This window comes from Fragaria vesca, linkage group LG7 (genome assembly GCF_000184155.1).
Source record: "Fragaria vesca subsp. vesca linkage group LG7, FraVesHawaii_1.0, whole genome shotgun sequence".
In the NCBI taxonomy this organism is placed as follows: domain Eukaryota; kingdom Viridiplantae; phylum Streptophyta; class Magnoliopsida; order Rosales; family Rosaceae; genus Fragaria; species Fragaria vesca.
The window spans coordinates 18,289,228-18,357,364 of NC_020497.1; the positions used below are offsets into that span (position 1 = coordinate 18,289,228).

The 68,137-nt window shown below is 38.5% G+C and overlaps 11 protein-coding genes across 11 annotated transcripts in view; 6 read left to right on the forward strand and 5 right to left on the reverse strand.

The window, feature by feature from the left end:
* Positions 1-6,026: 6,026 nt before the first annotated feature.
* LOC101307730 (60S acidic ribosomal protein P0-1-like) lies at positions 6,027-8,506 on the forward strand. Its single transcript, XM_004307614.1, has 5 exons — positions 6,027-6,468; positions 6,567-6,635; positions 7,419-7,517; positions 7,601-7,993; positions 8,099-8,506. Exons 1-5 carry the CDS (start codon positions 6,214-6,216, stop codon positions 8,246-8,248), a joined length of 966 nt encoding a protein of 321 aa, XP_004307662.1. The 5' UTR covers positions 6,027-6,213; the 3' UTR covers positions 8,249-8,506.
* Positions 8,507-8,967: 461 nt separating this feature from the next.
* LOC101308810 (n-(5'-phosphoribosyl)anthranilate isomerase 1, chloroplastic-like) lies at positions 8,968-10,852 on the forward strand. Its single transcript, XM_004307618.1, has 5 exons — positions 8,968-9,143; positions 9,412-9,477; positions 9,572-9,939; positions 10,015-10,172; positions 10,281-10,852. Exons 1-5 carry the CDS (start codon positions 9,134-9,136, stop codon positions 10,504-10,506), a joined length of 828 nt encoding a protein of 275 aa, XP_004307666.1. The 5' UTR covers positions 8,968-9,133; the 3' UTR covers positions 10,507-10,852.
* On the reverse strand, positions 10,704-12,284 carry LOC101310644 (omega-3 fatty acid desaturase, chloroplastic-like). Its single transcript, XM_004307625.1, has 5 exons — positions 11,673-12,284; positions 11,534-11,588; positions 11,409-11,456; positions 11,166-11,333; positions 10,704-11,065 (listed from the first exon to the last, which is right to left on the reverse strand). The coding sequence occupies exons 1-5, from the start codon at positions 12,128-12,130 to the stop codon at positions 10,898-10,900; spliced, it is 897 nt and encodes a 298-aa protein (XP_004307673.1). The 5' UTR covers positions 12,131-12,284; the 3' UTR covers positions 10,704-10,897.
* A 6,990-nt stretch (positions 12,285-19,274) lies between these two features.
* On the reverse strand, positions 19,275-21,928 carry LOC101306861 (omega-3 fatty acid desaturase, chloroplastic-like). Its single transcript, XM_004307611.1, has 8 exons — positions 21,188-21,928; positions 20,998-21,087; positions 20,833-20,899; positions 20,646-20,738; positions 20,345-20,530; positions 20,133-20,213; positions 19,823-19,960; positions 19,275-19,732 (listed from the first exon to the last, which is right to left on the reverse strand). Exons 1-8 carry the CDS (start codon positions 21,655-21,657, stop codon positions 19,559-19,561), a joined length of 1,299 nt encoding a protein of 432 aa, XP_004307659.1. The 5' UTR covers positions 21,658-21,928; the 3' UTR covers positions 19,275-19,558.
* Positions 21,929-23,259: 1,331 nt separating this feature from the next.
* Positions 23,260-30,440, reverse strand: LOC101299721. The gene is made up of 23 exons (XM_004308890.1): positions 30,313-30,440; positions 30,020-30,104; positions 29,810-29,863; positions 29,577-29,668; positions 29,369-29,472; positions 28,965-29,040; positions 28,004-28,463; positions 27,417-27,755; positions 27,030-27,233; positions 26,802-26,900; positions 26,639-26,711; positions 26,169-26,296; positions 25,625-26,075; positions 25,257-25,498; positions 25,053-25,177; positions 24,728-24,845; positions 24,491-24,546; positions 24,297-24,384; positions 24,008-24,206; positions 23,861-23,929; positions 23,677-23,783; positions 23,530-23,592; positions 23,260-23,367 (listed from the first exon to the last, which is right to left on the reverse strand). Exons 1-23 carry the CDS (start codon positions 30,438-30,440, stop codon positions 23,260-23,262), a joined length of 3,468 nt encoding a protein of 1,155 aa, XP_004308938.1.
* A 4,930-nt stretch (positions 30,441-35,370) lies between these two features.
* LOC101300008 (1-aminocyclopropane-1-carboxylate oxidase-like) lies at positions 35,371-37,169 on the forward strand. The gene is made up of 2 exons (XM_004308891.1): positions 35,371-36,165; positions 36,560-37,169. Exons 1-2 carry the CDS (start codon positions 35,371-35,373, stop codon positions 36,932-36,934), a joined length of 1,170 nt encoding a protein of 389 aa, XP_004308939.1. The 3' UTR covers positions 36,935-37,169.
* Positions 37,170-39,525: 2,356 nt separating this feature from the next.
* Positions 39,526-42,503, forward strand: LOC101305306. The gene is made up of 5 exons (XM_004307605.1): positions 39,526-40,213; positions 40,303-40,474; positions 40,776-40,975; positions 41,072-41,230; positions 41,891-42,503. Exons 1-5 carry the CDS (start codon positions 39,585-39,587, stop codon positions 42,237-42,239), a joined length of 1,509 nt encoding a protein of 502 aa, XP_004307653.1. The 5' UTR covers positions 39,526-39,584; the 3' UTR covers positions 42,240-42,503.
* Positions 42,504-42,650: 147 nt separating this feature from the next.
* LOC101300298 (anaphase-promoting complex subunit 1-like) lies at positions 42,651-56,189 on the reverse strand. The gene is made up of 36 exons (XM_004308892.1): positions 55,906-56,189; positions 55,755-55,818; positions 55,572-55,656; positions 55,170-55,480; positions 54,951-55,056; positions 54,709-54,869; positions 54,361-54,548; positions 54,192-54,261; positions 53,784-53,951; positions 53,104-53,591; positions 52,129-52,588; positions 51,532-51,870; positions 51,190-51,273; positions 50,839-50,898; positions 50,091-50,189; positions 49,664-49,804; positions 49,416-49,496; positions 48,785-48,856; positions 48,444-48,515; positions 48,022-48,115; positions 47,870-47,952; positions 47,686-47,784; positions 47,471-47,548; positions 47,009-47,048; positions 46,514-46,590; positions 46,327-46,437; positions 46,134-46,235; positions 45,481-45,621; positions 44,985-45,158; positions 44,581-44,644; positions 44,305-44,444; positions 44,068-44,225; positions 43,778-43,856; positions 43,494-43,592; positions 42,939-43,312; positions 42,651-42,705 (listed from the first exon to the last, which is right to left on the reverse strand). The coding sequence occupies exons 1-36, from the start codon at positions 56,133-56,135 to the stop codon at positions 42,651-42,653; spliced, it is 5,247 nt and encodes a 1,748-aa protein (XP_004308940.1). The 5' UTR covers positions 56,136-56,189.
* Positions 56,190-57,560: 1,371 nt separating this feature from the next.
* Positions 57,561-57,942, reverse strand: LOC101300580 (embryonic abundant protein 1-like). The gene is made up of 2 exons (XM_004308893.1): positions 57,828-57,942; positions 57,561-57,730 (listed from the first exon to the last, which is right to left on the reverse strand). The coding sequence occupies exons 1-2, from the start codon at positions 57,940-57,942 to the stop codon at positions 57,561-57,563; spliced, it is 285 nt and encodes a 94-aa protein (XP_004308941.1).
* A 5,969-nt stretch (positions 57,943-63,911) lies between these two features.
* On the forward strand, positions 63,912-65,755 carry LOC101308512 (probable protein phosphatase 2C 25-like). Its single transcript, XM_004307617.1, has 4 exons — positions 63,912-64,423; positions 64,537-64,875; positions 64,991-65,170; positions 65,284-65,755. The coding sequence occupies exons 1-4, from the start codon at positions 63,986-63,988 to the stop codon at positions 65,446-65,448; spliced, it is 1,122 nt and encodes a 373-aa protein (XP_004307665.1). The 5' UTR covers positions 63,912-63,985; the 3' UTR covers positions 65,449-65,755.
* A 1,777-nt stretch (positions 65,756-67,532) lies between these two features.
* LOC101304132 (clathrin heavy chain 1-like) overlaps positions 67,533-68,137 on the forward strand; it is a 10,119-nt gene continuing 9,514 nt past the window's right edge. The window contains exons 1-2 of the mRNA XM_004307601.1: positions 67,533-67,676; positions 67,968-68,137. The exon at positions 67,968-68,137 is cut by the window's right edge and continues 35 nt beyond it. Of these exons, the coding sequence (XP_004307649.1) occupies positions 67,632-67,676; positions 67,968-68,137 (215 nt within the window). The 5' untranslated portion in view covers positions 67,533-67,631. The remainder of the gene's footprint in view (positions 67,677-67,967) is intronic.

Sequence of the window (68,137 nt, forward strand, 5' to 3'; positions counted from 1 at the left end):
TCGTGCGGGGACCACCTCCAAGGAAAATTTACTGAAAGAAAAATTTACTGAAAGGATTGAGAAAATCTCCTTTCCAGATGGACAACTCTAACTCAAAAATTCCAAATTTCACTTTTAATACAACACGTCCAAACATCACATAATTATCCTTCAGAAATTGTCAGGACCCGCCCCGAATTTCACCCCTAAACCCGAGATGAGTCCTGCGGGGACCACCTCCAAGGAAAATTTACCGAAGACTCGGCAAACCTCCCTCGAAAATGGACAACCCTAACTTAAGAATTTAAGAACCACTTTTTATTCCAATAAAATAAATCTTCAGCTACAATCCATAAGTAGCCAGAATACAAACATAAGAATTCCAATAGTATTCAGAGCTACTAAAAATCAAATAAAATACAACGGAAGCTAACAAACTCCTAGTAGATTAAACAGGTAACCTACTGGCGAAATGTAGCTGATAGCTGGGTCACTATGCCTCAACATCTCCTGCTGGACCTCACACGAACTCTGCAGACTGGGCATTTTTAAAAACGAAGGGCCCAGGGGAAAATATTTAACACGTCAGAGTGAGTGGACAAAACTGATCTGACAACAAATAAATATTTCCCCAAAAGAAATGCTTTCCACAGTGGCAAAAACACGAACTCCACTGGAACGACTCTGAACTGGGGTCCAGCCTAGCTAGAACCCCCAAACTTTAAGAAACTGCCTCTCAGGCCTGGATATTATATATATAGTATGTATGCACACTCGCCTGACCCTTGGCATGATATCTATGAACAACTTGAATAAAGTAGATATCATACGAAGCTACTATGCTTGCGTCTAACACTCACATCACCCCACACCGGAATTGTACCTCGCATATGAGGGAAAGCGGCCGAGTGGTAATATATATACGTGCTTACTCCTTGTACGACATCTTTGAATAAATAAATGCAAGAATAGAAAGTCGCACAGGGCTACGACACTCGCGTCTAACGCTCATGTCACCCATACCGGAATTATACCTCGCGTATGGGGGAAATCACGTATAGCTAGCTAGCATTTAATCATATACATACTATTCTCGGAATTGAACCTCGAGTATAATCCACCGAAATTCTCAATTTCGGGAAATATCCAATAACAGAAAAATCAATCAAATGATAAAGCATTTCAGATATAATATTCAAAACAAAGGTCCACTCACAACTTAGGCCTAAGCCTGACGTCGGTCGGAGGTCTCCTCTGCTCGAGCCTCCTCGCGTCCTGTTCCATATACATAAAACCTTAAATGAAACACCGACGTTTAAATTGCCAAACATGCATAATTAAATATGCTACGCGCTTAACCAAGCCTAACACTCCAAAATCTTAAATCCACTGCCAACCTCAAAACTCCACAAATTTTACCGACTTCCTCAAAATCACTTTCCACCAAATAAAATCCAATGGCCGGATTATAAATTAATAATCCGCCAAAAATACTTAACTTCAACAAATCTCAAACCTACCCAAAACTCCTCCAAAAATTCTAAAGCTTATTCCATTAAACTCCTCACATTTTTCTCCACCAAAAACATTTTCTCGGCGGCGGCCGGCGACCAATTCCGGCGACCTCCGATGGTCACCAAATTTTGGCAGCATCTTCCTCTCAACCTCCTCTACAACATTCTTAACTACCACAAACTCCAATTCTAAGCCTAAGCACATCAATCGAACACAAATACACAAAAAGCCCTAGAAATTTCAAGTTCCCATTTCTCCTTACCTAGCTCACGACGGAGCGAGCCCTTTGGAGGGATTGAAGCACGGGAGGAGGGCTTCCTTTTGGGCTATGGCTCGCCGGATATGGCAGCCGGAGGAGGGAGTTCCGGCGAGAAAACCGATTCGGCAGTCGGAGCTTTCGGGCGACGTTTCTCCCTCACGACCGCGCTAGGGAGGCTGCCACCGGTCTAGAAATGTTGCTGGGAGGGAGACCGACCGAACGGGACCGGTCCGGCGGCGAACGGGGGCAGGACGGCGGCCGGAAACTTTTCTGGGTGTAGAGAGGGGAAAACCGGGTGAGAAGAGAGAGAATCGGGAGGGAGAGAGAAAAAGAAAAGAAGAAGAAATAGGTTGGGCTCGGCCCAGCCGACCCAACACTCCTTTTAACCCAAAATTCCAAAATTCAACACCCCGAAATAAAACCCCAATAAAATTACCTTTTTACTAACAAAAATTACCATTTTTTTACTGTCGTCAAAAATTCTTTCTTAGAATAATTCCCTCAAAATATTAGTCCCTCAACACCCTCTGGGAACTAATTAAATTACACACTTAGTGACGAACACGGTAAAAACTCTTATTATCACTATGCCAGTAATAAAGGTAAAAATTAAGATTCGGGGCGTGACAGAAATTCTACACATAACATACAATAATCCCAAAGTATTCAGAGCTACTAAACACTAGCGGAAGCAAGAAAACACGAGTAGGTTTAACAAGTAACCTACTGACGAAAACTGGCAGAAATGCGGGTGACTATGCCTCGCCTCCTACTAGATCCAACCCGAACTCTGCAGACTGGGCAATTTAAAACGAAGGGCCCAGGGGAAAACATTTAATAACGTTAGAGTGAGTGGACAAAAATAAAATAATAAATAAAATATTTATGTTTCCCCAAATTAATATCTAAGGAAAAATCGAATGCATGCCGCAAGCGATAAAACTTTTATCTCATAAAATATCGAGCCTCTCAGACTCTATAATATATGTATGTATTTACACTCGTCCATATTCCCTATATAAATTCATGGGTCTATATAGGGCTACTACGCTCGCGTCCAACGCTCACGTCACGCCTTAATGCGGTGCTACACTACGCCATCAAGGTGGACAGACGGGTGTATAAATATGTGTCCATACCCCCTATATGAATTAAACACTCAAATAGGGCTACTACGCTCACGTCCAACGCTTACGTCACACCAAAATGCGGCTATATGCTACGCCATTAAGGTGGACAGACACATATGGCTAGCTAGCATTTATATACATACTCTCTCATAAATACATATTTATATCTACCGAAAATCCCATTTTCGGTAACTCTCCAAGAGAAATAAAAATCGTCAAATTAAAATGACGTTAAAATATTCCGCAACATTAATTGTTCAACCATGAACTATAGCATGCATTTAGGCCTAAGCCTGATGTCGATCTGGGCCTCGTCTGCTCGAGCCTCCTCACGTCCTGTTCCAAATATAATATTAATTTCCCAACCAATAATCCAATATTTAATCAAAATAGGCAAAATTACCCGAGAGCCATAAATACGCTCATCATTGCCTAACTTCGATATTCTTAAATCGGAACGATCCGAACTTAAATATCATACTCAACAGTCGTAAATACAACCTCCCCAAAATACGACTTAAATCCTACGGCCGGATTCTACATTAATTAACCGTCAAAAATACCAAACTTCGAAAATTCACAAACCTATCCAAATCTCATCTAAAAATTCCATAAATCACATCAATAAACTCCTCTTAATATTCCACACTTAAAACCCTAAAAAATCTCTTAACCGGCGGCGGCCGGAGGCCAATTCCGGCGACCTCCAAAACCTATGAAATTTTGACAGAGTAATCTCCTCATTATGCTCTACAACTTTCATAACCAGCACATCACCCAATTCCAAGCCTAACTAGGCTAATCGAACGAAAACATCCTAAAAACCCTAGAAAATTCAACTCCACATTTCTCCTTACCTAGCTCAAGAGGGAGTGAGCTGATTGGAGGGGTTGCTGCATAGGAGGAGGGCTACAAAACGAGCCAAGGATCGCCGGTTTTGGTGGCCGGAGGAGGGAGTTCCGACGGCCGGAAGTTCGGGGCAGCCTAGCCTTTCGGGCGGCACCGCTCTCTCACGGCGGCGCTAGGGGGGCTGTCACCGGTCCTGGAAGATAGCTGGGTCGGAGGGCAACCGAACGGGACTGGAGCGGCGACATATGGTGGCCGGACGACGGCGTACGGACGGCGAGAAGTTTCTGGCGGGGGAGAGGCTCGGGAGGAAACCGGGAAGAAGAGAGGAAGAAAAAGAAAAAGTGAGGGCTGGGTTTGGGCCTGACCAACCCGGTCCATCACCTATATAACAACCTAATTCCAAAAATAAAACACCCCGAAAAATAAAACCCGAATAAAAATTACCTTTTACTAGCTAAAATTTACTATTTTTACCGTCGTCGAAATTTTCTCTTACGAATAATCCTCCGCACATAAACGTCCCCGAAACCCCTCTAGGGACCAATTAAACTATTAACTCAATGACGGAGACGGTAAAATTCTTATTATAATCAGGCTAGTAAATAAGGTAAAAATATAAGGGTCGGGATGTGACATAGATCCTTCTAGTCACGCCAAACAACGACTTACTAGCCATGCCGTAGCTCTGCGACCCCCAAAAAAGCAGCCACCGCCAAATCATGGAAGCATTTAATGATCCCAACCGCCGCTGATCGAAAACAACGACGAAGACCTTCCTAAAACTTGCACCAACCAAACAAATCCAGATCACACCGTCCTCCCTCGAGCTAATCACTGTCAATAGACTACACATGCATAAGGAATTCACGTCCGGCAGCAAAATCGACGTCGGCTAGGCTAAAAAGCCAGCCAAGGTGGCCTGCCACCGGACGAGAGGAATTCTTTGGTGGCTAGGAGTTGCGAAGACTAGAGAGTAGGGAGGCTAGGGATTTTGATATTATCCATGTTAGTTCTCTATTGTGGTTTTAAAAGATTTCAATATTGGTTGTCTATAAATCGCGTTTTACAAGCATTGAAGTTAGGCGCCAATGAGGGTTGGCAAGACCGCAAGACTGGCAAGACCGCAAGTTGAGTGGATTTCCAAATTAAGTTCAAACACTTAAGAGTCACAAGTCCCTTGTTGGTAAGTTGTTGAATAATGAGATATGTATAAGTGTTATGCAAAGCAACGAGTGGATATATTAAAACTTGTTAAGATTATTATTTTAAAAAAAAAAAATTTTGTACCCTGGGTTCGCCATTTATAGAGTCTGATTTTCGAGGCGTTCAAATGGATAGAACCCCAAAACTTAAAGGGAACTATTTTATAAACTATGAAAAATCGTAAGAAAAATAGTAACATCGTAACTTTTGAGTTCCATTATCTCGAGAAGAGTTCAAAAATTAGGGATGAATGTCTTGTGTGAGAAAACAAGAACTTGTGCTCACCAACCCTTCACTGAAAAAAAAAAAAAAAATCTCTCTTCAGAAAAATCATGTGGGTTAGTCCACTAATTTTTGTTTTGATTAGGAGTAAGGTAGCATACCATTTTGGTTACGTTAGAAAGTTAGAAACATATCTATCTAGTCATTATTCAGACCAAGATCCACGAGAGTGTCCCAGATTTCCAACAAAGCAATACTAATCTCCTGTCGCAGGCGCACAAATCCAACCTGCTTGCCGCAAACTGGTGGGAGTAGTCGAGACTCTAACTCTTAGCATAAAAGTTTTATAATAAGTAGCTCGACCAACTTTACCACATTAAGTGTTTTAGTCTGTTGGTTTTAGGCAGGAAAATATGTTGTGAGGCTGTCAGCACAACCTTTTTGAAAGAAAAGCTTATAAATAGATAAAATTCAAAATTAAGTTTGACATATGTAAATAAATCAAAATTTCTAAATTAAATATCTGATTTTAGAATTTTGTTCCATGGCAGATGGAATAGGAAGAAGAACCTCAATATTTGAGTCACTTTATCCAAACATTTTAAACTCTTCTCATTTAACTGCTGAATCAGATGTTTGCATAGTTCAGTAACTCAATGACTGAGGTAAGAAACAGAAATCTATAGATGTAAAGTTACCGGATTAGATGAGAAATTGCTGGGCTGAGTTCCCATCTAGCCCACAAAGCCCAATTCTTAACAAACCATCAGATCCCAAATTTTACACACAACAAATCGCAACCGTCAGATATAGGCCCAAACCCTAACCACACTATATAAACCTTCCCTCTCCCCCGCTTCATCTTCTTCACCGCGCCTCCTAGCTTTCAGCTCCCCCCAAAACCCTAACCTCCCTCCCCTGAAAAGTGAGAGGTTAAAGAGACAGCTCCGTCGCTGTCCGCCTTGACCGAGCCTCAAGCTTCGTTCTTGGCCCTCGTTTTTCCTCCTCTTATCTTTTCACTACTAACTAACCAACCCCCGTTAGGTTTAATCAGAAATGGGCAAGCTATCCAAGGCCGAGAAGAAGATCAACTACGACGCCAAGCTCTGCAGTCTCTTGGAAGACTATGGCCAGGTCCTCATCGTCGCCGCCGATAACGTGGGCTCCACTCAGCTGCAGAACATCCGCAAAGGTCTACGTGGCGACTCGACTGTTCTCATGGGAAAGAACACCATGATGAAGAGGAGTATCAAGATCCATGCCGCCAAGACCGGTAACGATGCTTACCTCAACCTCGTCCCCCTCCTTGTGGTGAGTTTCGAGCTGTTTTTTACTTGTTACTGGTGTTGTTTTACTTTTTGACTGTGGCGAGGGTTTAATTGAGTTTGTTATTATTGATTTGGTGTTAGGGTAATGTTGGATTGATCTTCACCAAGGGAGATTTGAAGGAAGTCAGTGAGGAGGTGGCCAAGTACAAGGTGAGCTGAAATCAGATTTTTTCAGAGTATTTTTTTGCAATGGTCTATTGATTGATGGCTTATGTATCATAGTGTCTTGTTGAATTGCGATTATCAGTTGTAATGTTACTTCTCATAGTGTATAAAATATTGTAATTGTCAGATGTAAAGTGTAACCTTTTTGCTTATACTTTCTTATGAACAAGTTTGTGTTAGTTGACTACGGAAAAGAGTAGCTGCACTGAAAATAGTAGTAAAAAGGTTTTGTTGGCTGGTAATTTTTCTATTGAAGGTTATGCTTCATCATCTAGGGTAATGGTATCAACTCTAGAGTCACTCTATTACTGGAAAAGTAGATGTGCTGCTCTCAAAATGCTAGGAAACCATGTACATATGTTTCTATTAAAGACAGGAACCAATTTCCAGCTTCCCAAACTTCTTGTATCAGTTACTAGATCTCCATCTGATAAATTGTGACAGGTTTCTGTTATTGCTATTGTCTTTTTCCATTGTCATTTTCTGCAGCTAATCCTAGTTCTAACCGAACTGTGATAAATATATCATGAGATTCTTTTGGTGCACTGTAGTTTATTGTCCCATACTTGTTCTTCAAAATGTTGGTTTTGTGTTTAGGTTAGTGATATATGTGTTTGATATTGTTCTTCAAAATGGAGTTCTGTTGAGGTTACTGCGATGATTCGTTTGCCTTTTGATGGCTGTGATACTTTGTTTGTGATCTGGTTCTTTGTTTATATGTTGTATCAAAACTGTATAATAACATTGCTAATTTGTATGATTGTATAGGTTGGAGCTCCTGCTCGTGTTGGTTTGGTTGCTCCCATTGATGTCGTTGTTCCTCCTGGCAACACCGGTCTCGACCCATCCCAGACCTCTTTCTTCCAGGTTTGTAACATTCCTTTGGGATCCTTGTTTATAGTTTTATTTAATGTTTGGTGAGTGGTAGTAGTGACGCTCAATTCCTACAGGTCTTGAACATCCCCACCAAGATTAACAAGGGTACTGTGGAAATCATTACACCTGTTGAACTTATCAAGAAGGGTGACAAGGTTGGATCTTCTGAGGCTGCCCTTCTTGCCAAGCTCGGGATCAGGCCATTCTCTTATGGTCTTGTTGTCCAGATGGTGTATGACAATGGATCTGTCTTCAGCCCAGAGGTGCTTGATCTTACTGAGGATGATCTCATGATTAAGTTCGCTTCTGGTGTCTCCAATGTCACAGCATTGGCATTGGCCATTTCCTACCCGACAATTGCGGCTGCACCACACATGTTCCTAAATGCCTACAAGAATGTGCTAGCAATTGCTGTGGCAACTGAGTATTCATTCCCTCAAGCTGACAAGGTCAAGGAGTATCTGGAGGTAAAATAACAATATTCTACTGTCTTGTTAGCTTTAATCAGGTTGCTTATGAAATAATGATCTTTTGTGTTCCATGTTACTAATTGTGTTCCATGGTGACTGCAGGATCCCTCCAAGTTTGCTGTTGCTGTGGCCGCTCCTGCTGCAGCTGCCGGTGGCGCTGCTGCCCCTGCTGAAGCTGCCAAGGAGGAAGCAAAGAAGGAAGAGCCGGCTGAGGAGTCCGACGATGATATGGGATTTAGCTTATTTGATTAGGTTGTTTGGCTAAGTAGTTATAAGTTTCATGACCTTGACAATTATGTTTGCATTTTATTACATGGGATCGGATTGTTTGCTTAATGATGTTATGAATTTGAGATTGATATGTTCGATGTTTTGATGTTTTATTGGTACTGCTTGTTACTAGCAAAAGATCCGTGCGTCGCTGCAGGGTGGAACATACATGGTTATTGAATCTGTTTATATAACTTATATCCTATGGAAAAATGAAAGTCAACACCAAAGGGAAATAAGCTGTCTCTTTTGATTTGGCAAGCTCCTTTTAGTTGGTTGAATTTTTCACTGATACTTGATGATTTGCTGTGGCGGTCGATAGCATTTTGGTCCGTCATTGTTGAATGTCTGAATGAGCTGCTGCATCCATTGTGAAATTGTTTTGGGAGCCTGATTCTATAGGCAAGAGTTTGTTGTAGATTGTGGCCATGAGGGAATCTCTGCTGTAGATTGGTCTCATTTGTGACCTGTGTTCTTAAGGTGGTTTCAAATACTGTCCGTTATCTCCCCATTGAATCCTAAAGTTGTGAGGTATGGTGGTATTGTTAGGTTGAAAATTTAATCGCGGAGGCAACAGATAATGTGATTGAGATCAAATATATGCATCTTACGATCAGAATTGATCATATGTTGGCAAATATGGACCGTTTTTCTTATTTGTTTTGAACCGTTTGTCTATTCAATAAATGAAAATTACTGGTTTCTGCAGCACAGTGCATGTTCCTAAAATCATTTGAAAAATTTCAAGACTGGATTTTGCCCAACACTCTAAATGGACCAGTTCTGATGGGTCAAACACAGCGAATCAATCATTAGTTTCTTTTTTCCCCGCGGTAATTTATACACAAATAGATTGGAGAAGGAACCATGCTTGCAGGTTTGTCCTTCTGCTCAGCCCAAGTGCACTCCAACTGTTTGATGAAATGCCCCAAAGAGACGCTTTTGTAATGTTGATTGTTACCTTGTATTCTTTGCTTCTAAAACACATTGTGAATGAGTTCGGTAGCCATGAGATATGATATTTGCATCAAATTGTTGTGCATTTCACTTCACTAGTTTCATGTGTTATTTGTATCCCATTTGACATATGCAAGGCTCTTGAAAATGGGATTGTTGGGTTTGATTATTGTTCTTCTCGTTTTCAGGATTAGTTACTGGAAGCCACTTTCAGCCTGGAGTTGTCAAAGTCGGTGGCCGAAGGCAAATTCCTGGTATTTCTACTTATGTTATCGTTGTCGTCGAAACTTATATGAAATCATTAGGACCAGTTTGCAGCATTTGTCAGTCGTGTTATGTGTTTTGTAGGTTTGAAGCCGGGCTCATTGTGCTTGTCAAGTGTCGAGTTGTCTAGAAAGAATCGAATTACATGCAGAGTTGTCAAGGAGGAAGATGACGTCTCGTATAAGCGTGAGGAACTCAGAAAGAATCGGCCTTTGGTTAAGATGTGTGGCATTACTTCTGCAAGAGATGCGGCAATGGCAGCAGAAGCTGGTGCTGATTTGATTGGCATGATCATTTGGCCAAACTCTAAACGGTCCGTTTCACTTTCAGTTGCAAAGGAGATTTCGAGAGCTGCAAGGGAGTACGGGGCACAGCCTGTTGGGGTGTTTGTGGATGACGATGCGGACACAATACTAAGAGCCTCTGATGCAGCAGACCTTGAGTTTGTTCAGGTATACAAGAATTTGATTAATTTGCAGAGTTTGTGAAAAAAATGATTAGGAAGGTAATGTTTTGAGGTTATGCAGCTTCATGGAGATGGTTCCCGTGCTGCTTTTCCGGAATTAGAGGGCCGTATAATATATGTCCTTCATGCTAATGAAGATGGAACTCTCTTGAACCAAATTTCTGCTGAAGAGTGTTCTCTAGTTGATTGGGTTCTTGTGGATAGTGCAAAGGGTGGCAGGTAATGTAACCTTTCTACTTAATATAGTCACAGAAATAAACTTCATATTTTCATGGTTTACATGATATGATCTTTTCATTCATTCCACCATTGAATTGCCTGATGCAGTGGCAAGGGATTCAATTGGACTCGGTTTAAGCTACCAAGTATTAGAAGCAAGCACGGATGGCTTTTGGCAGGAGGAATAAATCCGGAGAATGCTTCTGAGGCTCTTTCTACTCTCAAACCCCAAGGAATTGATGTTAGTAGTGGCATTTGTGGCCAAGATGGCATCCGAAAAGATCCATTGCGAATATCTTCATTCATGAGTGCAGTACATTCAGTAATCTATTGATCCGTCAAGGTTAGACAGAGAGGTAACGGTTTAAGGTATCAAGTTATTTCAACAGTGTAGAACTTTTATGCTATTACAAACATTGCTCTTGATACTTCGAGATTTGTCAAATAAAAGAAAATCTTTTAAGCCCTTTGGTAGAGATCAATAGACTGCAAATCATGTACGCCAGGAACCTCTCCTCTTGATATGATAACAGCCTGCAAACTTGACAACTTCATGTCCTAGATCCTAAGATCCGGAGAGCTTCTCATCAGTTTGGTGATACACAATATCCCCAGTATCACTAACACGGTGATCAATCTTGAAGCTTTTTACAAGGACTCCCAATAAATGTAATGCAAGAGGAACAGATTTCTTGGGCTCCCTGTAGTACTTCCCAATCACAGGCTCAGCTGCCGCTGTCTGGAAGTGACAAGAACCACGTTAGCTCATTTTGTTTATTTTTAGGCAAATGGTTTAGGTGAAAGTGTTGCTCACTGCTTCTGTTAGTTGTAGACTTGTAGTGTGGGATTTGAGGAGATAAGTAATTCACCAAGTCCAGGCACACCACGAACCCCTGCATTTGAATGCAAATTAAAGAAAGGAATGTGACATTGGGTGATGAATATGGATGCAGATAAAGAAGTGCATCAGTAGCCTGAATAAATAGAAGTTACCACGTATGGAGCTCCATAAAGCTTAAGCATTAGGATCGGACCAATTACAAAAGACAGAGCAACAAGCAGAACAACCATCGTAATCCAACAGGCAATCCTTTCATTTGGAAAAAACAGTTCGCTGTTCGGATCATAATGAGAACCCATCTTTCTTGGACTACTACTCCACTGTGATCAACATCAACATAATCATACACTAAAAATGAGAAGAGAAGCCTAAGAAGCAAGAAGCATTAGCCTCACCGGATGGATTGGGAAGAAGAACCTCAATATTTGAGTCTTCTCATTTAACTACAGATTCAGATATTGCATAATTCAGTAACTCAATGACTGAGGAAAGAAGCAGAAAACCATAGATGTGAAGTTACCGGATTATCATTTTCGACATTTCCATGGTTCTGAATCTTCTGATGACTTGTTCTCCTGCAACAACAATCACACAGGTCAAAACTATGAAAATATAATGATGAATAATTTGTTTTACAGAGAGAGAAGAGAAAAACTAACCATGCATGGAATGAATCATGGGCAAGAACAAAGAGATCCCAGAACATGATGCTCTGAGCACACCAGTAAAAAAGCCAAACAGCCCAACAGTCAAATTTGACTGCCAGAGACACCAAGCCAGCAACAACAGCAACATCCCTCACAACATAGCTCATAGACTTCCAAGGGTTCTTAACCCAACAATGCTTCGGAATTGCTCCACTGGTGTCAACTTCATCACCCTCATCATGAAAAGTTGCGTCACTCAATGGAGCACCCACTCTGGCTGCCCAACACTTCTCTTTGAACCCATCTGAGAGCCTGAAACAAAAACCGAGACTCCTGCTTTGGCTGAGCTGCAACTGCCTAAAGGGTGTTGAAGTTGGATCATTTCTGGTTCGAGGGTACATTCTAGGCAAAGGGCTTAGGCTACATGGTGGCATAACCATCCCATTGGCCATAGAAGAGATCTTAAACATTTTGAGCTCTGTATACTGGGAAATCACAACAATGTAAACTAGACAGAAGCTTGAATAGTTGAATGACTTTGGCAGTTTGAATTGCTTGCTTAGGAAAATTTGAGGTGCACTTGCACATAGTCTATATTATCATCTATTACTATCTCATGTATAGTATTACAAATCTATACTCCTCAAGTTCCCCGTTAAAGCTTGTCCTTTCTTTATGTAGTGTACTGTATAGTTCTGTTTTATATAATCCTCAAGTTCCCCGTTAAAGCTTGTCCTTTCTTTATGTAGTGTTTATTGTATAGTTCTGTTTTATATCTATATCTATTTATATATACATTTATACAGATATTCTTAGATGGACAGAGATCATGAACATTATTAAATTCTCCCTCTGTGTTTCTACCTGTCGTCTTCATTCATGCACTACGTGTTTTTAGCATTTCTTAGAGCATCTTTGCCGTTTATAGCCTCCACCAACCTTTCAAAAAGCCTTGACCAAAAAAGAAGACCTTTCAAAAAGCCGCCACCAATTCTGTAGGCCAAATAGCCGCCATAGTTTTTCTTAAGTTTCCTCTCATTACCTCATAGTCTCATACGCTGTCATACTATACTCATATGAACCAAATTATGTTTCTTAACCTTTCTGTTGTTAATTAGGCTTAAACCAAATTAGTCAGCTGCTAAGTCTAATTAGTTCTTAAGCTAATTAATTTGCTCTGCAGTGGATTACAGCTGTCCATCTTGGAGTGGTGTTGACTTGACTTAGTAGATATTTTCCTTGTTTATGATGTAATAAGTAAAAGTCTATAAGTAGCTGGTTTCCCTTGTATTCTGTTTAAGCTTTTCATAACTGAAGAACACAGTAAATTGCTCCACAGGTTCTCTTTTTTCTCTCTCTGAAATTTCTTCATTTTGTGCTAAGATTAGTTAGGGTTATGATCATGTCTGCCATGTTAGCATGGTATCAGAGCTTCGGCTCTTGATTCTGTGACTACTCTGAGCTTGTTGTAGTTTGTTAACTCATGAGAAAGAGAATATTCTGCTGCATTTAAACCATTACTAGAAACAATAGGATTTTCAACAAAGCCATGTTCAGGAAAAGCATATGGATTGTAACTTGTACCATTCTCTACTGCATCAACAATATTAACAATATTTCCAACCCCTGTACCATTCTCTACTGCAGCAACAGTATTATCAATATTTTCAACATTACTTGGATTTACTTCAACACTAGTATTCCCAGAATTTTCAGCAACTCCATTATCAGAATTCAAAACAACACCATCAGTATGATTAATATCAACAGGAGAATTATTCCCAATACCGCCAGTATTACCCCCCTGATCAGAATCAACTGAGGAAATAGGAGAGGACTGAGAAACTGATTTAAGAAAAACAGATGAGCTAGGTCTGGAAGTACCTGAAGAGGACTGAGAATGCAAAAGTTGACCAACAAGATGATATGGAAACACTGATTCATCAAACACCACATGACGCCACATCCAGAGCTTATTCTTCTCTATACTGTAACAGAATACTCCTTTAAAACCAAGTGCATATCCCAAAAAAACACATCTGATACTTCTAGGATCAAGTTTATCTGCTGAATATGGACGAAGAAAAGGATAACACGCTGAACCAAAAATCCGAAACTGAGAAACATCAGGAGCTGAACCAAACAACTTTGAATAAGGAGACTCCATATTAAGAACCTGACAAGGCATCCTATTTATAAGAAATGCAGAGTGAGCAACTGCATGAAACCAAAAAGGTTTTGGTAACTTTGCTGCTATCATCAAAGTAATGCATGTCTCTACAATATGTCTATTTTTTCTCTCTACAAGTCCATTCTGCTGTGGAGTATATGGACAAGAAATATAATGAACAACACCTCTTTGCTCCAAAAAATTACCAAATGCCTTACTGGTATACTCACCTCCTCCATCAGTCTGAAGAATCTGAATTGACAAATGAAACTGAGTGTAGACAAAGTGATAGAACTTCACAAAAGTGGAAAATGTATCTGATTTATTAATAAGAGGAAAAATCCACACAAACCTAGTACACTCGTCTATGAAGGTGACATAATACCTATAACCTTCAAGAGAAAGACAAGGGGCAGGACCCTAAACATCTGAGTGAATTTTATGAAATGGAACCAAGGACTGAGACTGTGATTCTACAAAAGGAAGTCGATGCATTTTTCCTGATAGACAAGACACACATATAGAACTACAAGAATCAGATACACTCTTGATATTGGATGCAGCTAACATTTTTTAGACAACTTGAGCTGTAGGACGGCCTAGCCTTTGATGCCACAAAGAAGACTTCACTGCTGAACCAACAAAAGCTGTAGGAGATTGAGGATTCTTAGAAATTCTCTTTGCACTTTTGAACAAGAAAAGTCCATCATCATTACTCTTTCCTTGATATAGAAGAGCCTTTGATTCCTTGTCCTGCACACATATGTTTAGATCATCCATAACAATGTAACAATGATTATCCCTGCATAACTTAGTAAAAGATAGCAGGTTAACAGCTAGGCTTGGAACATGAAGCACATTGTTAAGCTGAAATGTGTGCTTATCAGGAGTAATATATGACGAACCAATATGCTTAATTTTCAGACCTTCACCATTTCCAATAGTGATGGAATTGAGAGACTCAAAAGGCTGTGCAAGAGAAAGATTTCGAATATCAGCTGTCATGTGATGAGTTGCTCCAGTATCACCTATCCAAACCTCATTGTTAGAGCACTGAGAACCTCCACAAGACTGAGCTGACATTGCTGTAAGACTTGGAGGAGGATTAGCTCCCTGATAGGCATAGTTATTTCTCTGACCACAATCTAGAGCAACATGACCTTTGATACCACAGATTTGACAGGCCACAATATTACTATTTTCAGCTATAGTAGAGATTCCATTTCGAAGAGGACAATTGATTGCAGTATGACCTCTCTTGCTGCACAACTGACATTCAGGTGAAGCACCATTCATAGTAATTCCACCAACATTCCTTGAAGCACCATACTGAGGTCTGTAGAAAGGTGAAGCAGGATTGTTGAAGCACCTGCTAGCAATATGTCCTTTTCTGTTACAAAAGGTACAAGTTGCATTTTGAAAGCATTCTGATGCAACATGCACTTTTCTATTACAGATCTGACAAGCAGAACCACCACCAAAATTCTTATACCCTTCTCCACTACCACAATTAAAACCTCCAGCACTGTACTCTTCTCTACTACCTCCATTGTAGCCTCCACCACCTTTATCATGAGTACCAAAACTTTTATATCCACCACCATTGAAGTCACTGGTACCTCTATTCCCATAGTTACCTCCATTGCTACTATCTCCATTCCAAACACTCTTACCCTTGTCAGTGTAATTACCAGAACCACCCTTATAAGAGTTTCCTCTAGCAGACATTGCAGTCATAGACCCTAGAGGTGAAAGAGAAAAATGAGACTCAATATCTCTTTCTGCAGCAATGAGTTGAGCACGAAAATCCTTAAGAGAGATAGGAGTATCACGAGCTCTTATTACTGTCTTGATCATAGAATATTCATCAGGTAGACCATTCAAAGTAACAACAATAATATCTTCATCTACAATATGAACTCCCATTGATCCCAATTGATCTCTTGCATGCTTAATAAGAAGCAAGTACTTATCAATAGTATCAGCTCCTTTCTTAATGGTCTACAGATCAGTTTTAAGCTGCATGATATTGGCTCTGGAGTCAGTTGAGAATTGTTCCAATATGGCACTCCATGTATCATGAGCAGATTTGCTTCCTACTATAACATCCATTGTATCATCATCTAGAGTAGCCATCAAAAGACCAAGCAAAGCCTTATCACACATTTTCCACTGCTTGTAAGCTGATGTAACTTCATTAGTTACAGTACCATCCTCAGTAAGAGCATATCTTGGAGGACATGGATATGTACCATTGAAGTAACAGAAGAGATCATTTCCCTCCAACACAGACTGAAACTGATAGCTCCACTTAACAAAAGTTGATTCAGTAAGCTTCACTGTGATCATGCTCAGTAATGAATTAATTTCTGATTGAGTAGAAAAAGGAGACTGACTAGCCGAAGAAGAAGATTGATTGCTAATTGAAGCCATTACTTAAACTCTGTGAAGAAACTGTGGAAAAATCTATTCAATTAAACAACACCAAGATCAGCATCCAACTACATAGACTACTGCATAATGATTTTTTTTTTAACCTCATAAGCATTAGAATCTACTCCACAAAACTTCTACTCTTCTTTCACAATCCACAGAAACATCTACTTTCCACAAAATGTATACTCTCCACAACAAATTTACTCCACTGAAACAACTACTCTACTCTCCACAAAAAATCCACTCCACTGAAACAACTACTTTCACTACTCGGACAGAGAGCCTATTCGGCGCACCCGTCATCTCCACTGTCTTAAATTTTTTTTTTTTTTTTTTTCGGTCAAATCGACGGTGGATACACCGGGTGCGCGGTGCGCTGTATAATTTCCACTACTGTCCACAACAAGATCTACTCCATTGAAACAAATACTTTCACAGAAAAATACTGATATCTACTCCACTGAAAAACTTTCTACTGGAATACTTCATCATTTTCTATCATCACAAGGCAACGAGCACAAGGATTCGTAGACCAAAGCATAATCTGAAAGCTACTGGAGTAAACCAAGCAGTGTACTACTCATCGAAATAGATCTAAGTCTACAGACTTCAACAACCAAGCGCACAAGAAAACTCAAGCATCGAGAGCTAAGAAAGCTACACAAACATCAGATAAAGCTTCGATTGTACAGAAACAGAATATTCTCTTCCTCATGAGTTAGCATTTGTTGAAGATGAAACTCAGACATATAATAATCACTCTATGTTAACTCGAGCTAAGAATGGTATCATCAAGAAGAAAACTTTTGAAGATTTTTGTGCATATTCCTGTATTGCTCATTTGAATGAGATAGATGAGTTTGTATTTTTCAGTGGTTTTTCTGCTGTTCTTGATATTCATGAACCTGTTGAGCCTAAATCCTATAAGTCTGCTAGAGGAATTTCTGAATGGGAGTTAGCTATGTCTGAAGAAATTGATGCTCTAAAGAAACAAGGGACTTGGGATTTGGTTCCATTTCCTTCTGGAAAGAATATAGTTGGCAGTAAATGGGTGTATAAAATAAAGAAAAATCCTGATGGCAGTATTTCCAGGTATAAAGCTCGTCTTGTTGCTCAGGGTTACAGTCAAGAGAAAGGATTAGATTATGAGGAAACATTTAGTCCTGTTGTTAGACATAGTACAGTGAGATTAGTTCTTGCTTTGGCTGCTATGCATAGATGGGAACTTAGACAGTTGGATGTTAAAAATGCTTTTCTTCATGGTGATTTAAAGGAAGAAGTCTTTATGCATCAGCCACAAGGTTTTGTTGATCCAAAGTTTCCTAACTATGTTTGTTTGTTAAGGAAATCTCTCTATGGTTTAAAACAGGCTCCAAGAGCTTGGAATGAGAAATTCACATCCTTTCTTCCTTCTCTTGGTTTTCAGTTTTCTCATTCTGATCCTAGTTTGTTTTTCCGACACTCAGAAAATGGAGTTGTGATTATGTTATTATATGTTGATGATATAGTGATGACTGGCTCTGATTCAGGAGGTATAACAGCTGTTGTGAAAGAGTTGAGTGATGTTTTTGATATGAAGGATATGGGGTCCTTGTCTTATTTCTTGGGAATAAATATAAAGTATTTGCCATCTGGTATTCTGTTGTCTCAAGAAAAATATGCTCAAGATCTTATTAAGAGAGCAGGAATGGATACATGCACTGGTTGTAATACTCCTTGTTTGCCTCACACTCAGTTGCTGAAGACAGAAGGTACTCCTCTTGCTGATGCTACTCTTTATAGAAGTATTGTGGGTGCTCTGCAGTATCTTACCTTTACAAGACCTGATATAGCATATGTTGTTAACACAGTATGTCAATTCATGTCTTGTCCTACTGATATACATTATGCAGCTGTGAAACGAATTTTGAGATATCTGCAATGTACTTTGAGTAAAGGTTTGTTTTACAAGTATGCTTCAAGTGTCACATATGTTACTGCTTATTGTGATGCTGATTGGGCTGGAGATATCAATCAGAGAAGATCTACTACTGGTTTTGTGGTTTATGTTGGTCATTGTCCTATTGCCTGGCAATCCAAGAAGCAAGGATCTGTTTCCAGAAGCTCTACAGAAGCTGAGTATAGAGCTCTTGCTAATACTACAGCTGAAATCTCTTGGTTAAGACATCTCTTGTGTGATCTGCAGATAGTGGTTCCTGCTCCTCCTTTGCTGAAGTGTGACAATCTCTCAGCTCTAGCCTTATGGTCTAATCCGGTGTTTCACTCTCGAATCAAACATTTGGATAATGATTTTCATTTTGTCAGGGAGAGAGTTCAAAAAGGTGATCTTGTTCTTCAGTATGTGCCAACAGAATCTCAGACAGTAGATATTTTTACCAAAGGTTTACATAGTCCTCTGTTTAAAGGTCATACTGTCAATCTCAGTTTGTTCACCCAAGCTGAGATTGAGGGGGTGTGTTAATTAGGCTTAAACCAAATTAGTCAGCTGCTAAGTCTAATTAGTTCTTAAGCTAATTAGTTTGCTCTGCAGTGGATTACAGCTGTCCATCTTGGAGTGGTGTCTTGACTTAGTAGATATTTTCCTTGTTTATGATGTAATAAGTAAAAGTCTATAAGTAGCTGGTTTCCCTTGTATTCTGTTTACGCTTTTCATAACTGAAGAACACAGTAAATTGCTCCACAGGTTCTCTTTTTCTCTCTCTGAAATTTCTTCATTTTGTGCTAAGATTAGTTAGGGTTATGATCATGTCTGCCATGTTAGCATCTGTTTCCTTCTTAACCAAATCCTAAATCATATGATACTGCCTTTGTCATCCACATAGGGACCTAGTTCAAGATTTCCTTTACATAATCCCATCGTAGCACAAACCTTCCTCTGCTCCATGTATGTAAAACATAAAAACAACTCTGTTACGCAACTGCATATTTCTACAATGTAGAGACCGAGAGGAAAAGATTTGAGAAATCAAGCTATTTCAACAATGTAAGACTTGTATGCTATACCAAGCTATTTCAGTTGGTGTTGGTACTCTGAGATGTGTCAAATAAAAGAAAGTTATTTCCTTCACAAATCAATATATAGTACACTACATATATGCCCCTCTATTACAATTTAAGAGCCTGCAAATCATCTATGCCAAGTACCTCTCGTCTTGATACAATTACAATGTATGCGTGGGCAGAATGGCTGCCCATGACAGTAGTAAGTAGTTCAAAGTTGGAGAAAGAATGTAAAGCTTGCTACCCTTCAATTGTTGTACCCTGAAAACTTCACAACTCCATATCCTAGATCCTAAGATCCGGAGATTTTCTTATCAGTTTGATAATATACAACATCCCCAGTATCACTTACATAGTGATCTTTCTTGAAGCTTTTTACAAGGACTCCCAATAAATGGAATGGGAGAGGCCCAGATTTCTTTGGCTCCCTGTAGTACTTCCCAAACACCGGCTTAGCTGCCTCGGTCTGAAATTAACAAGAAGCATATCAGAATTGGGAACAAGGTTGAATCGAATTTTCAGCCAAATTGTTTAGGTGAAATTAAGTGTTACTCACTGCTTCTACTAAGTTGTAGTGTGGGATTTGAGGGAATAGGTGATGTATGACATGGGTACCAATATCATGATGAATGTTATTGAACAGTCCATAGTCACGATCAAGGGTTGTTAGCCCTCCTCTTAGATAACTCCATTCCTGATTGTTATTAGCAGAGAAACACATATCAGTATCATACATTGTACAGAATAAGGAAGCATTTGCAGTGTATGGAACAAGCAACATTACTCCTACTGCTATGGAAGTAAAAATATTGAATTTGAAAGGCAATGCGTGAATAACATCTAACTCAGTAAGTTGAATACTTTACCTTTCCACGATACCATGGAAGCTTGTCTTCATGGCCATGGTGATGTAAGTAAGTCACTAAGTCCAACCATACGACAAACCCCTGCATTTGAGTCCAATCCAAAGAAACCAATGTGACAATCAGAGAAGGATGACATATATAGAAGCACATTAAAGTCAGAGAAGGATGATTGATCTAGGGGCACCATCAACGCATGAGGAATTAGAACCTACCCAGTATGGAATTCCATAAAGCTTAAGCATTTGCATTGGACCCATTACAAAGTTCAGACCAATAAGCAGGGCAACCATTGCAGTCCAACAGGTAGTGGAGGTGATAATATCTTTCCTTTCAGTTGGAAGAAACAAGTCGCTGCTCGGATTATAATGAGAACCTTTCTTTCCTGGACTTCTAAGCCACTGTGATCAAAATCAGCATTATCAAACACTCGAAATGAGAAAAAAGGATCTCTCAATTGCCAAAGCTCATTAGTAATAAAAAAAACTCTTAAGAATCAAGAAGCAGGAGGCTCACCAGATAAAAGGGGTAAGCAAGCATAGGGAAAGGCAAGGCGAACCTCAATATCTGAGTAACCTTATCCAAACTTTTGAAGGTTTTCTCAGTTAACTGCAAAATCAGACAATACACAGTTGCTATTTCAGTAAATGAATGCCTGAAGAAAGAATAGAAACATTATATATAACCCCAAATGTCAGCTTACCGGATGCCAAGACTCATCATTTTCGACATGACCATGGTTCTGATGATGAGTTCTGTGACTTATTCTCCTATAATAACATTACAATGACACATGTTAGAATGAAGAATGAAAAATGAGGCAGAATATAACAATGAAGCATACTTCTTCAGGGCAAAAACAACTAACCATCCATGGTATGGGACAAGGATTGAAGAATGAAGAAGATGACCCACCACACTATTCAGCTTTGGGTTATTAGAGAAGCTTCCATGACCACTGCAGAAACAAAACAACAACACAATTCACTTCAACCAATCAACCTAAACACCTCTCAATCCAACACAAACTCAATAGAAAAAACCAAATATTAACTCACCAATCATGGCCAAGAACAAAGAGAGCCCAGAACATGGTGCTCTGAGCAAACCAGTAAAGAGGCCAAACAGCCCAATTGTTAAAGTAAGCCGCCACAGCCGCCAAGCCAAAAACCACAGCCACATCCCTCACAACATAACTCATAGACTTCCAAGGATTCTTAACCCAACAATGCTTTGGAATTGCTGCCCGAATATCACCCAAATTAAACGGAGGAGCTGCACCAGGGTCAAACTCCCCACCATCTTGATCAACCCTATCTTCCCCAAGAGTCACCACATTCAATGGAGCACTCACATTGAGCGCCCAACTCTGCCCTCTAAACCCATTTGACACCCTCAAAGAAGAACCAAGGCTCTTGTTTTTGAGTTGCAATGGCCTAATGGGTTTTGAGGTGAGGCCATTTCTGGTTTGAGGGTAGACTCTAGGGAGAGGCTTGAGGCCACATTCTGAGATGACCCAACTCGCCATTGGAGAGATAGAGAGAGACACCCAGATGCAGCAAGCCCCTAAAGATTTGATCTTTTGGGTGCCTCAGGCTTTAATGAAGTAATATGGATGAACGTGGAGCAATGTGAGCAATAGGTATGTTAGAAAAGTAAGAAGATAACACAAGGGCTTCTCTCCTCCACTTCCAACACAACTTGTGCTTCTTGTTGCTTGTCCTCTCTATTATATCTCTACTACTTTTAACACTTTGCTTCAGAGTTTGAGCTGTTTATATATGGAACTTCATGCGCGTGAAGAAAAAAAAATCTAGTTCAATTATTCAAACAAAAACTGAAACAGAAACATATACTTACGTTGGATTGTGGACCATATGATGGGACTTGTGGAAAGCGGGACCCACGGATGTGAATGGCCAAACTGGGAGGGTCTGGTCAAATTCTGGGGGGGAATGTGAATTCTTGTTCTTCGTTCTCTGGGATTTTCAAACGTTGTGGTTGAACTTGGAACAATCAAAGAGTCATTCTTTATATTTTCCTCCTTTCTTTTTTGGTCGGTGTCAGTTTTTAAGGAGGAATTATTTTTGCAGGCTTCTTGTGTTCTCATAGCTTTGTGATGATCAAGAGGGAACAAGGAGCGATGTTGATTGGCATGTATTTGCGATTTCTTCCTTTTGAAGTTGATTTCTGTCAAATTTGTGAGTGATGACAGTTTTTTTTTTTTTTTTTAGAATGGAGAATTGTGAGTGACAAATTGATGTGGTTTGAATGTTTGATGTTATTGCATGAGTCTTCTTGTCCACTCGTTTATTATCTTAAATTTCTATAACTGTTTTTAATTGATTTTCGTTTTGATTGAAAAACTAAAGGTGGAAGCCGATTGCAGCAAAAAGGAGTGAACAAAAAGGGTCACCCAATTATCTAATTATCAGTATTTAAACGCATTATGCTTGACTCCATCATCATCATCCATTTTTGTATGGTATAGATTTTCGATAATTCGTAGCTTTTCTCTTTTTTCTTTTCTGATACCACATAATTGAACTAGTTCAAATCTAACTCTCCTTGTATGGTATATACATTGACACTTGACTTAAAGAAAAATGAACTATTGACTTACCATTATTAAGCAATAATAATACTATGATGTTCCATACTTTTGGAGAAAAACATACTAGTTAAGGTAGCGTGAAGCCGCCGCCTATTTTCACTTTTCACATGGTAGGTTTCCATCCCAATATTATACCTAAAGGTGACTCCGTAATGGGGTATCCGTCATCCACTTTGGAAATGGTCCAAAATAAAAGGGTCAACTTCAACCGCACATGTTTCATGAATTCCTTCTTTCTCTTTCGGATTTCCCTTTTACCAGTTTCTCTAGTCGTTGTACTCGTTTTGGTCGGAAGGATCAAACCAGTAAAACACAGAAAACGAGCAGAACGTTTTATTCAGCTATAATTTTACTCGGTGCTCCTACACTGGGTTATGCCCATTACGTACAATGACATGAGCCAATGCATAGTGGAAATATGAGTCAGCAATATGGTAAGGGTATCATAGTCTTCAATCATGAGACTGTGAGTGAGATTCAACTAAACTAACTGACAAGGAAGGTGGTGCTAACTTGTCATAGCTGCCACCATTTACGACTCTCCATTCTCTCGGCCAGTTCCTTTGCCATTGATGCGAAGTCTTGAGCTCCACTCGCTAGTTCTTCTGTGTTTTCGCTGAGTTTCTGATATAGTACATAGAGGAGACATGACATGCTTATTAGCCAGATGCGTCATGGACTGCCCTACTACTCGAAAATATGCTACACAACTAATGACACCACAGGAAAAGAAAAAAACAATGTTGTAAACTGGGAGATAAGCAATCCACCAGTGGCAATCTGTACCTCTAGTTTTTGCTGACGTTCTGCAAGCATTTCTCTTGCGCGTGCAGCTGCTGCAGCGACATCCTGCAACCATTGATGACAGATGATCAAATTAATCATAGAAATGTTGCATTTAAACTTTTTTCAAATTTAGATGATGGTAATTACCCCAGTTTCTCTATATCTAGCCTTGATTTCTGCAGCTGTCCTTGGTTTTGGCTTTGTATCACTAGTTGTGCCTTCAAATAACGTTTTCTTCTCTGATCCCTTGTCTGCTGAGCAAACATGAAACATCAAGAGCGCATTCAAAACACTGTCAAACTGGAACATATAATTTGGTATGCATAAGTACCTTTCTTTTCCCCCTTGGTCTTTTGATCTTTAGGATAGACAGTAATAGGTCCATCAATTACAATATCATCTGCACCAAGGAGTTGAAAAGCAGTCATAAACAGAAAGGAGATAGAAGGAAGGATAACTAAAGAAAGGGATAGAGAACCTAGGTTAAGCATCACGGGTTCTTGGCTATCCTTCACATCTGTGGAAGGTTTCAAGAATGGGGGGTTTGAAAATAAGCTCTCCAAATTCGCACAATATGTTTCATGATTTCCAGTTGGCTGACTTGGATCCATGTTCTTATCTGTTTTGCTCGCTTTTAAGCCCTTAATGAAACCTCCTAAAATCCCATGGGCAGCACTCTGTAGTGAAGAAGTCCAGCAAAGAAGAATTAGACTATTAGCTTCACCAAAAGAACCAATCATAATGGAGGTTGAAGCTATACACTGAACCTGTTTCTGCCTAAGAGATAAATTGGTAATGACATCTGTAGCAGCTGCAAGCACTTTATCGTGAAGACAATGGAAGGACTCCGAAATCCTAAGTGAGACGAAATTCCATTAATAAGGTATAAGTGTTTCATCTTGCAATGAATTTATTCTTCAAAGCTCTCAGACATGCACAAGCACGAATTTGAAATGCAGACCTGAAGTCATCTTCATAGGCAAAAAGAGATACAAAAGCTAATTCACACCCCTTTACCTAAAACAAATTAACAAATTCGAGTTAAAGCACAAAGCTATTTCGACCTCTGGGATACAGTTTTGCATTCTGAATCAATTAAAGAACACGATTTTGAACCAGATGCATTACTGTAGCAAATGATATACTATTACACTAATCATAAAACAAGTTCCTATCAAAATGAAGAAAGTAAACCCACCAGAATTATTTGTCCACGATCAGAAGAACAGATTGTCTTATCCATGTTAGTCATGAAGTTCCATCTTAGAATTGTTATTAGTGATATCTCTCTCACCACTTCAAGATTTGGAAAAGACCTGTTTGAAAACCGGCCTTCACTTCCATTAATCCACTATTACAGTATTACTAGAATCATATAAGGTATGAATATAATCCAAATATATGATCAGAACTTCATAAGAATTGGTAATGAAAGCATTATATTCACTACATGCTATATGTATTTTCTAACAAAGAAGAAATCAGATTTCACAGCAGCTAAGCACAGAAGGGAGGTGTTTCACCTGATTTCAAATACTCCTGTCGGATAGAGTACTACCAAACCACTGTCTTTCCCATCTTTCTTGAAGATTGTAGTCCAGCAACACAGTTTTACAAGATTCACCTTCAGAATGGAGTTACTGTCACCCTAGAACAAATGTTTCAGTTATTTGTATAAAGAGATGTCGAGATGTCGAGAACTAAAATGGGAGAGGATAAGAAGGCACCTCAAGTGCAGACTTTAATGAATACAAGTGCAATGTGTTGTCACAACAAAGTAATACACATATGTTCAGCGATCTCTGCACAAAGTATGCAGTTTTGATGGAGGTATCCGGGTCAACTACAAGCTGTGTCCCTCCAGAGTCAGCATTTGGTGGTACGTTATCAAGTTTAACTTCGCCTTTGTGAGGTGAGTCTGAAGATTGCTTTTTTGCACTCGACATATCACATAAAATATCACCATCCTCTGCAATGAAAGATATCTATGTTTCTTCATTCCAACATTGCACCCTTCCCCCAACCAAATATTTACAAATAAGGAAAAAAAAAAAAAAATTAGATATCTATGTTTTCACTGAAACTAACTACTCACCTATTATGTACAGCGCAATCGCAGTAGAATCCATTTTGGGATGCAGGGGCCAGGACCGGATCATATTACCAGTTCCACTATCTAAAACAACAATATGTGCATTTCTGGTCATGACAAACACCAATCCACTTTCAGCCTTACTCAAAGTCTTGGATTCAGTATCTTTTACACTCATTCCATGTTCAGGATCAGCCACATTCTTGGATTCAGAGTCCTTTGGGATTGCCAACCCATTTCCAGAATCACTTACAGTCTCGGATTCAGAATCCTTTGGTTTCATTCCAATTTCAGGATCAGTTGAATTCTTGGATTCAGAGCCCAAAGAGCTCTGTGATAAGCTATTAGTATCTGAAAATGATTTCACATGCAGACAGATGACTGCGGAACTTGAGTTGGATACAGTGTCTGTAAGAAACAAAACTGACGATGTACTAATATCAAGCATTGCAACCTGTATTGTGAAATGGAAACATAAATTCCAGAAATTTTTTAATTTGAAATTTCACTAGTTTTAGTATTACAAAGTTAAAAAAATGATTCTCACCTGGCCACATTCATACCCCACAGCAAGTCTTGCTCCAAAATTGGTATATTGTAGAATGCATATAGCAGAATCAAGAATAGAAAACACAGCAGTGCACTGAGGCCCATTACCTTGTTGTGAAGAATAAACTGCAACCAATATAGCTCTAATTATAAAATGAAACCGCTACAGTAAATGCAATAGGGTAATTTACATGATGTGTGAGTTTGTTACAGATTGGTTTCATCACAACCATCAGGAGCGCATTGCATTAATTTACATCTACGCCTATAGGGAGAGAAAAAGTCATCTCATCTACTCACTTATTTTTGAGATTTTAGCTATCAACCAAGCTTTCAAACCCGCTTATTGCATCCTTCTCTGTGTGTGCAGTTAAATGTCTAAGGATTTTTATATATCAAACTTCTCTTTTATTTATAAGAAAAATGTACAGACATCTATGTGCGGTAAAAGATATGTACATAACCAACCTTCCTTTTCTGTTTTTGTCACAAAGTGCACTTCTGTCTTGTCTGGACGCCCTATTAGTTTATACAGTCGAACCTACAACATCTCAAACAAGAACAAAATAATCAAAGTATCACACGATGATCACCTATGAGAAAGGCATCTACAAGGTCAACAGACTCTTACCAGACCACACACATCACCAATAGCTAATTTTAAAGTAAGAGAACAAAATTCCAATGCTGATACTGTTCCATTTGCACCTGTGGATCTGATACCTTTTACCTTCCATTCACACAAAAAAGGGTGACTTTCTCAAATTTAGCCTCCAGGACACAGTCAAATGAATATTACGATCTCTACAGCATAAACCTGTTTATGTAGACTTGACAAAAGTTTTGACAGCATACCAACCTCAGGACTTATAGCATAGATAAGCGACAGAGCTGGATAGGTGGCATCCCATATTCGAACAGATCCGTCTTGATATCCTGCCACATATAGTTTCTCAACATGATAATCATCACGAAGTTGGCTGGGAACACCACCCGTCAAAGGCCACTTTGCACCCCCCTTGTTCAAAGTGTTTTCCGCATTAGACTTGTCAACAGCAACTTGCTTAAGGACCAAAGACACACAAATTAACAGAGGAAGAGACACAGAAAAGGAAGAATACTTCAAGTCTCCTCCTTTATGCTTCATAAAGTTTTTCAGCTGGGACAATCTCGTTATTATAGAAAACTCAAAGTGAAAGTTGATGACACTACCATGATACATGTATCTAGGATTTATGTGTTAAACTACCTTACACAGAGGTGAAGAGTATTTCCCATCTCTATCGACCAAAGCAAGCTTTGCCACTGTCATACAAGGTTCGGTAGTAGGTATGAACACAGGATACTGCACTGCTGTCCCATCAGTTTTTTTCTTTTCCTGAGACATCAAGGCAGACAAGCAAGCCTCATCATAGACATGCAGTTGTCCCTGATTTGTCAAAGTGAATAGCAATATGTCACCATTCTCCATTGCTCCAGCAGCCGGCAATAAAACCATATCTGCAAATGAACCAACAAGTGTAAGGTCTACACGACCTAGGCATTTCAGACTTTCTATTCCTGAAGACCAATCCACGCTGAGAACCTGTGAATTAGAGAGACAAATTTTTGCAAAGTTGAATTAGAGAAGATGAATAAATCTCAATCCAGGAGCATAGGGATGCAGTGGTAATTATGCAAGTCTCCTGGGTGGTATGCTTTACCTGAATTCTTAATTAATTGTAATTGTCTTTAGGATCTCTAACGGTAATATTGAGTATCACAGGAACATAGATATAAGTAACAGAACTAATGACAAAGTACAAAACAATATCAATTGAGTTGAAATCATACCGTGAGAACTTCTTCAGATCCAATTCCTCCACCTCCGTAAACAAATAGTTGTCCCCTAGGATGATTATTCAACCTATTTGCAGACCAGTGTAAAACTATGACAGGGAGTCTCTTGTCATCTGATGATAACTGTAGCTTTGCAACATTGTTAGCTATATTTTTAGATCTATGATCCTTGGTAGAGGCAGCAGTTGATAAATCCCAAAACATTATATCACCATCTACATAGCCAACGGCAAGAGTCGACCCATCATCACATACCCAACAAAGAGAGCTTATCTCCTTCTCCACCTGTTTGCTGTCTGATTTAGCATCAGAAAGCTCAGTTCTTTTGCCTCTAGGATAACTATGGACTGTTTCTTCCTTCACTTGAAGGTCCTTGGAACCTCTTACAAGAACAACTTGATCTTGTAAAGCATCCCAGAGAACAAGCAGACCATTCTCATATGCAATCAGCAGTCTGCAAAAGGACATAATTTTCAAAATGAGCCACCTGGAACAAATAACACATCTAAATATGAAACTGTAGCATCTTTTTTCATCTATGCATCAGTATTTTAGTTGATATGAATAAGAAAATGTACATGACAGTAGCTATGCACATAGATTTACGTATGTGTATATGCAGTTATGCACGTGTGTTGATATGCTTGTTTGGGCACAAGTGTGTGTACGTATATAGGGAATAGTGATGCATCAAGCTCTGGCCCTAAATCAAAACAAGGCTCTTATAAACACTAATAGGATAATTCAGTTTATAAAATATCTAAAATATATGCCTAAAAGGCTGAACTCCTCATGTTCTTCCTCTCCAGTTCATTCTGTAATTTCTTTTTGGATTCAAAGCATTATAATTTCAACAAAGAAGCCAAGTTTGCAATAGCAGAAAAAGATTTGACAGCCTAGTGCATTGGTTGGATTGAAAGATGTTGGCACTGTTCTCATAAGGATTCTGTCTTGCCTGTTTCCCGGAGAACTAGGTTGATGGAGAACTCCAACAACAGAAAGAGTATCAGGCAATGACATTCCAGCTGCTTCTGCAATATTGATAGATAAGTTTAGCATCTGAATATAATGAACAATATATAACTGCAAAAGTATTGACACAACACAAGTGACCATAGTGTTGAAATTTTTGTAGTAAAAAGCCACATTCATCTCTAAATTCTTGTTTTTCTCAGTAACCTCAAAATTTCTTTAATTCCCCAAAATATTTGCATAAGAGATGTTACTTGATTTGCCAGGTTGATGAAATAGTAATGCTAATTATCCAACCCTCTGCTCCCTAATCAATGGAGACTAATGCGAGGTTTGCATTACAACAAAGTATGACGTCAATCAAATATATAGAGAGAATGAGATTACCAGCTATGAAGTTTGAAGTAATATAATACGGCAGTAATTTGATTTTTTGATCTTCTGCATCATACTTCACCAAAGACACCATTGCGTATTCGTTTCCAATATACCTGACAGTAATGATATATTCCATCACCGAGATTTTCTTGAATTTGCAGCCAATGAATATCAAATGAAGATGTAGCCACAATAACCAGTTGTACAAGTGCTATACATGTAATTGGTGCCATAAATAATAGAGAAGGCAGTTATATTGCATTCCCACTGTAAAGAACCAGCTATTTGCTTGTGTTCCAAATCCCAAACCTGCCAACACCAATAACCTATTAACCCAATCAATACTGTTAGTACCATATCAGATGTTGAAAATGATACAATTATATTGATACTAGATAGTCCCTAGTAGCAGATGTATTAATAACTATAAATTTGGATTGAAAGCAGTACCTGAATTTCATTTTCACTTGAGACACTAACTAGAAAACTTTGATTTTCTAAGAACTGCAAAAAATTATAATAAAAATACAAATAGTCAACTTGTCATTAATATGAAGATGAGAATGTATCATACTGTCTGTATGATCAAAAGATAGAAGAGGGCACCAAACACTGAGAGGAAGAAACAACATAGTGACTAAGCACAATTTAAACACTAACCTCTAAGTATTTAAACGCCAATGGCTTAGGAGATATCAGAAGCCCTTCAATATTATCGCCACCAATCACCTTTATCCTGCCATCCCTGCATTCAGTCCAGAATAGAGTCAACAAACTCAAAAAGTTCCTATCTTTTGAATGATACCGCCGGATTCACTAGCTTTTCTAGACAGTCAACACTCAAAGTTCCTAACTATAAACTGCGAAACCATTTCATCATTCAAGAACTCTACTATTTGATCAATGAACCCTTCAAACAGAATGTACAAAATTCAGAATCTAATATATCTCACAAGGTTCCAATTGCCAACAAGCTCTGAGTGCGATCAAGTGCGAGAATTGATGCAGTAGATGGAATCCCATAGTGAAATACAACTCTTGGATCCAAATCAGCTTGTGACACCCTTGCCTGAGGCACCATTAACCCCAAAAGCATACAATTAACCACTTTTTTTTCTCCTAAACAATCAAGCATTTCTCTTTTTACAACAACAAAAAAAACAAAACAAAAATATAATCATTTCCCACAGAAAATAAAGCACTTTTGATTCGATCATATAGGTACATTATCTCATTCGATCATGATTTGTTCAAAATTCAAATTATTCATGATCGACATTGAGGCTCTGATCCTTGTAATTCGACAAGCTATCCGTAAACAAGGAAAGACAGAGATCAAGGAAACCAACATTGGTAACTGAAAACAAGAGTACCTGAGGATGGTGTTGTTGTTTTTGTAAGGATATCTTGAAGAGTTTAGCCAACATATTGATGATGATGATGTATTTCAGCTACTGTTCGTGTTCTTGGTCTGGTTCGGAAGACCAAAGGAAACTAGAATGGCGTTTGGTTTCGGTTTCAGGTAGGGGAGGGGGACGAGGATGGTGAGGCGCGAATGGAGTGTGAGGTGGACGGTGATGCGAGGGCGGAGGAGAACTCAATGACACGTCCTATTTTGATTGATTCAAAAACGAGGGCGTTTTATATGAGTTGGTCTACTTCCCATTAGTGTTCTTGTTCGAATCGTTTCATGGATTAGGCGTAACCACTTCTTTTAAGGTATTAACTATTAATGGATGAACGCATATGAAATGCTCTAACTATAACTATATATTACAAGTGTATTTTGTATATACTCAAAATATAATCTATCGACGCATATAAAATGGTCTAATTATGCATATTTCAGGCTTGTTACATAATATTTAGGCGTGAAATTTGTATCCTACTTCTTTTATTATTTATTTGTATTTATGTTTTAACGTTGTTGTTCGTCATGAAAAAAAATGAGGTATCTTTCTAATCAGTTTTTTGACTAACAAATTCTCCTCCGCCCTCCATTCTGTGGTCCTTTGGGCTATGCTCGTTTAGTTTTTATTTCCTTTGATTATGAGTAGTGGTGATACTCAATTGATTACTCACATTTTCTTAGTTTTCATGTCATCATCAAACAAATTAATTGTTCACCTTAATAATATTTGGAGAAACGGAGTGCCATCTGGTTTACCATTTTGTTAATACAGTCAACTTAACATTCTGAAACTAACATGAATTGAAGCTTACGTGATATATTGATGGTTTGATGATCAACACCTTACACTATATAAACTGCTGAGCATAACCATTCAAGTATTAGCGGCTTCATCTGCAACCCCAATGGAGCTCATTCATATACCCAACCTACCCCAATGGAGCTCATTCACGCTCTTAGTGATTGGATCAACAATGGTGTTGACCCTTTTGGATGGGAAATTTTATTGGGAGATGATGGAAAAGGAAGCCGAGGTCATGAAGTTCATTTCGAAAAATGAAGATTTGTATGACCAGATGAAACTTCTCTCGAATCTTGAACGTACGTACTTCCAAAGACATCACTGCTACCTTAGATGGTCCAAATAATTTGCTTGAGCTTCAGAACAAGGTGGAGAATTTGAAAGAGGTCTCTCTGTGGAACACGACTTACGATTACATTGGCATCGATCCTTTTGGGAAGAACTGTCTTCGCTTCGCAATTTTCAGTAGGATCAAGCATGTTTTTGGTGTCAACTAATGTCAACTGATGGCAGATGCAAAAACCAAAAATAGTTCTGATCATCACATCAGTCCTAGTCCATCAATTTTCAGCAAGTACAAGCCATTGGATGCTCCACCCGAGACACTCGGTGCTGCAGCCTTAGGACTGTGCTATGCAAAAATTGTCATCGAATTAAATTGAAACAATAATTAGAATCCCTTTCATGTCTTCTGCTCTCAAATGTAACCTGTTCAAAATGTTGCCTGGAAATTAATATAAGAGATGAGCGAAGTGAGAGTCTGCCAACCAAGGCCACCATCGAGAGCTTGACTTCATCATCATTGAAGGATCTTGCAGCAGAGTGGAAGGAGACAATGACGAAAATACCAGTCGCTCATAATACGAAGAAATGGCACTCCAAGAGGAACTATATATAAACACAAAGCCTATATATGTTTCCAGGAGCAATGTGCTTCTGGTAAAAACACTCTACTTTGCAAATCAGCAGAAGACTGAAGCAACAATTATGGAACTTCTTGTGGGTTTGCATTACCACCGTAGATATCAATTCAACATCGACTAGATGCTAGCTAGTCGTGAGGTTTGGTGCGAGCAGCGTGGAAGAGATCGAAGCAGCGTCCTTGGAAGTCGATCGTAGAATCATTTCTAACTAGAGTTCATGCTAAATTAGGCATTTCTTCTAGTTAGCAAATTTTCTTTATCATCTCTGGCTAAAATTACCTAGAAAATTTAGCAAAAGCCATATTTGACATTCACATAGCTATTCGATCTGCTAGAGATGCCCTAACAGTAGGTCTCAATTGTTCTCTATTAACGAAGAGTTAGTCTAAAACCATGATAGTCAAAACTTATAATTATATATTTATATTATTCACGTCTAGTGTTAATGAGAGTCCATTTAACAAGCGCATTGCGTGCTGCATGAATAACACTCCTCGTGACGGTGCTTAGTTCCTACGGGAATGCTTGTCAGGTTATATTATGTGTACTTGCTTGCTATATGAGTTGCACAGTGCAGATATGTTAATTACTGGCGCCCTTACTTATTTACTTACTATATGCTAGTACATTAATTACTTGCTGGTGAATAATAGACATTCTTTTGATCGATCAAACATGAGCTTTCATTGATAACAAATGGTCAATACAACCAAAGGGGTTAAAGGTGGCCTCGTTAAAAACCCTACTTGATCAGAGTAGGTAAAAAAGAGTACCACCCCCCATAATTCAATTCTTAACCTGCAATCCTGCATCCTTTCAGAAACTATCTTCAAAGCAACCAATACTTGTTTTGCCGAAAAGTGAGCTACCATGCTCCCATCTGGCCATCTCTATGATCTTTCTTCCACAAGACTGCATAAAGATCGAGTTGAAGCCATGCAAGAATCTGATATCGATCATCAAAGGATCCCCCTCCACACGTACGTAAGCGAATCCCTCTATACTTCTTTTTTCTTCTTGTTCGTCTGACACGTACGTACACTTCCTCGGTTCTTGAGACGACTCGGTCACGTCTTAGCAAGAAACAATGGCACTGGAAGCGAACTTGGAGGCGGGGAGGCACTGGAGATGCATGACCCTGCGTAGAACCTGAGTTCTTGAATTTTCTGATGAGGAGATGGCCGACTCACTTGAGGAGCCAGAGCCGCAGGTTTGATCGGTTCCCCTCCGCGCTTCTTGATCTTGAGTCGGTTCTTGGCCGGCTGAGAGTTGGTGTTGTTTGTCCGGCTTGGCTTCTGCTGCTTCCGGAAGTTGGGTTGAGCTTGGATGGCCTGGTTACTAGGGCTAGGTTTGGGGCGATATATCATCAGAGGAGAGACTGGTGTATGCGGTAAGGTGGGAAAGTTCTTAAGGCAATATTGGTACGGACTGAGAACTTGAACACTCATCTTAGACCCAAATAGAAACTTGGAAACTTGCTGAAGATGAAGGGATTGTTAGGGATTTCTTTCTTGTTTTGGTGGAGATGGATAGTGTAAGCTGGGGTCAATTATATATATAGGGAAGGAAAATTAGAAACCCTAGTCTGTAGCGCAAGGAAATACACGTCATTGATTAAAGTCGGCGATGTAAATTAGCTCACTCTCACAATATTGGGTCGGTTTCCAGTTTTGATCAGGAATCCAATATAAAATGTAAAGAAAACATAAAACATTTTATCAAAGAAGAAGTAGGTACGTACAACACTTCGAATCCTAACTTTCTTTTTAGACAATAATGAGATTCTTAGCAACAAAAAATCCATGGCTTCGAGACATATGTAGAAGCTAGGGATCAAGAAAAGTGCAGAAACTGGATGAAAGAAACGGGGAGAGACTCTTGTTCCTGGAGGAATATTAAAGTGCCATAACAGATAGGACGATTCCAAAGCTTATAGACAGCTAGCTAGCTCCGGCAGCAGCAGAAGACGGAACTGCGCGCATTTCTCGATCTTTGCAAGTACGTACAACATATTGTTACTCTTTTGGGTTTCCAGTTGATGAATATGATGAGCATGTTTCAGATATCATGTATTATCTTGAACTTTAATTTAGTTAGGAAAATACCGCAGTAGTGATGAATCAAAGTTCAAACAATGGATTAATTAGAATATAACATGCAACCTGCCACCAGCAGAGAGGCACAACATTACATATCCCTCATAACAAGGTATCAGCGCACGCAGATTGCCATTAACATATTCAAAAGTTCACGAATTTTTGGGTTCACCGGAAAACAAGAGCAAAAGTATTCAGATATACTCTGTAATGTAGCAAAAGTATTTAGATATACTCTGTAATGTAGCATGCTCGTGGAGCACACTCATGGACTTGGGGCAATAGCGACCAAATATAAAATTAAAAGAAAACGTAAATAGATTTATAATTCAATGAGTAATTATTAGTAATATTGTTTATCAATTACAAAATAATTGAACAAGCAAATCGTAAATTTACTTGTGGAACATATAGTTGTTTATAGCGAAAGATTTAGAAAGACTATTTCTTTGTGTTCATGGAAGATAATCTAGAGTCATCAAGGTGTGAACTTAATTATTGATGAAATAATCTGTCACACAACGTAACAAATCAAGTACTCGACACCTCTCCTTAATCTAGTCACAAAGATTACAGCCACTAATTTCTTTGTTAATATAATCAAACCCCCCACATAATTTCCATCCATGGACACATGTCCACATACAAAACTATATCGTATACATGCATTTCAATTTCATCGACCTACATATATATCAGATATCATATCACACCCTAGCCTCCCTCAGCTCCGTCTCGATCAGCTCACAAGCAACAACGGTCGACCACAGCAACCAAACATGCACGCCGGCGCCACGTCAGCTCCGCCACCGACGCCGTCGACGCAGCAGTCGTCGGACAATCCCATGTCCACGTCAGCTGCTGCAGACACCCTCTCGAGGATGCTCCACCGTCTTCCACCCACTCTCTCCCTTCCCACGCGCCGCGTACAGCCAGCCACTTGTCCTCCGGTCCCGGTGGTCTCTTTGTCCCAAGCTCGATCAAACCCTAGTCTCCTCTCCTCGAAACTCGGGTTCTTCCAGCTCACCGACCATTCCATCCCTCCCCGACTCGCCGACTCGGCCGAGTTAGAAGCGCTCTCGCTGTTGGACCTCCCCAAGGATAAGAAAGAAGCCTGTTTTCCGAGGAACTGGCCTGTTGGGTTTGAAGAAGGAGATGAAGTAGTTGATGACGATGACGACGTGGAGGGACTCGGTGAGTCGTTTTGTCTGGAAGAGTCGTGTTACACCGAGTCACCTGAGTTGTCTTTAGCTTCTCTAAGCGAGTTTGCTCGTGCTTTGGAGAAAGTAGGGTTGGAGGTGATTGAGCTGCTTTGTAGGTCGGTCGGGTTTGAAAGTCCTCTAGGGAATAAGGGTGACCCGAGCCCGACCCGATTTTGTTCGATGATGTGGGTGGCGGAGGGTTTATCGGGTAAGAGTAAGACGCCGGTGGCAGGTCGTTTTTACCCGTATGTGGTAGGGTTGCAGTATCAAATAAGGAGTGGTCGGAAGTATTCTTTGCTTGCGGATTCCGGTTGGGTCTCGGTGGTGCCACAGGTGGAATCAGTCTTGGTTACTATTGGTGACATTGCTCAAGTAAGTTTCAACTTTCAAAGTTCAAATGAAAATTAATTTACTATTCGCATTTTTACTATTTCATATTCTAGTGACTACTGTAAGATATCAGATGTGGCCAGATAACCCTCTTTTCATAAAGAGAAGCTATGGATATATATCATAAAAAACGGCACTCAGTGACACTTTTGATCTCCAGGTTGAGCCTAAGTTCTAACAATTTGAAGCTCTAATATATGATTTTTCGAGACTGAGATAATATTACATTTGATCGTTTTATGGGCAATAATATCGGTATATCGTTTGTGTTATAATTTCAAAATGAATACGTTTTTGTGTGTATGAACTTTGATCGATCAGTTGGGTGCAATTTTGATGTTCTCGAGTTAAAACATGTAATTCAACACTGATATAGGTATGGAGCAATGGGGAGTTGAAGAAAGTGAGAGGAAGGCCAGTTGCAAATCTGGGAGACGAGGGTAACAAGTCCCGGCGCATATCAATGTCGTTGTTGGTGACTCTTCCTATTGACACTACAATCTGCCCTCTTTTTCCGGCAGCAGCCTTAAGCGACGGCGATCAGAGTCACGAGGATATTGATGAGGATGGAAATAGAAGAAATGTTGAATTGGGAGATTATCAAATCAATGATAGTATCACTGGTGATCGCAACAGAGAAATTGAAGGAAGAGTGTTCGAGTCCTTTTGTTTGGAAGACTATGCTTGGAGAGTGTATCATGAACGCCTGCATTTCAAAGACCTGCTGGATAGGTTTCGCATTCAGAATTGAAATTTGGAATGGTATATTATCATATAGATAACTAGAAATGCTACGTACACTATTCGATCTCGATTGAGCTTACAAGGTTCTTTCTTTATTTCATTCCTTTTTTGTGTCTTTTCTTTTGAGCTAGCTAAGGTTTAGGGTTTAAACTCGAGGTTTGCTGAATTTTGAATTATTTAGATGTGGCTGAGACGTGTAGTTGATGATGCCTTGAATGTTAAATGGTTTGTAATTCCAAGATACATATAGTTTGAGCAATTATGTTTTCAGAATGTGAAGGTTGTCTGCTTATAGTTAGCTCTTGTGTACATTTGAACGTGAAGGTCTACATTCACCATAGATGTGTACAATTTCGTTTTAGAGCTCTCTGTAATGGTCATATACATTGTAACAACGAAACATACAAAACATTTCCAAATTTCTATCTGGGTTTTTAGACCTTGAATATAACCTCAAACAATTTGAAAGCTAGTCAAATTGACCAGTTGTTTACTATTATACCTACCTCAAATCATAAACAATTTAATCTCGATGAATCTTCTTTCCACTTATGTCCGATATGCGAATTGACCAGTTTCTTAATCTGGTTGTATATTGGTCAACTCTTCCAATTATATTCATGCACTGCACAGATGAATATAATCCTTAATTTTATTCAAACTAGCTATATGCATTTTACTCGTCCGTATCCTAAAACGTACGTCTTCCAAAACAGTTCTAAATTTCCTATCAAACTCAAATTGTTATTTGCTTCTACCCTACAAATTAACCTTCCCTTTGTTCATCTATCTTCCAAAGTTCACTCTTCTATGTTTCCTTGTCTCCCCGTTACTTCAGCTATTAGCAAACTATCCCTGTTACCAACTTACCATCTCTTTCAGGTTAGATCATACTTTTGTTCTTGTTGTGAGGTATATTTAGTGATTACTTTTCTCAGTTTTGAACCTTTTATGATGTATTTGTTTTGGGTTTTTCATTTTCATTTTTGCAATTGTGACATGACATGAGCTGTAAAAATGTATGGATTTGCTGAAGTGGTTTGAGAAGGATTTTGCTGCAGTTGGCTTGACTTAGACTATAAGCAAAGGAAGTAGTACAGAAGAGGATGTTGGTATACTGACTATACTCACTGTAGAGACAAATAGAATTATAGAAAGTTCATGTTCCTTAGCCTTTACTTTTCTCAAACATAAAGTCATTAATTAGAATTTGAATAATCTGTTGCTGTTAAACAAATCAGAGTATTAAGAGCCTTGATGATGCATCAACTTCACTTGGGCAGTTGAAGCTTGTGTGTTTGTTGGGGACAAAGAAAGCTCACATGCCTAGCAGGGAAGAGTGAATTTTGGAGTTCAAACCTATGTATGGGAATTAGGAAAAATAAAATATGAAGTTTCTCCAAGAAGCACAACTTACCTATTACATTGCACTACAAAATGATTAGGTGATGTTTTGTTTTAACCTAGGATGATGACTTTGAGCAACATTGCAACAATATGATCATAATGATTTTTAGTACAATGATGTCAATCTTTCTCTTGGGGCCAAAGAGGTCAACTAGTTTTAGCCTCCATAAGGGGAAAAAGAAAATTGCATTTCATCTTTGGATGACTTAATTTCTCATTTGATACCTTAGAGCTTATGAGTTATTTGATGCTTTTACATAAGCCAGATAATCGAATATCGGTTATGTGATGGATAATCAAACAATAAATTGTTTGATAATTCTTATAAACAAATGAACCGTTTTCGTCGTAGTAAAATGTTCATGCGTTCTTTCAAAAACAAATAATCGAGATTCATTCGGTTAATTTTAGCATATAGACAAATTTTCTTCCTACACAAACTAACAATATTGGGCATATACTATAAATAGGTAAGGCATTATTACTATATTTTCCATTTCTTTACTTGTGCCATATAAAGGACAAACAAATTCTAGATACATGTCTGCAAAAAGAATTTCAAGCATTCCTTCAAACAAAATTTAATCATAGTTTATATGCATATGCATCACTTTGTTCAATAGTGAAGTATGATAATCCACAGTGCCCACAAACTTATGTCCTATTATCATAGAGCACGCATTACTATATTAGTGATTTCTTTTTCTCTTTTTTACTTGTACGAGAGCATTTCTTCTTAACTTCGTGACTGTTGAAGCTTCGCTATCAAAATCTGAAAATAAAATGAACAAATTTCACCACCACAACCAGCTTTATATCACCCTCATGGCCTCAGCTACCTCAGACCAAGACCCCAAAGCTTTAACATTACTTCACTTTCTGTTCCTCTAATACTCTTCTCTGGGCAATTTTGAATGAAGGAGTATGAATTAGTTAGCAGTGACTTCTTTTAGAAACAAGCAATTCGCAACTGAGAAAGACAAGTCTCCCTCCACCAAAAGCCAAGAATTTCTTAGAAGACAAACCCATTTCACCAAATCACCCAATTAATTAAGAAAAAAAAAAAAAATACAGAACCAGACTTAACCAAATGCACCAAATTCACAAGCTTCTCTTTAAGCTAGTTTTCATGTTTGTTGCTGCTCTTATATTTCATCGTCTTTCTTTCTCTCCCTCAGTTCATTTCAACCATCTCCAACTCTCTCTTCTTCTTCTTCTTCTCTTTGTCTCTCTCTCTCTCTCTCTGATTCATGCAGATACCTCGTAGAAAAACACCCTTCTCTGCTTCCCCTGAAGCTTTCACAATGAAGAGCCGCAAGAACAACAACCTACCAATCTTCGTCGTCGTCTTCTCGGTTTTTCTGTTCGGGATTTTCATGTACAATGAAGACGTCAAGTCCATCGCGGAATTCCCATTCTCTTCTACCCCAAAAGCGCAAGAACTCCAAGAAATGCAAGAAACGAAACAGAGCTCCTCAGACTCTGTTTCGAAACAGAGCGACTCTGTTTCCGAAATCCAGAACAGGGTTTCTCTAAGCGCAACTGCAAGAACGCAATTGGAAGAAACCCAGTTGGAGAATCCAGTTTCTGAAGAGACCCAAGAACCTGTGGAGCTGAAAACGATGATGGAAGAGAAAGAAGAAGACTTGGACAAAAAGATTGAGGTGAATGAAGAAGATGATACGGAAGAGATTGAATTGCCTCCTGAAGATTGTGACTTGTTTAATGGGGATTGGGTTTTCGATCCTGTGACTCATCCTTTGTATAAAGAAGACGAATGTGAGTTCTTGACGGCTCAAGTAACTTGTATGAGGAATGGAAGAAAGGACTCTCTGTATCAACATTGGAGATGGCAGCCCAGAGATTGTAATCTTCCAAAGTAAGCAATTAGTTAAACTAATCAATCCCTTAATTCATTTCATTTTAATCTTGGTGTTGTTTAATTTCATGCTTTATTTCTATTTCTAGGTTCAATGCAAGATTGTTGCTAGAGAAACTGAGAAACAAGAGGCTCATGTTTGTGGGGGATTCTTTGAATAGAAACCAGTGGGAATCCATGATATGTTTTGCTCAGTCTGTAATTCCCCCTGGGAGAAAGAGCTTGGTGAAGAATGGATCTCTCTCTGTTTTCACAATTAAGGTACTCAATCATTTTCTTCTATGCCTTTTTTCTCAATTTGTTTTTTGATTGTTTTGACTTGGGGAGCAAACATAGTCACCATGCATGACCCACCAAACTTTGTTATCAACTAGATTATATAACTATGTCAGCAAATCAATCCTGTTTTACTGTAAATAAAATTAGAAATGGGGTGCAGGTATTTTTATGTCCAACATGCTTGTAGTTTAGTATAGGAAATTGGCTTGTAAATATATTGCAGTAAATAGGTAATGATTGAAAATATTTTGGACTAATATGATATTTGATACCTTGATTTTAGGACTATAATGCTACAGTGGAGTTCTACTGGGCACCATTTCTGGTGGAGTCAAATTCAGATGATCCATTGATGCACAGCATACAAAACCGTATCATTATGCCCAAGTCGATCAAGAAGCATGGTAAAAATTGGAAGGATGTGGATTACCTAGTTTTCAACACATACATTTGGTGGATGAACACGTTCAACATGAAAATTCTGTAAGTAGCTACCTAAATTGTCTAAACTCTACTAGTTAAAACATGAATGTCATGAAAATTGATCTCATTATTTCTTTTTTGGGTTAATTCGAAAAGACGAGGATCGTTTGATCAAGGCGCCACCGAGTATTATGAGATTGACCGGCCGTTGGCTTACCGGAAAGTTTTGACGACATGGGCTAAATGGGTGGACAAAAATATTGACCCCAATCGGACCACTGTCTTCTTCACCAGCATGTCTCCTCTTCACATCAAGTAATTTCCATTTTCCACACCTTACTCTATAAGTCAATTTTCTTATAATGCTTCAAAGTTTAGCAAATGATTTGCAAGCTTTTAAAAAACAAAACGTGAAACAAAAGCATCGATGGAAATCATGACGTTTCTGCCACTAGGGATTTTGTATAAATGAGTCATTGTCTCAGTTAACAAGAACCATTGGAAGTATATACGTACACAACAGGAGCAGCAGTTTAGCGGTTCTTGTTGGCTTTCTTATGTCGTAGTTTCTATTAGTATTAGATTAAGTTTAAGTATGGCCATCCAATTGTTCTTGCAGCTATATAATTTCATTGCAAACAAACTGTGTAGGCCTAGCTAATGATCACTTTTTTTAAGGATTTGATTACTATTGGTCAATGTGTTTTAGGTATAAGAAAAACCCATCGCTATGTCACCAATTCAATTATTTCGATCATTATGTATGAAATTTATAAAGTTTGGCATAAGAAGTTGTAGGAAAGTGTAAAAAAGAATACAATGACATCCCATTAGGTGAGGATGAGCCTTGGTGGTTGAAAGTGGGTGTATGAACTATGAACCACTACACATTTTCCTAATGACACTCATCATATGTACCTTGGTGCTTCTTCATATCAAATGTGACATTAATGAAATAACGTACTATTATTATAGGAGCTTGGATTGGGACAACCCGGATGGCATAAAATGTGCCAAAGAGACCACTCCAGTCCTGAACAGAACGACACCGTTGGAAGTGGGCACAGACAGAAGGCTCTTTGTGATTTCAAGCGACATAACAAAAGCAATGAAAGTGCCTGTTTACTTTCTCAACATTACTACTCTGTCTGAGTTTCGTAAAGATGCACATACCTCAGTCCATACCATCAGGCAAGGCAAGATGTTGACGCCGGAGCAGCAAGCTGACCCGGAGACCTACGCCGACTGCATCCACTGGTGCCTCCCCGGGCTGCCGGACACATGGAATGAGTTCCTTTACACGCGTATCATCTCGCGGTCTTGACACATAGCAGATCATCATACAGCCTTGTTGTATAATTTTGTTTCAACTTTTTTGGGGGTTCCATAGTCTCTACCTCACATGTAATTTCTCTTACAGTTTCTTCTTTCACTGTTTTATAGCTTCAAACTTAGGACTGGACCTTTTTATTTTTTGGTTCTTTGTTCAGCCAAATTGACTGAGGGGTGAGAGCTAAGTGAGAACACCCAGATTCCTGCAAAATCCCAAGGCAGGAAAGGGGTTGTTTGATACAACAGTTTGAATTGTATAATTCATGTGGAAAGGAAAATAATGAAAAGCGCAAAATTGTATGTTAAATGTTAGAAATATTTCTCCAAATATTTTTATGGTAATAACCAAGGTTAACCATTAGTTGAACCAATTCGAAAACAGTTTAATAGCTATGGCAACTGACTACAAAGCTGTCATACTGCTAAGTATTTGAGTTATAGTACTTGTTTCTAAATACCTATTCTATCTTGCAAAACTTCATCGGACTTCTAAAGACACGGCCGATGACTACCAAGATAATAAGTGTTCCTATTTTAGTTGTCATCTTGCATATATATATAACTTGAACAATACATGTTACATTGGTTATACTAACAGAATAGAACAGATCCTACCTGGAATCTGGACATGAAATCTCTGCATCAAATCTCCAGCATAGAGCCTTATCTACCGTCAGTGGATGAAAAGAGCTTATCTATCTCAGTAATAGCATTGACATGAGCTTTTGGAAATAATAACCGCAGAAAAGGGACCAAAGATGAGGATGACTTGAGCTTGGGCATGACTTTGTCCACAGCTGTCTTAACTGCAGATGGTGATGGTACACAAAACCACTGAAGGTACCAAGAAAGAAGTATTGAACGTTTATTTCCCTGGGATTCTTCCACATTTGGCCACTTCCCTGAATACATATAATTACAGAAATCATCCTTCAAGTCCTGAGAACAATCCAGCAGTGCTTCCACTTGCTTCCGAAGACATGCTATAAAGTTGGATTGAACAATGCCACCTCTCGAAGAGGTCAATCTTCCACTCAACAAAGCCTCATTGTACGCTAGTGCAAGCTGGAAGTAGGAGGTAATAGAATTCTTATGAAATGGCTCATGAGTTAAGTGTAATGAGTTATGCAGGTTACATGATAATGACTCAAAACTCTAAAGCAATTAATTCGATAAGATTATTGTAATCTAATTAAATTTGCATTGAAAAGTATTGGTCGGACAAAAGTAGAGGTCAACAAACTACCTTAAGATTGGAGACGGACAAGGAGTCGCATAAAACAACAGTATCACTAGTTACTTGACCTGCCATTGACCCCATTGTCGTGTATAGTGACAAGTAGACCTGCATAAGTGTGGGGAAATGACATTGAATATATCATTGAGAATACATAAATATAACATCTAGAACATGATTAACATCAAATAAGTTTTGGATCAAGATGAGAGTTGCATTGGAAACTGTTACACAGAAATCCTGTCAATCTATACCTATGGTAACAAAAAAAAAAAAAAAAACTTTGTGGGTACCTGTAAAAGAGCAGGCCTGTCCTTGCTCACACACTCAAATAACACTTGCAAGCAAAATTCCTGGAAGTCAATGTCAGATCTGCATATACATTTTGAGACTGGTCATTTCACAAACCTGAGTTTTTAAGGGTATGGTACAATAAGGGATGATTGACAGAAGAATACATGGATGTCTGAACCTAACTGCAATACCAGACAGATATGCTAAACAAAAGCAAGGCCACAGAGCAAAATGTGAAGATATAAACTGATAAAAAAATAAAATAAAATAAAAATATATGCAAACTTGCCTGCTCTTCCAGGAAGGGTCACAGCAGAGTTGTGCAAATGCAATTAAGCTAGGATCGGAGGAGAAAGTACCAACCAACTGATCAACTGTAACTGAACCAGGTCCATTTTGGCCACTGGAGGATGGGCTAGGCCCTTTTAAAGTTGTCAAACCAAACACCTGGATCAAGAATGATTTAATAACCAGAGTATCGTCCAAGGAAAATTACAAACATAACCAGTTTTAGAGAATTATTAACCTTATGCATTGCACGTGACAGCAATGACTGACACCCTACTGGATCATCAATATAAGAACAAGCTCCAACCTTTCTCTTGATATACAAAACACCAGAATTAAATGGGCTACTCTTGTCCCCAGATGTCCACCAAGGTTTATCTGTTTAAACACAATGTTAGATAGTCAAATATTACAACTCTATGAAATACTATCAAAGAGGGGCAATGACTAAATTAAATTAGTTGAAATATCATAGATAAGCAAAAACAAGTAGCAACACTGAACAAGTGTATACCTTCAGGGACAAGATCTATGACTTGAGGCCAATACCGAGGACCACAAATACGTAGCGTCTTCAACTGCAAATGACACCATATCAAGTTATCAGTGAAACCCCAAAACTGTAAGTTCTCTACATAACATATGCGAAAGGGAGGCAAATTCACTCCAGGCTGACCATAGAAGTCTCACAGGAAAGCAAAATTTACATATCTATAAAAGCTCCACCGAAGAACTTCCTTTAGTTAAAAACTTAAAATATAAAAAATATAAAAATAAACATCCAAACTTTAATAAATTTATTTCAAATATTATTCTTGAGAACTCCAATAGGTGTGGAAAGTTTTCATGCAGAGTTAGCTTTATATTCAGGTTCATGAGAGAAGGAACATGAACAACTATTGATTTCCTTGAGCTTACAATGGCACGTTCTGGCAGAAGGCACGGTGTAACCTCACAAAAACTTGTTTCTGCATAGTGCTCGGTTTCCCTAACAGTAACTTCAAGCGGGGCATACACTGGTAAACCAGTGTCAACGTCAACAGTCTGGATCCAGCGAGCTTCTGTTGCAAGTACGTAAAAATGTCGAAATGCCTGAAAAGTATTCATGATAATAAATTAACAGAATCAATATCAAGGGGTGAAGAAGCAATCTCTTGCTATTGGCATGACACAATAAAAGACTTTAAGTTGTGGAGCAAAGTTATTTGACCAACAAAAAAAACAATCAGTTGTGGACATTCTTCTTAAAATCTTATAAGGGTATATATTCATATTTTCAGGACTGTCCAAAGGTCCCGGCATAACCACTGCTGCATAGGATTAATAAAGCCAGTTGACTGTTTTTTCTTTTTTTAATTCAAAGCCAACCATAGATGTATGCAAAGCCTGAGCAACCCTTTCAACTTTACGGTACCTGGAAGTGGCATCTATTATCATTTGGTCCAGTTGGCAAGCGTGGATAGAGAGTGATTAGCAAAGCGGCAACTGAACTGTTGCTTGTTGAAAATGTCTGCATTCCTCCACCAAGGAACAAGAAACCGATTGCTAGGCTTACCTAGAGTCGCCGGAGTGAAAAAGGAAACAATATTTAGAATAAAAAACAGTGTAACACAGTTGACTTTCAAAACATAAAAGATACACTTGCAATTTGCAAATATGATGTCATTCATTGGAGTAAAGGCCCCACATAAATGTAGATTTCATATTTCATCTCAATTTACCAATGTCATGCATTCAGCAAGTCATGGTGACAAAGCGGACAACTTCCAATGTGTGTCACATTGTTCTACTATTGAGGTTCCCTCATCACAAATCATAAGAATCTAGTACATATTACAGGAGAGAACTAACCATTTTTTGTTATCAGTGTTTGTTCTGCTGATAACAAAGGAAAAGAAAAGAAGAAAAAAAATAAATCCTTATTTACTGTGGCATAATGAATATTGCATCAATTATAAGGGGACAAGTATGTAAGCATCATAGGTTGCATCGGCTGTCCCTTTGCAGTGTGTAATGATATGGAGTAAACGAAGAATAGGCATATCTATATGCAGTGCAAAAACTTACAGCCATCTGAACACCATAGTTAACTTGCCCATCAGCAGAATTTCTGCTGCGGAGAAACCTCAATAGCTTAAACGTTTGTAGATGCCCAGAACCAGCCATAACCTGTCCTCTGAAAGCATTAGCACCAGACAAAATCTGCATTTCTAATAGTAGACAGAAGATGAAAGAGAATAGTAAGACCAAATCCATTTACCACACACAAGGAAAGAACAATGAGATGCAAGCATATTTCCAGAGTCCCCCTATCCACATAGCGAGACAATCCCTTCGGCAAGTTTCCACTTGTAGCAGAAACAGGCTTGATCTGCAAACACATGAATGAACTAGTCACTACTAATTTATGGTTAATTCTAACTTTGAGCAGTCTTGCTTTGTCAGACCTCGTTTAAGAAGTAAACAGCATAGTTGTAAAGTAACTCCTGTGCGTGTCCATCCTTTGTACCAGCGAATCTCAACCCTGCCCATGATAAAAGATTATGGAATTAAAGATAATATACATAGAAATTTTTATATAGAACTTTAAATTTTACAAAATTTTACAGGATTATCCTAGTACAAATAAAGTACCATATAAAAAGCAATATTATGTTTTCATGAAAGAAAAAAAAAATCAATAGCATATAAAAAGCTAAATATGCCCAAATATCTTATCATTGAACAATTTCACAAAATCTGCAGGAGGCAGAATTATTTCTAGCCTAAAAAAGGCTGCATTACACAAATTACATCCCACTAAATAAAGGTAAAAAGTTTAGAATCAATATGCCTCCAAATTTGATCCAATCATATAAAATTATTAAAAATTAAAATATTAAAGATGAAGATGTTATCTTCATAAATCAATTAAAAGTTTAAAACTTATCTAGACATCTTACCAAGAGAAATGCAGGCTCCAGCCACAATATTGACATATGCCTGAACAAATGATTCAGCATCCATTTCATCAATATCATTAGTATCATCCCCAAGGAATTTGACACCATTTTTGATAATATCCGGAATCTGAGACTGTACCCAATCTTGGGAAGGATGAATCCTATAACAAAAGCTTGTCAAATTATGTCTGAAGACTAGCTATATAAATCTGGATTGAAAAAACAGTGGTCCAGCAGCAGTACCTGCTCCACATTATCAAATTTCGAGCAATCACACGAAGCATGATGAAATCAGGCCTCACATATTGGAGCTCAAATTGTGTACGAGGAATTGAGAGCTTAGACACAATTGCCTGAGATTCAGTCTACAAAAAGAAAGCTATGTGAGGGAAATTCTTCATGCAGACAAGTCAGTTAGTGGAAGTAGATAGTAATCAAACAAGTATCATATCTGGTAATTACCCTTAAAAACATCAAAGCAAGAGCAATCGTTGCTCCAGGTGCAGTGACATCAACATTCACCGCAGTCCCTTCCATCATCTACAAGACAATATTAACATGGGAGAGAGGTTCATATAAGCTGCTGAGAGGGAGGGAACAGTACTCAAGTACGTTAAAACTTAAAAGAATCATTGCTATGTAGTGGAATTAAGTGAAAATAGTGGGAAGAAACCAACCTGCGCAGCAGCACGATTGTCATCTACTGATAGTGTTGATGAAATGGATCTATCCTGCTGCAGGTGAAAAGTTGAATCTGAAGTTAGAATCAAATGGCACTAACATTAGGAAATTCCAGATTATACACAACCAAATAATTCACATATACATAAGGTAAAAAAAAATATTTTTTTACCAACGTACATTACGACCTTCTTTTCCACCAATATAATGGAACAATTTGTCAACCAAAGTCTCCATGAAACCAAGAGCATCTTCTCCCCGACCTATATCAAACATCCATAGTTAGTCATGACCACATTTCATAATGATTGTTTAATTTCTACTGTCCATACCCAATGCAAGAAGACCCAGGGAAAATCCTGCAGAAACAGCATAACCTTCCCTTTCTAGTACATTATCACCTGCAGTTCTACGTCCTATTTCCCCCTGCAATGTAATGTACAAAAGTCAGCTCCAGGGAAAGTTCAAGCAATAGACAACAATAGACAAGTATAATCTATCAACCATAAAGAGACTATAACAAAAAAGCAGAATGCATGCAAAGCAAATACACATCTTGTAAGACCCCCGAATATTCACAAGATTCTAAATTAAGGACATTTAACTGCAGATTTATCAACAACATACCTTCAAACTGTATGCTTTTCACCATACAAGTAGAAGAATAGTATGAAAATTAGTAATATCTTTAAAAAAGAAAAAAGAAAAAAAAAAAGAAGGAAGAAGAAAATCTAGTGAAGCCACATGAACAAACCAAGAGAATCTGCATTGTTTGTGCGTGTGCTGATCCTTCATAAAGAAGCCCGACTGACATTAGAGCTGCTGACTGTTTAACAACGAAAAAGAGCTCCACATTAGAATAAAATCTTGAAGGAATACCAAATTATCCTGACACAGTAATAAACAAAGCAGTGAAGCACCATTATCATATTAAAGTGCAAAACAAGATAAAAGGCTGACGAGCAAAATTAGCTAATGTAAGTTTGGCAGGGGACATAATGAGTTTACATATGCCTATGACTGGTTCAAAAATATCCCAAGATACGTATTGAGGCATTCGGAGTGTATCATGATGATAATTGTACAATAAAATACCTGCAGAAGCGTCGGTAACTCCAATTCTGGAAATGAAGATGGATACCGAGCAGGAATATGAACAAAAAGACACTGTCATGGAATTACAATAAGATACGGTTATACCACAGAATTAGGCATATCAATAAAGCAGGAAGAGAAGGAAGCTAAGAAAACCCAGCTACATAGATGAATGACTGATCAGTGCTTACAGATTCAATGGAAATAATATCCGCAAAGCATCAGAATTAATCTAGTTCAATTAGCCCATTCAATGCACCCCCTTCCCTCCCTAGTAGATTAAATAATAGTGATGTTCTGACTCTAATATACTATCAATAATTGACAGTATATTGAAAGACAACAAACACAATGCTGTTTGAGAAACACCATGAAAGGATTTGAGCCAACTCATGCAACTATATTGACAAGCAAAACAGAGTTTATAGACATCTTACTGAAAGATTTCAATCATGCATATGTATGGAGAGAGAGAGAGAGAGAGAGAGAGAGAGAGAGAGAGAGAGAGAGAGAGAGACAAGGGGGGATTATAAATTTGATGTTCAACTGATAAAGTGATAAGGCACAAATAAGAGCACCTGGCGCTTTAACTGTGAAGCAAAAAATAAAATTGCGCAAGCATATGTCATACCTTAGATATTTCTGGTTGCATAGTTCCTCTATAGGTAGCTGCCAGGCCAAGCATTAGTCCTAGACTTGTGATGTCATGTTCCTAAGAAAGTGTAGTGTGGAATCAGACACTAAATAAAGACAAAAGTACAAACAAAAGGCTGTATTCAACTTTATCAGGAGGAATCAAATACAGGTGCAGTAAATTCAAGGAACTGAAAGGCAGTGAAAATGGAATAAGAAAGAATAAGAAGGCAGGGAATACCACACCTGTCGAAAATACTGAAATATATCAGTAATATTCAAAACACGTAGGTAACCATGTAATCCTAGAGCAAAGAGAAGTCCAGCATGAATAGCATTTGGCTCCTCTGGTTTATTATATTTGATCCACGTCTTTGACATCTTTCCCTGGATATAATAAGACAGGAATTTGAGACAAAACTTGAGAAAAATAAATATAATAATGAGACTGTATATGTATATCAGTTATGTGGGGTAGTGAACAGAAGCATGAAATTAGATACTGTTGTCAACAGAAGCAGGAAAAAATGCCTATCGACTATGTATAGTCCCAAGGTAGAAAGTAAATGTACAAATGCTAGTCTTCAGAAACAGAACACATCTCAAAACATATGCCTCTGGATTATACAAGTATTACATGAAGTACTGAAAGCCATCTTGGGGGAGGGGGTACCTGAAGAGGAGCCAGCCTGAGTCCAGCAGCAACAGCATTGTGGAATTCAGGCCAAGTTTTAATTTCTTCTACATTCCTCACATTTGGGTCCAGATTAACCTTTCGTAGAAATACGAATAATCTATTAATATATATGAGAGAACATACTAAATGTTTTTAAATTGATAAAGCTACAAGGAGAGAGGAATAGTATATGATATAGAAACATTGAGTATGATAAACTAACTATAGACGTTTCTCATAATTAGCAGAATATCTATACTCTGATAAGAACATATATATCAGAACCGTTATGTCTGTTAACTATAATCTAAGATCTCAGATGACCCATTACTACCAATGTCATTAAATTTGAAAAGTGGAAATATGAAAGTGCTCTGAAGTATATTGTCATCGAACAAAGTTTCATTGGTTGATAAGTTGAGTTTTGATTAGTATATTATGACTTTTGATTCATAATAATCGATGCATATTTGTGAAGTAAGATAAAGGTTGTGTCTAAGGGAAAAACATGGAAAGAACAATAGCTTGGCAGACAGGATTTCTGTGCCATCAGCTTATTCTTATGAAAAAGATTATAAGAAACCTAGTTCATACCAATTTCAGATATAACAATAGGTAGATATAATATTTGGGTGAAATGTGTTTTGTAATAGATAAGACAAGAAGTTAGTAAAAACAAACTAGAATTCGAAGAACATGGCATAAAAGATACACTAAGCTACAAGGAGCGAAAATCAGAACATACAGTGGCATTTTGTTGTGCTGGCAATCGACCTGCTAATACAATCTTCGGGACTACAAAGGCCTGGGAAAGAGAGAAGGGGGAGGAGAACCTATTAGTGTGTTCTCAAGCAGTCAGTAGAATAGAAGTTATCTCATATGTGCATGACAAGAAAAAAAAACAGAAAAAAAAACCTCTGTCAGAAGTGTGTATATGGTTGCAAGGGTGAATGCTCCACGGCCAAGAGGAAGGGCAGTAGTCCTTTGTGCAAGGTGCCATAGCTGGGCCTTCAGATGAAAAGAGGAACATTTACAAAGAAAAAAAAAGGAGATTATAAATTTTGATTCAAATATAAGATAAAGGAGCAAGTTGTACCTGTTGGAGGTCCTGATCAGAGGCGCTAGGATTAACAGATGTTTGAATTGCCACGGGTCTTGCGGAGCAAAGGAGCCGTCTAACCTAGTAGAAGGAAGAATTGCTCTCAGAAATACATAAAACAACTGGATTCAATACAAGAGAGAAAACCTAACCAAAAACAGGCAAGACATAACCCAGCTACCCAATAACAATAAACTGAATAACAATTGAACTGTAGCCATTATACGTTATAACCATCACTTGTTATGGTAATGCAGAAACGAACCCAGAACTTCAGTAATGAATATAAACACTAGATAAACCACTCCAACAGTAAGATTTAGGGCAGGTGTAGTTTACCTCATTCAGTCGCAAATCACGACCATACCGCAACTGTGTGCTTGAGTTGAAGATATGCTCCATACCATCGGTTGTAGACCCATCAATCGAATCTGTGTCCTCAAACTTAGTATTGTCCAATCCATTTGTATCAGAAACTGCAGAAGGAATTGTCACTGGGTGCAGATGTAGCATGTAAGGTGCAGACATAGAGATGAAATTCACATTAGTTTCGGTTTCAAGATCTTTGGAATTGCATGTTTGTGCCAGACATGACAAAGCCAAATCTTCACGGCCAAGAAGAACATACGCAGCTGCAGGCCAACCAGTAGGAGGAGATTCCCGGCACTTAGCCAATGCCTGCAGGGCAGAGAAGAAAAACAAATAGTTAGAGAGAGAGAGAGAGATTGTTTAAAATAGGAAATAAAAGATAAAAGGATCTAATAACATGACAGAGAAGAAATAAGAGACCTAAGTAATCTTAATTGCAGAAACAAACAACAAGTTCTCTTCCACATAAAGGTAAAAGAAAACAACAGGTATTTATCCTATATATTCGTGAAAGACATTTTAGGATCGTGGATAAAATTATGATCAACAATGTGATTGTAGCCTTACGTGTCTCAAAGGAAGAGACATGCCAGAAGGCAGTGAGTCAAGCTGTTGCAGTCCAAATTTTTCCCCAACCATTGCTAGAACTGTGAGTTCCTCATTTGTGCAGTATGAACCTGTGGCAATATTACAGTAAATACCAGAAGAGAGTTTCTTCCCTATTTGTTTGGCACCGGTTAACAAACTATAGAATAATGCTATCTTCCGAGCCCAGTTCACAACAGACTTTCCCTCTTCACAAATCAAAGGTGGAAGATCATTGGTATTAGCTGAATCGTGTCCATATAGCAAACAGTTTTCAAGCCATCTGAATAAACTTGGAGGTGATTTCTTTGAAAATGATATTTCACATATCCCAACGCTTCTGGAAAGGCCAGGAAAGTCACGAATGTAATGGTCAACATAGCCTTCCTCACCCAGAAACTTAGCAATATAGCATAACAGAGATCCCAGGAGCTCCAAGTCCCTACATCACAAAATTATGGTTTACGCAAATTAAAACACATGTCAATAATTTTGTGTTTGAGAGGCTAGTTCGCAACATGTTATTGCAGTTTATTTAAGGTGAAACAGATAGAGTACCCATAGCTGTTCATATCTAATGCAACCTCCAGTAAAAAATTAAATAAATGAAGCCGCTTAACACAAATGCTTTATCCTAGTAAAGAATCTGAGTACCCCTGCATTGCTTAATGATTTAGCATGGCAGGCACATAGACTATAGTTTTACGTAGAAACCCTAAGCAGGTTCTTCCAATTCACTTAGAGAGAGAATCATGGCATCTCCAATGCATGCAATATCATAATTGTAACAAAACATGCCACTCAATATTTTCACTTCCAAGTGGCACAGATCTCTAGAGTAGTATTTTTATGTCAAGAGCTCAAATAACAGAAAACTATATTCAAGGGAGGGAGGAACAGTATAAGTAAAAATAAATTAAATAAAGCGACAAGAAGATTACAGGAGATAATACCAACCGTTTGCGAAGATTATTCAGTTTCAGGCTTTCATAAACTGCATGCAAACAATGTAAACTCTCCATCAAGAGCTCAGAGTGAAAGGTCTTCTCTATCCTTTGGTTACTATTTGTACTTAACTGAGAGGCGTCCAGTCTTCGTACATCCAATGACATTACAGAAGAATTTTGGGCAATGAAGTTATTTTTGCAAAAATTATCGTGAAATTTACTGCTAATAAGAAACTCCCACGATGACTGAGGTACTGGGTTTGAGACCATTTTAGAAGTGGCAGTTGATTGACACATTTCCATGATAATGCTGCGAAAAGAATCCCATTCTGAATGAACACTAGAATCAGCCTCTGATAAATAAGCAGAGTCACCATCTTTCCATAGAAGACTAAGAAAATGGCTGTAGAAGCTGGAACTGAGTCCCTCAGCCATAGCTGTGATGCAGTCATTTGCCAGAGAAGATGTAGGGCTTCTTCGTAATACACACCGATATATCTGGAGAATGATGAATAATCAAAACCAGTATAATAGCTACCATGCAAGTATCTTAAATTGATAAACATATCAGCAGGTTACAACTACCAAGTATACACTAAAAAATGTGTTTCATCAAAAGGAAGTTTTGACTACAAAGAACTAAATTTGATTTCAAAAAGTAATGACAATAATAAACAACAAGTCCAATACCTGCCCATTATTCACTGTAACATTGATACGCCCCTCAACAGCGTCAGTCAATCCCACAATCTTCAGACCCTGGGAAACAGATGTTTCTGGAAACTCCATACTATGTGAAAACCGGTCTTTACTCAAAGAAGAAGGCAACATATACCTACACAGGCATTGCTTCCCTGACTGCAAAAAATAATAATAATACTAATAAATAACTAAATAAGTTTATCATCTAATGTTGCAAAGTTATATAGGGCTATTGAGGGAGGGGTAAAAAAAATACAAGAAAAGAGAAAGAAAGATGAAAAAACAAAAAAAAATATCACATAAAGACAATTGGAGTATAGTTGCCAATCTAATTCTCGACATTATCATTAACTATGAGCAACTAATTTCAATATATTTCGAAGTTGCATAGCTTACATAGAGAAGAATAGCATTTTCAGGTGCCAAAATGAGCATGTCCGAATATGGCAGCAGTCCTACTGTTGCTCTGGAAAAAGAAAAATGGTGTGGGATGAAATTATCAAACAGACACGTGAAAAGAAAAGACAAAAAAATTATTAAAAAAAAGTCAAACATGCAACCCTACCTAGGGCGTGTAACAATTACAGGTACGGCTGCTACTGCAGGTATACTCCAGCTCATGTCAGGTTTTATGTCAAAGAGAAGCTCATTATTTATTTCAACACTTTGAAGCCTTAAAGACAGCAACTTTTTTTGTTCTTGGTGAAGGAAACAAATGATAGGAGCTGCATCGTCATCAGTAGCGAGGAAAACCTGGTATATATTCACAGCTGTTAAACTCAGAAGAAAAGAATCAACATATATGATACCATGACATCTATAGTCTCTATGATTTTGTGAGAGTTAATTATTCAAAACAAGGCTTTTGAACTTAACTTTTCCTATATTCTCAAACTAAAAGAAAAACAAGCACCTTGCTAGCTGCTGTCTTTGCACCCTTCCCTTGCCATATTCTACGAAACGAGCAGTGTTTTGCTATAATACCATTAGGAACTGCATCTACTAAGTTAGCACTTGCCAGGTCAAGGTTAAGATTGTTGGTTTCCGCAACCCACACAGAGTGTTGCATCTTTCCTATAAAAAAGGAGACATTGTTACATATGAATGCAGAAGGAACAATAGAGCATAAACTGAAAATGTACGCATTTAAGCAACCTGTATTATATGATGCCATAAGGGGAACCCGATCACTCGTCCAGATAGTATTCTCGTCAAATTCCTTCATTATGTTCAACTTTCCTCTTTCTTCAATATAAGCCAACTGAAACATATCGAGCAACAAAAACATGCATCATCTAAAATGAAAAGTATCACAAAATAGAAAAGTGGCCACTATATAGAAAAGATTCATCAAACACAAAAACAAAAACATACTTGCAGTTCTTCCAATGGATCTTGCAGAATCAGATGCGATGACATTGAACTTGTTTCTTCCTTCACCGCATGGTCAATTCCACTCGCAAAACTGAAATTATGCTGCGGACTAACTCCAGCTTCTTTTCTATTATGTAACACTCCTCGTCTTACAGAAGACATAGAAGGACTTTCACCGAACAAAGGACTCGAAGACAACGAAGGAACATATGTAGTTGAACTCGGTTGAGCTGCTTGCTGGAGTAGTAAACCAAACGGTAGAGGCCATATCGATGTAATAGCTTCCGACACAGGTATTGATACTACTTCCCCTATTTTACAAAACAAAAACAAACTGCATTGTTTGAATCTTCTTCAAATTCATCTGTACCGGTTTAATCGAAAATCTACGTTTTCGCTCACCCGATGTGTTGCAGATTGTTAAACAAGCCGTTTGCAATACACAGAGACAAGCTTTGGTCATATCTCCCAGACGACACCAGCAAGCCTGGGATTCATACACACACAATTGAAATTAAAAATAAATATAAAAAAAAAAAAACCTAATTTCACTGTAGAAATCAAATTGAAGCAAAATTGAAGTACCTTGATGACTGGAGAAGGCAAGGTGAACCTCTTGCAGACTCGTGGACCTGTTGACCATATTATCCTGAAACGAATTGAGGAATTCCATGACCTACCGCTTCGAATCTTTCAATTTCAATTTCTACTTCAAAATTGAGGAAAGCGAGATTACCGATTGCCGCGAATGAAGAGCTCGTGATCGCAGCGGTCGCTGAAGGCGGAGCTGAGGACGTCATGGTCGTCGGTCTCGTCGCGATCTCGGACGGTGTCGGGGTCGAAGAGGAAGTAGTCGTACTTGTCCGGGACGTCATCGGCGGGCTTGCCGTCGAGAGCTTCGGCGATTAGGCCGAAGGGCTTGAACTCGCCGAGGACGGTGAGGTGGCGGACGGCGGTGGAGGACATTTAGGGTTTGGGTTAGAGAGAAATGGGGAGGTCAGTGAAGTAAGAGAGTGTGTGTTCTCCGGTGTCTCCCGCTCTTTTTTTTGGAGTGGATTAACGGAGTGTTTTGAACCCTAAAGTGTTCTCCGTTTAGCGGCGGGAGTGTTCATAGTGTTATTAAGGAAAACAACTCTTAAAACTTTGCTCAAATTCTAATACGAAAAAAAAAAAAAAAAACTTTGTCAAATTGTTAATTTACACCTCCATCTTACAATTACGACAATTTACCTTCTAAACTTAATAAAAACTGGATGATTTGCATCTATTTTGTCAAATTCATGATCAAACAATAAAGTCATTTATTTATATATATCGACTCCACATATAAAAGAATATATAAAATGAGTTATCATACGTTGTAGTCTAATCAAATGTGGAACTCTCATTAAATTTGGCCTCAAATGAGCAATAAATTTTTACAGTATTTACTAAAGATGGTGGCATGGTTTTGGGCTTAAATTTGTATTGTATTTGATTTGTCTTGTAATTAAGGGACCAAACCGCTAGACGTGTTACATAACTTGGTATTGGACCATTGGTGACCAAAACTTTAAGTTCAAACTCAATATAGTAGTCCTTAAGTCTCTTCTAGCTATAAATTAACCACAACTTTTTACTTGTCTTGAATCGTTTTAGGAGAATACAAACTATTGGTATTGGTGTTAATATGATGGTGCGCGCCATTTTTGACGATTGCGCGCGCTAAGCGCTTTGAGCATGGCCTTCACTGATGAATGAGTCTATATATAACCAAGGAATGATCAACCATTATTCAAACAACCAATGAATGAGGAAGAGTGGTTCGACCTCGATCAAGGCAAGCTAGGGCGGCATCTTGTCATGTTGATTCTGTCTTGCGAACATGCATATATGATCGTGAAAGTTTCAATATGACATGCTCGTTCATGACAAAATCGCATCTCATTTCTAGCGACTCGATCAGGAAATTGTTTACTATTTATAGGTATCGTACGTCGAGACAAAGATTAGCAACCACCGTAGTTGTTATACTATATCGTTTAATTTTCTTCTGTGTTTCCTTATTCTGCTGGGTACGTAACTGGGCTGCCCTGGTCATAGCACACCTAGGTGAGAATGGGATCGGAAAATGGGAAATGATTACGTACATTACCAAGGCCGGTCATGTATCTGACTGTATATCACACCGTATATATATATACATTCAAAGTTCCAAAACTTCCAAGAAAACCCTAGACCACCCGACAGGCCGACACTACATACACGCACACGCATGACGCTTAGCTTACATGCATACATATGCAGACGACTCTTAGCTAGCTACATACATACATGTGTACACGACGCTTAGCATGCATAAGCTAGTGTGCAAGAAGCAAGTTTAAAACCCTCCTCCGGTCCTACATTATCCTACTCATTGCTCTTGGTCTTGTACTTGGACTCGTCAATCGTAATACCCTCCCGGGCGGCGCGCTCTCCACCGGACTCATCTCCGGTGCTCAGCCCTCCCTTGCGGCCCATCTCCTGGTACCCTTCCTTCCCTATCTGGTCCTTCCTCGTCTGCCCTCCTTTCCTCCTCCCTTTAACCATTCCAAACACGTACACCCGCGTAACGTAACTAGCTAATCTGCACATAGCAAACAAGTAACTCAAATAAAAGGTAACTGAACTAAGTACCTTCAGCAAGGTGTTCCTGAGCTCGAAGGCTTTTGCCGCCAGTCCCGCCGGGTATCACAGTCTCTCCTCGCCTAGCCCTCTCGTCCAGCTCAGCCCTTTTCTGCTGCGAAGCCATTGTTCTGATTACCGTATACCCGAAAGCTTAATCTGTGATCACGACGACGATCTCATAAGCTTTAGCTGCACAAGCACGAGAGGGAGCGAGCGTTATATAGGGGCGCATGCATGAAGATGGAGGAACAGAACAAACCGGCGGAGTAATACGTGGAGGGTGACGATGCAACAGATGGATAGGTTCTTTATGACACGTAGATTATGGGGCCTACAAAGTGGTGCCACGATTGCGGAACTTGTATGAGCTGATGACACGTCGATAAAATATGAACTTTTCTGACTGTTCTAGAGAGATCGACTTGATATCGATCGTGGCAGTCTAATTACAAAATAGATTAAGACCTGTTTAATTAGAAATTCTTATATGCACGACCTGTATTTACACGATGTAATCTTAATCGTTCATAACAATTCATATGTTTGATCATTATGTTTCTATATCATTTTCTTTAATTTTGATAATTCATGTATGTATGCGAAGATACACGCCGTGTACTAAATATGTTCTTCTGCTTAATTAATTAGTTTCAGCGTCTATATCAACACTACTTTTTTTGTCAAACGTCAACAATTTGAACGTTGATTTAATTACTAGGTTTAATTCCTTTTATATCAACTTTTTGTTGATTCTCATGAAGGTTGTTATCTATTTTCATTTTATTTCTTGAAACATCATTTTCCTTTTGAAAGTAGACTAATTAAGTAGACTAAAACATCCTTATCAAAAGATTTAACAGCAAGCTAGTTATGTTAGTTAATATATATGTTAACCGCAGTCTTATGTGGCCTGTAAATTTGCTGACCAGGTTACTATTCTAGAATAATTGAACTGCCTGCTGTAAGTTTCATACATAACTAATTAAACAAACCCTAATTAACCAGATCGACTACGACTATCAAGTTCTACCAGAACATGTACTGCTGCGCGCAACTGCTGACTGGACTGAGCTGTTGGAAACGTATGAACTCCGTGGCCGAAATCCAGTGGTTCTCTCTTCTTCTTCTTCTTCTTCAAAGTCCACGAGCAGACTGATGGCCACTATATACACTCCCGTGGGGCTTTTGGATTGGCTGGTGTTTGAAGCACGTTTCTTTGTTTTACCAACAAGATCTGTTGAATATATGCATGGGTCCGTTTGGTCTTACATGACATATGATCTCACTTAAACTAAGGTTTAAGGACACTAATACAAACATTAAGTGACTAGTTACTTAATTTGAACATGTTCAACTCATTCTCCACGTTTTTGTTTTGTCCGATGGCGAACGCATTATCCACGTTAAGGGTATCAAAATAGGGAGTGAAATTTATACACTTTAAATTATAATCTATACACCCTAACTCACTTTTTATAAGAAAATTAATGTCAAAAATGTTCTTATCCTAAACAATATAAAGATATTAAAACATGGATAGTTTTAACATTTATAAAAAAAAGTGGACCAATGTGCGTAAATTATAATTTCGGGTGTGCAAATTTCACTTCTCTGTCAAAATATATACAGGCTGGTTTTGTTATTTTGATATGACACATATATATATATATTTGATCATGCATGATAATGTAATGATGTTCACATGGTCACCTAGTGACTAAAAAAATCATGGTCAATCACCATTAGACGTAAATCCAATGGCGGAAAGCAAAACAACTTAACTTTAAAATAATACTTCTCACCCTTAGATTTACATCTAACCGTGATTGACCATGATTTTCTTGGTCATTAGGTGACCATATGAACATTACTGATGTTAACATTGTCCGAACACTTCCTTTGGGGAAAGAATAATTGGTAACTTTTAGTTTATTAATGAGAGCGTAAAAGTTAAACTTGGAAGGCCTAAATTTCAATCTATAACTTACGTAATAAGAAAAACCTTATACAGGGGTTGTAATTCTCCAAAGTTGTTCTATTTGGGTTGCTCGATTAAGTTGCACTGGCAGAGGTATATAGAGACCAAGGCACCCCTCAAATTTATGGTTTTATCTGCATTTGGTGCTTGGAGTCTAGCTAGTTTATAAGTTTTTACTATTCTGACACCCCCCAGTCCTCTAGAGTGGTTTGGTTTACTAATAAAAATAATAAAAACTTTCTCTTTCTAGGAAAAGTAGCTGTTTAGTCCAATAAAGAATAATAAAAACTTTGTATTAACCTATTCCTAATACAATTATACTTCTACCTCACCCCACCAATTACCATTGTCTTCTATAAATAATCAAACTCATAGCAGCATATTCGTATAAGAAAACATCAACCCCAACATCTTTTCTTTTTTTAGTTTGTCAAGATGAGTAAACTATGAAAATAGTGAAAACTAGACTTCGGAACAAAATGGAGGATGATTTTCTTATAGATTTTTTGATTATGTACATTGAAAAGAAAATCGTTGAAAAGTTCGACATAAACTCGATTATTGATGACTTTCACGATATGCAGGAGCGACGAGTCCCTTTTTAATGTATAACCCATTTAAAAACTTTATTATATTATAGACTATATTTATTTTATTTTTTTCAATAACCTCTTTTATATCGGCCCCTCTCGCTTGTATTTCCTGATTCCACCTCTGTCGAGTTGTATTTCACATTTAATCCACCAAGAACATCTGGAACTCAACAAGCTAGACAATAACCTTAAGCATATATTGTGTATATATAGTTAGTCATATTGATCTATCACTCTCTCGTGCATATATGCCTAGAAATTTTATTAATTGGGTTGACAATGCAAAGTTGTATTTTCACTATTCGATCACCGGAAACATCTCAAACTTAAAATTAAACAATAATCTCAGGTTAGCTGAAATCGCATATATAAGCAAATCGTATTAGTATCTCATCCATGTCTAGACGTTTAATCGGGTTGACCGAGTTTTATGTTCGCAATCCACGTACTAAGAACGTCCAAAGCTCAATAAGACGATAACAAGCCAACATTGTATTTAGCTAGGCAGTCATATTTGTCTCTCGTTCATGCATGAGGATAAGATCTTAAGTTAGTTGACCAAGTGTATTTTCACAATCCACACATAAAATAAGTAGTGAGACGAGACTGAAACTTTGTTTACTTCAACAACGCATAATGATGTGCTATAATTAAAAACACTAATTGGCCGGTCTCTTCAAGACAAATCCAAAATGTTATGACTAATTCTCTTTAATTTACATATTGTAGGTTACGAACAATACAAACAGGCCACTGCAAATATGATATATCAGTACATGAACAATACAATATTCAAGAATAAATACTAATTTTTGTTTCTAAGTATTTCATAGGTTGCAAAATGCGACTATGTCAAGAAAAGTATTTTTCTGTGTATTTTGTTTTGTATGTTTAGCAAACTCATTATAACCATGTCACTCTCATTAGTCTGACTTTTAAGAAATAAATTTGCCAACAATGTAATTGTTCCAATTAATCTTAAAAGCGAGAAGCCTATCGTAATACTAATTAATAGATAAATCTTACATTTCGATAATGTGTTATTTATCGTGCAGCTGAAAAACCTACACGTACATTCTTTATACTAAAGAAAAAATAAAATAATATAAAATCAACATAATTATACGTCTATGTATAGATCAAGCATACATAAAATGATATAAGAGCCAAAATTTACAAATTAACATTCGAAAGACCAATTAGAAATAAATTAATTTAAATAAATTCCACATTTCCACACAAGTGTGCCCAAAATTTGTAGTGAAGCGTAGAAAAGGTGCAAGCATCCACCGACTGTGGACAATAGACTGGAGAGTCCGCAATCTTGTCCGTAACAGATAGCTTTTAGCTGGAGTTGGGAAAATTGCGTAAGCCGTGACAACCGACGAGGACAAATGAGGGTCTGCCACGTGCTACCCAATAATGCAGGGCAAACCTTTGAAAATCCATCAGAAAATCATTAAAAAACAGAATAAAGAATATCAGATGAGAATGACGGAAATGCCAGTCTCAAGTCTTAACAACCAACATATTTGACCGTTGAACCACACCCATACCAATTTATAACCAGTTAACCACCACCCACTCACCGTCACAAACGAATTTACATTTTTTTTTTGTTACAAAATTTACATATATTTTTTCTTTCCTTTTTTTGTTTTTCTTTCCTTTCCTTCTTTTTACAAATTTATATCATGTGTCGAAGCATATTATTTTTGTAATTTTTTAAACCTTAAAATTGTTAAATAAAACTCGAAAGTATGGATTTTTGAGTTTTTCCTCTTTATGTTTGATGACGTGTCATGTGAGCCATCGTCAAACAAGATTCGAAAGTGTTGGTTTAGATGGTCGTGCATCGATGTTGTTGGGTGTTGGAGAGATGGATGAAGAGATCAAACTATTAGGGGTTGGATGTCCAATACTTGTTGGTCGATTTCGATTTTAGTATCGTAAAGGCTATTATGGCTTAGCTAATGCGTCGACGACGTAGGGCGCTAGCGCAGAGCTAGAGCTGGACTGGATATCGGAAGGTTGTAGCGGCGTTGTTCTTATCATATTGATTCAACTAGGTCTAGGTTGGATTGCATGGGCATGGGTACAACGAAGGCGGGAGGCTGTGCTGCCTTTTATAGGCTTGGTGGAAGGGTTGCGTTGGATGTTGTGGTATCTCTCTAAGCGTGATACAGAGGTTGGGACAATTGGTGGCGACAGTCTGACGAAGGTGGTTGGGCGACTTTGTGAGCACACTACCAAGGTGGCACAAAAAGGTGTGGATCATGATGGTTTAGTGGGTTGTGTTCTCCTTGTTCATAGGGTTACTGCTTGTATGGACCCTCCTTTTGGGCCAAACACGTACTTTACTTGTTGTTTTTACTCGTAGATATTTATGGTTAAGTTTGTTAGTCTGCCAATGCTTGTTACATTAAAAGAAGTCCATACACATTCGAGTCAGGATTTAGAGTTTGTGTGTCTCGTTCTAGTCGATGTGCTGCTTTTGTGGCATTAACCCTAGGGCTATGAGCTTTAATTTTGGTGTTGCTTGGTTGTTAACATAATGGTGAATTCCCTTTGCACGTGGTCTAGTTGTATTTGGAGATGGCGTTGAAGAAGACTAAGTTTATTGTTGGCTGCTAGGTTGTATCATTACTCTCGTGATTTGGTAAGTTTTTTTTTTTTTTTTTTTTTTTTTTTTTTTTTTCCTGAGTGTAAAATAGGGGTCGGGCAGCTATGGATCTTTGTTTAGACGTGTGTCGTAGTGTAACGACAAAATGTTGTTCCAATATAGTGTATTTTTTAATTATTAATGGATTTTATTCTTTTGAAAATACATGATAAATAAAAAAGAACCTAACGATTGAAGGTTATGAATCTTTAGTATTGCAATTTTCTACACGTAGTTATAAATTTTTCATTTTTACTTACCATGTTTAGTAACTACCAGTGGTTAGGTGTCAACTAAGTCTAAATGTCGAGATCACCTAACATGCGTTGCTCATATTAGCAACTAACAAAAAAAAATCTATTTTGTACATACAATTCAAAATTACGAGTAAAACACTTAAGAACAAGTCATTCTATATTAAGTAAATCATCGAACGTTTAAGCAAACCCCATGTTAAGCATGGTTTTACATACTTACATACAACCTAATTTACTAAATTTAGTAACACCATCATATTTAACCTCTCCCCTGTATACCCGTTAAAAGGGAAGAACTTTTCTTGCACACACCGTACGACCTAGTTTCTTATATAGAACTAAAACTCAGTCCTCTTCATCAAAAAATGATCCAAACTTAGTCAATAAGAAGTAACAAACACCATACCGTCCATACCATATAAAAACAAGAAGAAAAAAGAAAAAAAGAAAAAAGAAAAAAAGAAAAAAGAAAAAAGAAAAAGTAAAACAAAAACAAAAACTGAGTCAATCAGAGGTCAATTCCCTAATATGACCACGTCGCTCTCCGGCTCCTCTAGACTTCTATATAAATGACCCAAAGCCCGCCCTTGGATCAAAAGAAAACAACACACAAACCAACCGAGAAAGTTTTCCGAAGACAAAAACCTCACCGGAAAATAGGAAACGCAGAAAATAAAATGCCTTGCGCTCTAGTCGCACCAAACTCTCCGATCTTCTCGCCGTCGAAAATTCCGTCGATTTTCTGCCGGTCATCTTCTTCTTCTCCTAGGCTTCTCCATGTCCCACCCCCGACGCCGTCGTCACGGTCCAGTAACAACCCACTGTCGTCGCCGAAGGCTTTCCAGGCGAGGTTTCAGAGCCCGAGGCATGTGATTAGTAACCACACGAAGGAGCCGTCGGGTTTGGGCTCGGGTCCGGGTTTGGCGCTGAAGAGAAAGAGGCCGATGAGGATTGATATTCCGATTGCGCCGGTGAGTTTCGCCGTTGACTCGCCGAAGGCCGAGGAGAGAGTTGAGGCTGTGGAGGTTGATGAAGATGGATATTCGGTTTATTGCAAACGAGGCAAAAGAGGTCTCATGGAGGATCGCTACTCCGCCATGGTTGATTCCACACAGGTAAATATTTGTTGATTTTTAGGTGATATATTTGTTGAGAAAAATCAGGGAAACTTTTTTTTATTTTGATTTGTAGTAGAAATTGTGCTGATTATATGTTTATGTGGTGACAGGCGTTGTTTGGTGTGTTTGATGGGCATGGAGGTTCAAAGGCAGCTGAATTTGCAGCCAAGAACTTGGATAAGAACATCGCGGATCGTTTGGCGAGTGGAGGAGAGGAGAAAGTGATGGAAGCAGTGAAAGAAGGTTATTTGGCCACTGATGCTGAGTTTTTGAAAGAGGATGTTAGTGGTGGTGCTTGCTGTGTGACTGCTTTGGTGCAAAAGGGTAACCTGGTGGTGTCGAATGCTGGTGATTGTCGCGCTGTGATGAGCCGAGGAGGGGTTGCTGAAGCCCTTACGTCTGATCATCATCCTTGTAGAACAGATGAAAGAGCGAGAATTGAGAGCTCGGTAAGCATCAAATCTCGGAAATGATTTATAAGTTGACTTGCTCGCATAGAAGATGAGATTAAGAATGGAAGTTCATGAACTTGTCACTGATTGGAATTTGTGTGTATGCTTGCAGGGTGGTTATGTGGATTATTGCCACGGTGTTTGGAGAATACAAGGTTCTCTTGCAGTTTCAAGAGGAATTGGAGATCGCCAGCTAAAGCAATGGGTTATAGCAGAACCAGAGACTAAAGTTTTAAAAATCAATCCTGAATGCGAGTTCTTAATGTTAGCATCTGACGGTCTTTGGGACAAGGTAATTTCAGAACAAGTCTCATTTCAATAGTTTTGTCTCATTTCAATTTCAGAACATGTCTCATTACATTTTTGTTTGAAATTGAATCTAAACAGAATCTTCATTTCTTTCAGGTTACTAATCAAGAGGCAGTTGACATAGTTCGCCCTCTATGTGTTGGAATTGATAACCCAGAGCTGTTTTCGGCTTGTAAAAAGCTGGTTGATCTGTCAATCAGTAGAGGTTCCATGGACGATACAAGCGTGATGATAATCCAATTAGGCCGTTTTGTTTCATGATTCACTTTTAGGGAAAAGGAGATTCAGATTGTGACACCTGACTTTTCTTCCAATGCAAGTGAGATTTAGACTGACCTTGCAGCTTGAGAAGCTAGAAAGACTACTCATCTGCCAATGACATTTAGATTATGCCGCTGATATTCCCTTTTAGTACGTACTGACAATATACAAAGAAGAATTGCAGTACACTGTAATTTTTTTCTTAACAGTAGAACAGAAGTATCAGAAACACATTACAGATTGTGTTGCTTGTAAATTTTCACTTCTAAGTTATAATATATGATCAAATTTTTACCCTTTTTTCCAATTTTCGTTCTTATGGTCTTATATTCGGTTCTGTTACACATTTTTGACAATCTATCTTCTGTGCTTTGTCTTGTTTAAGTCAACCCCAAGAGCACATGCTTATTATATGGTAGTTGGACCTGGTCAGTCCTGTTTGGCAGCTGCCGGCACATTCTAGTCTGCATTAGAACATTGTTCAATAATTGAATTTTAGTGATTCTTGACGCAGTCTCCACCAGTTGTATTGCACTTCGCTTTCAGACTTTCAGTACCTTATAAGTTAGAACCTTCTGTCTTTCGAATTGTAAGTGGCTGCAATGTTAATGGACATCAGGACATGCCAAACTTTTATGAGCTTAATGTCTAACGCATAATCCACGCACATGTAGTAGTGGTGAATCCAAGAACTTTTTTGTCGATGCGAGTTTTAAACGCATGAACAGCAATTCCTTTTGCTTATTTAGCTTCCATTTTCTTTAGCCACAGACATCAAACATCTTTTTCTCGACGCTATTTACATGTCGCTCACTCGTGTTTTATCCCTGTGCCTGAGGTCTATTTAGTGCTGTTGAACAAACTCTTTGCTGCAGTACATGCATATGGAGTCGCAGATATCTACTTTGCATAACATTACAAAGTGCCGATAGATGCATGAATGGACTGGGAATAGTCAATACTGGATTTAGCCTTTTCTACAAGTTTGCTGTGCATGATAAGGGCCATACTGATAAAGATGCTTAGACATGAGCAACACGTTGCCAGTTTAGCAACGACTTCGAAAATAGAGGCCTGACTGGTTCAGAAACCAAACAATACTACAGTAGCATGCAAAAGAGAAGTTTGATGTCGATGTAAATTTCCAGAAAGCCAATTGTACATGTAAAACCTTGACCATTTGATCAGATGAACAGAAGATAACAACCTTTTCTTTTTTGTTGCCTTGCTATATCTCTATCTCTATGTCTTTGTACATTTTTCTCCGCCAATCACGTTACATCAAGAACAAAGGCAACGACAATAACTATGTTTTCATGTAATGTACGCTAAAAGGAGAAAAATCTAGAGATTTTGCTAAGTAGCGACTAGATAGCAAGATGTCTTTGTGTTGATTTCATGCTAGCTTTTTGATTTCAGAGAAATAATGAATGCTCGAACTTAAGACTTTATTCAACATTATGTAAAATATACTGATTTGAGCGTTAAATCAAGAAAGATATAACCACATATTCTTACTGATCGATTTGAGAGTCTCAAGAGTAAATGTCTATCTTCATCACCGCGATTTATGTGGGTGAAATTCAATGTAAAAATTGAACACCCATTGCCTTTCCAAATGTTCGTCCGCAAATCCCAAATCCAAAAATAAAAAACCCTCACAATAACACAGAGATCAGAGCCCAAAAGATGTTGACAATGAGAAGAGTAGTATTTTGGGCCGGGTCGAGTTCCGACCCGCAGAACCCGGCCTTGTCAACCCGAACCAACAAAACAACGAAGCAAATGAAGTAAAGCGCACTAAGCAACAATTTATAACACGTATAATTTCCCCCATTAATATTTAATATTCCATCCTTTGAGAGTGTGGCCTGGACAGCTCTTCTTCTTATTTCACTACGAAAATTCCATTTATAAAATCACAATAAACCTCTCCCTTCTTACCCTTCTCCTTTTCTTTCTTAGATCTCTCTCATCTCTCTCTCCCTCCCTTGTTCGCTTTCCAGAGAGCCCTTTCCGTTCTGCTGGTTCCAGATCTCAACTCGCTTCGAATCCCCACCGCAGGGTTCGAAGCGCTCGCGCCTCTCCGTCTCTCTCTCTCTCTCTCTCTCTCTCTCTCTTGCTGGATTCGCAACCAGCTGTAGATCCGAGCCGTCGGTTCTGAGCCGTCGATCTGCGCAACCATGGCGGCGGCTAACGCTCCGATCACCATGAAGGAGGCCTTGACGGTTAGTTCTCAGCTCTGATTCGATGCTCTCTTAGTTCGATTAGTTCAATTTGTGTAGTAGAGCTTAGATAGTTGATTTTTCTGGTCAAATTCTGCTCGATTCGTAGCTTCAACTTCAGATAGATCTGTTAGTCTGTGAAGTTTATAGTCTCTGTTCAGATCTGAGCAGTTAGCTCACTAGGAATAGCTGTGACTTTAGCAATTTGAATAGGAGTAGATGTAGAGTGAGAGGTTTTGACTATATTGGAAAGTGATTGACGAGTTCTCATTGTGATCTGATCTCTGATTGCAGCTTCCGAGCGTCGGGATTAATCCGCAATTCATAACGTTTACACATGTTACTATGGAGTCAGATAAGTACATATGTGTAAGGGAGACAGCGCCGCAGAATAGTATTGTGATTATTGATATGAGCATGCCGAATCAGCCTTTGAGGAGGCCTATCACTGCAGACTCTGCACT

Excerpts from the sequence above, each read along its gene's own strand:
- LOC101300298 (XM_004308892.1), bottom strand. The coding sequence starts at position 56,135 with ATGTCCTCCACCGCCGTCCGCCACCTCACCGTCCTCGGCGAGTTCAAG. Across the intron at positions 48,116-48,443 it reads AAACAATGCAGATTCTCTTG|GGGGAAATAGGACGTAGAAC; the intron begins GTTTGTTCATGT and ends ATTACATTGCAG. Across the intron at positions 43,593-43,777 it reads ACAGGCCTGCTCTTTTACAG|GTCTACTTGTCACTATACAC; the intron begins GTACCCACAAAG and ends ACACTTATGCAG.
- LOC101305306 (XM_004307605.1), top strand. The coding sequence starts at position 39,585 with ATGCAGATACCTCGTAGAAAAACACCCTTCTCTGCTTCCCCTGAAGCT. Across the intron at positions 40,214-40,302 it reads AGAGATTGTAATCTTCCAAA|GTTCAATGCAAGATTGTTGC; the intron begins GTAAGCAATTAG and ends TTCTATTTCTAG. Across the intron at positions 41,231-41,890 it reads ATGTCTCCTCTTCACATCAA|GAGCTTGGATTGGGACAACC; the intron begins GTAATTTCCATT and ends CTATTATTATAG.
- LOC101306861 (XM_004307611.1), bottom strand. The coding sequence starts at position 21,657 with ATGGCGAGTTGGGTCATCTCAGAATGTGGCCTCAAGCCTCTCCCTAGA. Across the intron at positions 20,214-20,344 it reads TTTATGGAATTCCATACTGG|GGGTTTGTCGTATGGTTGGA; the intron begins GTAGGTTCTAAT and ends ACTCAAATGCAG. Across the intron at positions 19,961-20,132 it reads TTCCATGGTATCGTGGAAAG|GAATGGAGTTATCTAAGAGG; the intron begins GTAAAGTATTCA and ends AATAACAATCAG.
- LOC101300580 (XM_004308893.1), bottom strand. The coding sequence starts at position 57,942 with ATGGCTTCGCAGCAGAAAAGGGCTGAGCTGGACGAGAGGGCTAGGCGA. Across the intron at positions 57,731-57,827 it reads TCAGGAACACCTTGCTGAAG|GGAGGAGGAAAGGAGGGCAG; the intron begins GTACTTAGTTCA and ends GAATGGTTAAAG.
- LOC101310644 (XM_004307625.1), bottom strand. The coding sequence starts at position 12,130 with ATGTTTAAGATCTCTTCTATGGCCAATGGGATGGTTATGCCACCATGT. Across the intron at positions 11,457-11,533 it reads ATGTCGAAAATGATAATCCG|TTAAATGAGAAGACTCAAAT; the intron begins GTAACTTCACAT and ends CTGAATCTGTAG. Across the intron at positions 11,066-11,165 it reads TTTATGGAGCTCCATACGTG|GGGTTCGTGGTGTGCCTGGA; the intron begins GTAACTTCTATT and ends ATTCAAATGCAG.
- LOC101308810 (XM_004307618.1), top strand. Across the intron at positions 9,478-9,571 it reads TGGCCGAAGGCAAATTCCTG|GTTTGAAGCCGGGCTCATTG; the intron begins GTATTTCTACTT and ends TGTGTTTTGTAG. Across the intron at positions 10,173-10,280 it reads GATAGTGCAAAGGGTGGCAG|TGGCAAGGGATTCAATTGGA; the intron begins GTAATGTAACCT and ends TGCCTGATGCAG.
- LOC101307730 (XM_004307614.1), top strand. The coding sequence starts at position 6,214 with ATGGGCAAGCTATCCAAGGCCGAGAAGAAGATCAACTACGACGCCAAG. Across the intron at positions 6,636-7,418 it reads AGGAGGTGGCCAAGTACAAG|GTTGGAGCTCCTGCTCGTGT; the intron begins GTGAGCTGAAAT and ends ATGATTGTATAG. Across the intron at positions 7,994-8,098 it reads AGGTCAAGGAGTATCTGGAG|GATCCCTCCAAGTTTGCTGT; the intron begins GTAAAATAACAA and ends TGGTGACTGCAG.
- LOC101300008 (XM_004308891.1), top strand. The coding sequence starts at position 35,371 with ATGCACGCCGGCGCCACGTCAGCTCCGCCACCGACGCCGTCGACGCAG. Across the intron at positions 36,166-36,559 it reads CTATTGGTGACATTGCTCAA|GTATGGAGCAATGGGGAGTT; the intron begins GTAAGTTTCAAC and ends ACACTGATATAG.
- LOC101308512 (XM_004307617.1), top strand. The coding sequence starts at position 63,986 with ATGCCTTGCGCTCTAGTCGCACCAAACTCTCCGATCTTCTCGCCGTCG. Across the intron at positions 64,876-64,990 it reads GAGCGAGAATTGAGAGCTCG|GGTGGTTATGTGGATTATTG; the intron begins GTAAGCATCAAA and ends GTATGCTTGCAG. Across the intron at positions 65,171-65,283 it reads CTGACGGTCTTTGGGACAAG|GTTACTAATCAAGAGGCAGT; the intron begins GTAATTTCAGAA and ends CATTTCTTTCAG.
- LOC101299721 (XM_004308890.1), bottom strand. The coding sequence starts at position 30,440 with ATGGTGCCTCAGGCAAGGGTGTCACAAGCTGATTTGGATCCAAGAGTT. Across the intron at positions 27,234-27,416 it reads CTTCACCTCTGTGTAAGGTA|CAAGTTGCTGTTGACAAGTC; the intron begins GTTTAACACATA and ends TTGGTCCTTAAG. Across the intron at positions 23,784-23,860 it reads GACCAAGGGGGAAAAGAAAG|CAGACAAGGGATCAGAGAAG; the intron begins GTACTTATGCAT and ends ATGTTTGCTCAG.